The sequence below is a fragment of the Homalodisca vitripennis genome, unplaced genomic scaffold (genome assembly GCF_021130785.1).
Source record: "Homalodisca vitripennis isolate AUS2020 unplaced genomic scaffold, UT_GWSS_2.1 ScUCBcl_163;HRSCAF=1458, whole genome shotgun sequence".
Lineage (NCBI taxonomy): Eukaryota > Metazoa > Arthropoda > Insecta > Hemiptera > Cicadellidae > Homalodisca > Homalodisca vitripennis.
In genome coordinates, this window is record NW_025776293.1 from 127,749 (window position 1) to 195,687 (window position 67,939).

At 36.0% G+C, this 67,939-nt stretch overlaps 3 protein-coding genes across 3 annotated transcripts; 2 read left to right on the forward strand and 1 right to left on the reverse strand.

Annotated features, from left to right (window-relative positions):
• Positions 1-15,162: 15,162 nt before the first annotated feature.
• Positions 15,163-15,999, reverse strand: LOC124370428. The gene has a single exon (XM_046828713.1). It carries the CDS (start codon positions 15,997-15,999, stop codon positions 15,163-15,165), a length of 837 nt encoding a protein of 278 aa, XP_046684669.1.
• A 12,699-nt stretch (positions 16,000-28,698) lies between these two features.
• Positions 28,699-30,648, forward strand: LOC124370429. Its single transcript, XM_046828714.1, has 2 exons — positions 28,699-29,518; positions 30,171-30,648. The coding sequence occupies exons 1-2, from the start codon at positions 29,130-29,132 to the stop codon at positions 30,646-30,648; spliced, it is 867 nt and encodes a 288-aa protein (XP_046684670.1). The 5' UTR covers positions 28,699-29,129.
• Positions 30,649-39,042: 8,394 nt separating this feature from the next.
• Positions 39,043-40,329, forward strand: LOC124370430. Its single transcript, XM_046828715.1, has 3 exons — positions 39,043-39,207; positions 39,399-39,555; positions 40,241-40,329. The coding sequence occupies exons 1-3, from the start codon at positions 39,049-39,051 to the stop codon at positions 40,327-40,329; spliced, it is 405 nt and encodes a 134-aa protein (XP_046684671.1). The 5' UTR covers positions 39,043-39,048.
• The last annotated feature ends 27,610 nt before the right edge of the window (positions 40,330-67,939 follow it).

Sequence of the window (67,939 nt, forward strand, 5' to 3'; positions counted from 1 at the left end):
AGCAGAAGAGACATTCCAGGCTTTGTTCAGTGAGCTAAAAGTAAGCACTGACAAATTAGGTATCAAAGAGGAAACCCCCCGTACATGTCGCAAGCAAACTAATCGCTGCAATACTCCTTATACAAACGTGGAAGAATACTACCGGCGTGTAGTGTATATACCATACCTTGACGATTTCTGCTGTTCACTTCAGGAGCGTTTTAAAAAAACCACAGGGAAGTAATCGACTCACTACAGAATGTTCTTCCTGAGCACTGCATTAAAACGGAATTTTCATCCCTGGAACCTGCCCTGACGTTTTATGAAAAAGATCTATCTTTCAGAGATGAGGTACGAAGTGAATTTCTACTGTGGAAACAAAAGTGGAATCGTGAAGAAAAAGAAAGTTTGCCAAAAACTGCAATTTCTGCTCTTGAAAAATGTGATAAAGACTATTTCCCAAACATGTTTAATATTTTGAAATTGTTAGCGGTTTTACCCGTTTCAGTGGCTTCTGCAGAAAGGAGCTTTTCATCTCTCCGAAGACTTAAAACGTATCTGAGAAACACAACTTCGGAAAACAGGTTGAATGGTCTTGCACTTTTATCTATTCATAGAGACATTACCATAACTGATGAGGAAGTTTTAAAACAATTTTCACTGAAGTCTAGAAATTTGGATTTTGTTTTGTAAAATGACAATAAACAGTGTTTCATGAATACTTTTAGCTATATTTCATTTTCTTCCCTTGTAACAGTTCATAAAGTAGGCCTACAATAACTGGTTATTGTAGCTTGGAAGGCTGTTTGAGATTTTAGTTTTTTAACGATATAAATATTTGAATTGTGTGCATACTGAAAATTAAATGTAATATTGAAATTAAAACAGCTGTTTTATTAAAATATTTGATTTGAGAAACAAAATAATTTCTATTTAAAACATATGTTTTAACAATGTAACATTGTTTATAATAATTTAAATAAACATTACAAGCAGCTATTTTTCCATTGCTCATTAAGTGCGTGTGTTGATCTGTACTTTAATACAAGTTAGTGCTTCGTTGACCTACACAAGACTTTGGCCAGTCACGAGAAATCCTCTGCTCATGTTAAAAACTGTACGTTTTGGCGTGAGCTCTCTGTACGTTTACGATTAAACAAAACTATTGATGAAGAACATGAAAGACTTATCCATGCTGAAACTGAACATTGGCACCAAGTCCTGAAACGATTACTGTGTATAGTACAGTTTTTGGGGACACAGGGGTTGGCCTTTCGAGGGAAAAAGGATGTTCTTTTTGAACGTAACAACGGAAACTTTTTAAAATTGGTAGAACACATAGCAAAGTTTGATGTTTTTATGGCTGAACATGTGAGAAGGATCAAATCAAAAGAAACACACGTTCATTATTTGAGCAAAAATATCCAGAGCGAGTTCATTCTGTTCTTGTCAGCCAAGATCCAAGATAAAATCTTGCAAGACCTACAGCAAGCCACATATTATTCGATAATATTAGACTGCACTCCTGACGTTAGCCATACTGAGCAAATGACGTTTGTGATAAGATTTGTGAAGATTACTGAAAATGAAGATGTGGTAATTAAAGAACATTTTTTAGGTTTCATTCCTATTAAAGATTCATCAGGTGAAGGTCTCACAGAAGCATTATTGAAAGAACTAAAGGAACGAGGAATTCCTTTAAAAAACATGAGGGGTCAGGGCTATGATAATGGTTCGGCAATGAAGGGAAAGCATGTTGGAGTTCAGAAGAGGATCCTTGAACCAAGGGCGTATATAAGGGGGGGGCTCAGGGGGCTCGAGCCCCCCCCCCGAAATTTGAAACACAAAAAAATATTATAACTTATATACGATAATTTATTTTTATTTTCAATAAGCTGTGCTTCTATACTTTCGACTACATTAGTATTATAGTTTATAGTGGAATTTTAAGAATACATTATGATACCTAACAATATTCAATATTTATTTTTTTCAGAGGTTGAAATTACTAATATTTTGTAAGCATGCAAATAAGCGTTGCAACTGTAAAGAGTGCGAGGTAGCCTGACGCTCCTGACTGTCGCGTCGGCCGCTCGTGTAGTGCCAGCGCCAGGCATGCGTATATGACGATGACGTGTCGCCGCGGCCCCGCTGCCTAGCAACCCTCCTCCTCCTACAACCCCCCACCCACTCCCACCACACCTGACCTCATTCCGCACTACCACGCCATTGTCTGCTGTTGTCTAGTGCGTATCACCCGTGGTGACATTTTAAGTGCTGTATGCATATGTGCTGTGATTGTAGTGACTGTTATCAAGTGATATGTTTTGTTGTCGCGTTATTTAAACATGATCTGATTACTTTATAGTTGACAGTTTACGTGTGAAGTACATAGGCTACATTAAACATTTAAAATGAAGAGACAGAGTTCGATTCAAGCTTTTTTCGTGAAGAAAAAACGTGTTTCGTCTGAGATCGACGAGCAGACATCGTTTGAAATAACACCGAGTCCCTCCACTTGTGCTACATCAACTGGCAGCGTTGTTGAGATCAAGGATCACACAGGTGAAATTGAACATAACCTTAACGAGAGTAATCACACTTTGTTAGTTCACAATATCAATGATATTGGTCATTACTGCTCCTCAACTTCCTTTTCACTTCAAAATGAAGAGAAAATTTCAATTATTGAGAACTGTTGGAAGCCTCAACGTAGTTACGAATTTCCTAAAGTTGAAAATAACAGAAGTTTTCAATATAAGTGGTTGGAAGACTTCAAATGGTTAGCTTATTCGGAAGCAAAGGAAGGGGCCCTGTGTAAATATTGTGTTTTTTTCTCACACAACACAGGTGGGAAAGGAAACCATCAGAGTTTAGGAGTATTAGTATCAAAAACCACTTACTACAAAGCTTAAGAAAGCTAGGGAGGTTTTCATGCAACATGAAAATAAACAATATCATAAAACTGCAATGTTAATGGCTGAAGACGTAAAATCCTTAGTACATGGAAAAACAGAAAGTGTGATAAACAGTATCAACATGCAGAGAAAAATGAATGTTCAGGAAAACAAAAATAGAATTATACCGATAATCCAGACAATTAGATTTTGTGGAAGGCAACAAATTGCTCTTAGAGGGCATCGTGATGGTGGAAGAGTGGATCTTGACGAGCCTATACAAAATGATGGTAATTTTTCGCTCTTTATTAAGGTACAGGGCTAATTACGGGGACAATAATCTTAAAACACAGCTAGAAACTGGTGGTGGCAAAACTGTTATCCAAAATGAAATTATAGGTATTTTTGGTTCCCAAATACAGTCAAAAATTGTATCCAACGTGAGAAAATCTGTATTTTATTCAGTATTAGCAGATGAGACAACAGACATTAGCCAAATTGAACAATTTTCCCTCTGTGTCCGATATGTTGACGAGGAATTGTTTAAAATTAGGGAAGATTTTCTGGCTTTTGTACCCGTGTATGATGTAACAGGTCAAGGTTTAGCCAATACATTAATGTCAAGTCTAACCAGTCTTGGACTTGATTGAAACAATTTACGTGGTCAAGGATATGATGGGGCTTCTGTCATGAGTGGCCAGTTCAGAGGGGTACAAGCATACATAAGTGAAAAAGTACCCTCAGCCATATACACACATTGTTCCTCTCACTCTCTTAACTTATGTCTATCTGATGCATCAAAAATCCCTATGATAAGGAATTGTATGGGTGTCATCAGTGAGGTGTGTAGTTTCTTTCACAAGTCAGCTAAGAGAACTGCGATACTTAAGTCAAGTATTTCTGAATGCTGCCCTGAGATGAAAAGAAAAAAACTTATATGTCTGTGTGAGACTCGCTGGGTGCAACGCCACCACGATTCAGTTATAATGTTTAAAGAAGCTTTGGAGCCTATAATTACCGCTCTATCAACTATTGAAGAAGAATCGACTGCAGAAGCTTCTGTAAAAGCACACACACTAATTGCTTCCGTGACCAGTTTTCAGTTTGTTGCATGTCTTTTTATTTTGAACAACTTGCTTTCTTTGACTATCCGCCTTTCAGAGATGCTCCAAAAGAAAGATATAGATCTTGCTCAAGCCAACAAACAGATTTCCAATGTATTGGAACTAGTAAAGGAAAGGCGAAGCAAAGCAGAAGAGACATTCCAGGCTTTGTTCAGTGAGCTAAAAGTAAGCACTGACAAATTAGGTATCAAAGAGGAAACCCCCCGTACATGTCGCAAGCAAACTAATCGCTGCAATACTCCTTATACAAACGTGGAAGAATACTACCGGCGTGTAGTGTATATACCATACCTTGACGATTTCTGCTGTTCACTTCAGGAGCGTTTTAAAAACCACAGGGAAGTAATCGACTCACTACAGAATGTTCTTCCTGAGCACTGCATTAAAACGGAATTTTCATCCCTGGAACCTGCCCTGACGTTTTATGAAAAAGATCTATCTTTCAGAGATGAGGTACGAAGTGAATTTCTACTGTGGAAACAAAAGTGGAATCGTGAAGAAAAAGAAAGTTTGCCAAAAACTGCAATTTCTGCTCTTGAAAAATGTGATAAAGACTATTTCCCAAACATGTTTAATATTTTGAAATTGTTAGCGGTTTTACCCGTTTCAGTGGCTTCTGCAGAAAGGAGCTTTTCATCTCTCCGAAGACTTAAAACGTATCTGAGAAACACAACTTCGGAAAACAGGTTGAATGGTCTTGCACTTTTATCTATTCATAGAGACATTACCATAACTGATGAGGAAGTTTTAAAACAATTTTCACTGAAGTCTAGAAATTTGGATTTTGTTTTGTAAAATGACAATAAACAGTGTTTCATGAATACTTTTAGCTATATTTCATTTTCTTCCCTTGTAACAGTTCATAAAGTAGGCCTACAATAACTGGTTATTGTAGCTTGGAAGGCTGTTTGAGATTTTAGTTTTTTAACGATATAAATATTTGAATTGTGTGCATACTGAAAATTAAATGTAATATTGAAATTAAAACAGCTGTTTTATTAAAATATTTGATTTGAGAAACAAAATAATTTCTATTTAAAACATATGTTTTAACAATGTAACATTGTTTATAATAATTTAAATAAACATTACAAGCAGCTATTTTTCCATTGCTCATTAAGTGCGTGTGTTGATCTGTACTTTAATACAAGTTAGTGCTTCGTTGACCTACACAAGACTTTGGCCAGTCACGAGAAATCCTCTGCTCATGTTAAAAACTGTACGTTTTGGCGTGAGCTCTCTGTACGTTTACGATTAAACAAAACTATTGATGAAGAACATGAAAGACTTATCCATGCTGAAACTGAACATTGGCACCAAGTCCTGAAACGATTACTGTGTATAGTACAGTTTTTGGGGACACAGGGGTTGGCCTTTCGAGGGAAAAAGGATGTTCTTTTTGAACGTAACAACGGAAACTTTTTAAAATTGGTAGAACACATAGCAAAGTTTGATGTTTTTATGGCTGAACATGTGAGAAGGATCAAATCAAAAGAAACACACGTTCATTATTTGAGCAAAAATATCCAGAGCGAGTTCATTCTGTTCTTGTCAGCCAAGATCCAAGATAAAATCTTGCAAGACCTACAGCAAGCCACATATTATTCGATAATATTAGACTGCACTCCTGACGTTAGCCATACTGAGCAAATGACGTTTGTGATAAGATTTGTGAAGATTACTGAAAATGAAGATGTGGTAATTAAAGAACATTTTTTAGGTTTCATTCCTATTAAAGATTCATCAGGTGAAGGTCTCACAGAAGCATTATTGAAAGAACTAAAGGAACGAGGAATTCCTTTAAAAAACATGAGGGGTCAGGGCTATGATAATGGTTCGGCAATGAAGGGAAAGCATGTTGGAGTTCAGAAGAGGATCCTTGAACCAAGGGCGTATATAAGGGGGGGGCTCAGGGGGCTCGAGCCCCCCCCCGAAATTTGAAACACAAAAAAAATATTATAACTTATATACGATAATTTATTTTTATTTTCAATAAGCTGTGCTTCTATACTTTCGACTACATTAGTATTATAGTTTATAGTGGAATTTTAAGAATACATTATGATACCTAACAATATTCAATATTTATTTTTTTCAGAGGTTGAAATTACTAATATTTTGTAAGCATGCAAATAAGCGTTGCAACTGTAAAGAGTGCGAGGTAGCCTGACGCTCCTGACTGTCGCGTCGGCCGCTCGTGTAGTGCCAGCGCCAGGCATGCGTATATGACGATGACGTGTCGCCGCGGCCCCGCTGCCTAGCAACCCTCCTCCTCCTACAACCCCCCACCCACTCCCACCACACCTGACCTCATTCCGCACTACCACGCCATTGTCTGCTGTTGTCTAGTGCGTATCACCCGTGGTGACATTTTAAGTGCTGTATGCATATGTGCTGTGATTGTAGTGACTGTTATCAAGTGATATGTTTTGTTGTCGCGTTATTTAAACATGATCTGATTACTTTATAGTTGACAGTTTACGTGTGAAGTACATAGGCTACATTAAACATTTAAAATGAAGAGACAGAGTTCGATTCAAGCTTTTTTCGTGAAGAAAAAACGTGTTTCGTCTGAGATCGACGAGCAGACATCGTTTGAAATAACACCGAGTCCCTCCACTTGTGCTACATCAACTGGCAGCGTTGTTGAGATCAAGGATCACACAGGTGAAATTGAACATAACCTTAACGAGAGTAATCACACTTTGTTAGTTCACAATATCAATGATATTGGTCATTACTGCTCCTCAACTTCCTTTTCACTTCAAAATGAAGAGAAAATTTCAATTATTGAGAACTGTTGGAAGCCTCAACGTAGTTACGAATTTCCTAAAGTTGAAAATAACAGAAGTTTTCAATATAAGTGGTTGGAAGACTTCAAATGGTTAGCTTATTCGGAAGCAAAGGAAGGGGCCCTGTGTAAATATTGTGTTTTTTTCTCACACAACACAGGTGGGAAAGGAAACCATCAGAGTTTAGGAGTATTAGTATCAAAACCACTTACTACAAAGCTTAAGAAAGCTAGGGAGGTTTTCATGCAACATGAAAATAAACAATATCATAAAACTGCAATGTTAATGGCTGAAGACGTAAAATCCTTAGTACATGGAAAAACAGAAAGTGTGATAAACAGTATCAACATGCAGAGAAAAATGAATGTTCAGGAAAACAAAAATAGAATTATACCGATAATCCAGACAATTAGATTTTGTGGAAGGCAACAAATTGCTCTTAGAGGGCATCGTGATGGTGGAAGAGTGGATCTTGACGAGCCTATACAAAATGATGGTAATTTTCGCTCTTTATTAAGGTACAGGGCTAATTACGGGGACAATAATCTTAAAACACAGCTAGAAACTGGTGGTGGCAAAACTGTTATCCAAAATGAAATTATAGGTATTTTTGGTTCCCAAATACAGTCAAAAATTGTATCCAACGTGAGGGAAAAATCTGTATTTTATTCAGTATTAGCAGATGAGACAACAGACATTAGCCAAATTGAACAATTTTCCCTCTGTGTCCGATATGTTGACGAGGAATTGTTTAAAATTAGGGAAGATTTTCTGGCTTTTGTACCCGTGTATGATGTAACAGGTCAAGGTTTAGCCAATACATTAATGTCAAGTCTAACCAGTCTTGGACTTGATTGAAACAATTTACGTGGTCAAGGATATGATGGGGCTTCTGTCATGAGTGGCCAGTTCAGAGGGGTACAAAGCATACATAAGTGAAAAAAGTACCCTCAGCCATATACACACATTGTTCCTCTCACTCTCTTAACTTATGTCTATCTGATGCATCAAAAATCCCTATGATAAGGAATTGTATGGGTGTCATCAGTGAGGTGTGTAGTTTCTTTCACAAGTCAGCTAAGAGAACTGCGATACTTAAGTCAAGTATTTCTGAATGCTGCCCTGAGATGAAAAGAAAAAAACTTATATGTCTGTGTGAGACTCGCTGGGTGCAACGCCACGATTCAGTTATAATGTTTAAAGAAGCTTTGGAGCCTATAATTACCGCTCTATCAACTATTGAAGAAGAATCGACTGCAGAAGCTTCTGTAAAAGCACACACACTAATTGCTTCCGTGACCAGTTTTTCAGTTTGTTGCATGTCTTTTTATTTTGAACAACTTGCTTTCTTTGACTATCCGCCTTTCAGAGATGCTCCAAAAGAAAGATATAGATCTTGCTCAAGCCAACAAACAGATTTCCAATGTATTGGAACTAGTAAAGGAAAGGCGAAGCAAAGCAGAAGAGACATTCCAGGCTTTGTTCAGTGAGCTAAAAGTAAGCACTGACAAATTAGGTATCAAAGAGGAAACCCCCCGTACATGTCGCAAGCAAACTAATCGCTGCAATACTCCTTATACAAACGTGGAAGAATACTACCGGCGTGTAGTGTATATACCATACCTTGACGATTTCTGCTGTTCACTTCAGGAGCGTTTTAAAAACCACAGGGAAGTAATCGACTCACTACAGAATGTTCTTCCTGAGCACTGCATTTTAAAAACGGAATTTTCATCCCTGGAACCTGCCCTGACGTTTTATGAAAAAGATCTATCTTTCAGAGATGAGGTACGAAGTGAATTTCTACTGTGGAAACAAAAGTGGAATCGTGAAGAAAAAGAAAGTTTGCCAAAAACTGCAATTTCTGCTCTTGAAAAATGTGATAAAGACTATTTCCCAAACATGTTTAATATTTTGAAATTGTTAGCGGTTTTACCCGTTTCAGTGGCTTCTGCAGAAAGGAGCTTTTCATCTCTCCGAAGACTTAAAACGTATCTGAGAAACACAACTTCGGAAAACAGGTTGAATGGTCTTGCACTTTTATCTATTCATAGAGACATTACCATAACTGATGAGGAAGTTTTAAAACAATTTTCACTGAAGTCTAGAAATTTGGATTTTGTTTTGTAAAATGACAATAAACAGTGTTTCATGAATACTTTTAGCTATATTTCATTTTCTTCCCTTGTAACAGTTCATAAAGTAGGCCTACAATAACTGGTTATTGTAGCTTGGAAGGCTGTTTGAGATTTTAGTTTTTTAACGATATAAATATTTGAATTGTGTGCATACTGAAAATTAAATGTAATATTGAAATTAAAACAGCTGTTTTATTAAAATATTTGATTTGAGAAACAAAATAATTTCTATTTAAAACATATGTTTTAACAATGTAACATTGTTTATAATAATTTAAATAAACATTACAAGCAGCTATTTTTCCATTGCTCATTAAGTGCGTGTGTTGATCTGTACTTTAATACAAGTTAGTGCTTCGTTGACCTACACAAGACTTTGGCCAGTCACGAGAAATCCTCTGCTCATGTTAAAAACTGTACGTTTTGGCGTGAGCTCTCTGTACGTTTACGATTAAACAAAACTATTGATGAAGAACATGAAAGACTTATCCATGCTGAAACTGAACATTGGCACCAAGTCCTGAAACGATTACTGTGTATAGTACAGTTTTTGGGGACACAGGGGTTGGCCTTTCGAGGGAAAAAGGATGTTCTTTTTGAACGTAACAACGGAAACTTTTTAAAATTGGTAGAACACATAGCAAAGTTTGATGTTTTTATGGCTGAACATGTGAGAAGGATCAAATCAAAAGAAAACACACGTTCATTATTTGAGCAAAAATATCCAGAGCGAGTTCATTCTGTTCTTGTCAGCCAAGATCCAAGATAAAATCTTGCAAGACCTACAGCAAGCCACATATTATTCGATAATATTAGACTGCACTCCTGACGTTAGCCATACTGAGCAAATGACGTTTGTGATAAGATTTGTGAAGATTACTGAAAATGAAGATGTGGTAATTAAAGAACATTTTTTAGGTTTCATTCCTATTAAAGATTCATCAGGTGAAGGTCTCACAGAAGCATTATTGAAAGAACTAAAGGAACGAGGAATTCCTTTAAAAAACATGAGGGGTCAGGGCTATGATAATGGTTCGGCAATGAAGGGAAAGCATGTTGGAGTTCAGAAGAGGATCCTTGAACCAAGGGCGTATTATAAGGGGGGGGCTCAGGGGGCTCGAGCCCCCCCCCGAAATTTGAAACACAAAAAAAATATTATAACTTATATACGATAATTTATTTTTATTTTCAATAAGCTGTGCTTCTATACTTTCGACTACATTAGTATTATAGTTTATAGTGGAATTTTAAGAATACATTATGATACCTAACAATATTCAATATTTATTTTTTTCAGAGGTTGAAATTACTAATATTTTGTAAGCATGCAAATAAGCGTTGCAACTGTAAAGAGTGCGAGGTAGCCTGACGCTCCTGACTGTCGCGTCGGCCGCTCGTGTAGTGCCAGCGCCAGGCATGCGTATATGACGATGACGTGTCGCCGCGGCCCCGCTGCCTAGCAACCCTCCTCCTCCTACAACCCCCCACCCACTCCCACCACACCTGACCTCATTCCGCACTACCACGCCATTGTCTGCTGTTGTCTAGTGCGTATCACCCGTGGTGACATTTTAAGTGCTGTATGCATATGTGCTGTGATTGTAGTGACTGTTATCAAGTGATATGTTTTGTTGTCGCGTTATTTAAACATGATCTGATTACTTTATAGTTGACAGTTTACGTGTGAAGTACATAGGCTACATTAAACATTTAAAATGAAGAGACAGAGTTCGATTCAAGCTTTTTTCGTGAAGAAAAAACGTGTTTCGTCTGAGATCGACGAGCAGACATCGTTTGAAATAACACCGAGTCCCTCCACTTGTGCTACATCAACTGGCAGCGTTGTTGAGATCAAGGATCACACAGGTGAAATTGAACATAACCTTAACGAGAGTAATCACACTTTGTTAGTTCACAATATCAATGATATTGGTCATTACTGCTCCTCAACTTCCTTTTCACTTCAAAATGAAGAGAAAATTTCAATTATTGAGAACTGTTGGAAGCCTCAACGTAGTTACGAATTTCCTAAAGTTGAAAATAACAGAAGTTTTCAATATAAGTGGTTGGAAGACTTCAAATGGTTAGCTTATTCGGAAGCAAAGGAAGGGGCCCTGTGTAAATATTGTGTTTTTTTTCTCACACAACACAGGTGGGAAAGGAAACCATCAGAGTTTAGGAGTATTAGTATCAAAACCACTTACTACAAAGCTTAAGAAAGCTAGGGAGGTTTTCATGCAACATGAAAATAAACAATATCATAAAACTGCAATGTTAATGGCTGAAGACGTAAAATCCTTAGTACATGGAAAAACAGAAAGTGTGATAAACAGTATCAACATGCAGAGAAAAATGAATGTTCAGGAAAACAAAAATAGAATTATACCGATAATCCAGACAATTAGATTTTGTGGAAGGCAACAAATTGCTCTTAGAGGGCATCGTGATGGTGGAAGAGTGGATCTTGACGAGCCTATACAAAATGATGGTAATTTTCGCTCTTTATTAAGGTACAGGGCTAATTAAGAAGAAGAAGAAGAAGAATAAATTTATTTTCTCAGGATAACATAAATATATACAGTAGTTACAGAGCGTGAAAAAAAAAACAAAACAAAACAAAAACTCTCCCAGGTCTGACCTTAATGAAGAAAAAAAATATCAAATTATACAAACTAAAAAAAACCTTTGTCCAAATTGTTAAGTCTTAACTACTATGTACATTACAGCAACTACAATATGAATGTTAATTAAAGTATACATCAGATAAAAGCTAACAAAATACACAACTAGAGGAAGAAAAACTAATAACATTTTTAATATGTACATATAAAACAATATTTTAAATCCTGAGAAAATTTAGGGCCTCCAAGGCAAGCCTGTTTAGAGGACACCGTGTAATTATATTATTAAAAACTAAAAAAAATAAAAAGTTCAGACAGTTAAATTTAAAAAGAAAAAAGTCCCTATAAGCTATTTTATTGAAATTTTGTAATCATGTGTAAGATAATACATGCTACTGGAATCTATTTCAGGGTAAATTTTGTGGACCATGCTTGGAAAATTAATGAAAATTTAATTCATTTATTCCTGAACCTCAATTAAAACCTCAATGTCGCAGAAAGAAAACAACCATTGTTTTAATGTCTTCAAAAAACAGAATTTTGACTTTTTAAATTTTATTTCATTAGGAATTTTGTTTAAATATTCTTGGGGCTAAAAAAAAGTAAGTTTTAGTAAAAAATGTTTTTTGTGGTTTAGGTGTTCTAAAGTTATTTGCATTGCGAAGTTTAAACCTATACTCATTAATGTCAACATCCGGTAGGTTTCCACTCTTATCATAGAACAACTTTAAAGTTTTGTACACAAACATAAATCTTAGAGGTAAAAATATTAAGGCTGACAAATAGAGGGAATGAGGTTTCAGTTTTAGGTTTGTTTACTATAATTCTAATAAAATGTTTTTGAAGTTTCAAAATAGGCTGTAGCTTTGTCTTGTAAGTGCCTCCCCAACACGAAATACCATAGTCTAACCGACTGTTTACCAATGAAAAATAAAAAAAGACGTAATATCTCTTTGTCACAAAAATTCCTCAGAAAATAAAAAACTCGTAAATAATTTTTTAATTTAGATTTCAATACTAATATGTGGTTATTCCAGTTTAATTCTCTGTCTAACACTACGCCTAGATATTTAACTTCACTTGCTTCTGCAACCGGTTTACAAGATAAATTGCAAATAGAATTATTGCAAAGACAATTAAAACATTTATAAATAATTGCACCGGCGTCAAAAGACACTTGACCTCTTAAACTAAAATTAATATAACTTGTCTTCTCAGGGCTAAGAACCATTCTGTTTTTACAAAACCACCACTTTAGCGCTTTGAGATCAACATTCATAGCAAGCTCTATATCACCCCAGCTGGAGCTGGAATAACACAAAGCAGTGTCGTCAGCAAAACAAGTTATACTACCCTGAAGACTAGCATTACAAAGATCATTGATGTAAATTAAGAAAAGAGTAGGGCCTAAAACTGATCCTTGAGGTACACCACACTTAATTTCACCCATTGCACTGAAAACTCCATTAATTTTTACACACTGTCTTCTAGATTTTAAATAATCTTGAAACCAATTTAAAACAACTCCCCTTATCCCACAGTCAAACATTTTTCCCAATAATATTCCGTGATCAACAGTGTCAAAGGCTTTTTTTATGTCCAAAAACAGCCCACTAACATGTTTGTTTTGGTCAAGTCCCTCAGATATCAATCCAATGAAATTTAAAAGTGTAGTTTCGGTGCTCACGCCCTCTCTGAACCCATACTGATTGCGACTAAAAAACTCCGTCAAAGTGAGGAAATTAATCAATTTTCGCTTCATAATTTTCTCTAAGACCTTAGATATGGTAGAAACCAAAGAGATAGGGCGGAAGTTGCTACAAATTGTTGAGGGGCCTTTCTTGTGAATCGGAATAACAACTGCTGACTTCAATTTTTCCGGAAAAACTCCTGTTTGAAAACTTAAATTTACTATAAATAAAAGAACATAACAAATTTTAGGAAATGTGTGTTTAATTAAAAGTTGAAACTAATTCCGTCTAATCCGGGAGACTTGCCATTCTTTAATGAGTTGACAGCGTCTTGCAGGTCCTGTAAGAGTACAGGTTCCAGAAACATAGAACGCATTTCGTAATTCTTAGGGAATGACCCGGCATAAGGCAAAAATTCACAATTTGTCGGTTCTTCAATACTGTCGGCCTAAGCTATCAACAACCGTTAGGAAATAGTTGTTGAATTTATCAGCTATTATTTTAGGATCTCTAGTAATTTCATTTTGTCCTATTTCCAATGAATAATCCATTTGTTTACTTTTTTGACCAGTTATTTCATTTAAAATATTCCAAGTTTGTTTTGGGTTACCTTTGCTTTTTTCAAACAGATTTTTATAATAAGCATTTTTTAGATCTTTTATGTCTTTGTTCAGTTTATTTCGAAAGCGAATGAAAAAAATATTAAACCTGTCACCTTGTTGGTTTCTGTGCTTTTTAAATCTCTTAAACAGTTTATTTCTAAATATGATACGCTTACAGATTCCATCGTTGATCCAAGGTTTCAACTTAACACATTTATTTCTTAGTTCAATTTCAGCTTTACTTGCACTAATCGCAACTTGCAACAAATCATAAAACTTATCAAAAGCATCAGACGCGTTTTCCGTTCCATACACTTGTGCCCAGTCAGTTTGGTCGAGAACATCGTTAAGATATTATTATAGTTGATGCGGTATTGTTTACTTGTGCTATCAGCTGTTCGAGGACCGGGTGAGGAGGGGTGCCCCCCCTCAACCCACCCCCACACGGCTGTCAGCGAGTGGTCGGTTATGTGAGCATGCTCTACCGCAGCACTGATCATTGTCTTGTCTTTGCAGGCAAGTTTAACATAAACATGATCAATGCATGTCTCAGAACGCTCTGCAATTCTTGTAGGCTCATTGATCATCGACTCAAATCCATGACTAGCCATCAACATTTCGTAATCGTCTACTGCACTACTATTGATTAGTAAATTAATGTTCATGTCACCAATTATACAAGCACTTCTTTTTAATTTTAGTTCATTTTCTAAAAATGTTTGTAGCTCAGATAAAAACGCAGGAATAGAATAATGTTGCAAACCTGTATATAGCCATAAAAAACCATTCATATGAATCAATTTTAACGGAGAACGATAAAACATCTGCTGTTTGAAAATAATTAGTAGTTGAAATAAAATTTACACTTTTAACAAACGAGTCATGAACATAGACAGCGACTCCACCAGCTCTATATTTATTATTACATTTTAAAAATAGCGTATAGCCATTAATTTGGTACAGATTCGCTTCGGAATCTTTAATCCATATCTCGGAAAGGAATATAAAATCGGGTCGTTCTTTTATAAGAAGATAGGTGTACTAGCAGGCTATCAAAGTTATGCCTCATGCTGCGAATATTTTGATGAATAACCATAAAAGTTCTATCGAAACAATTTTATCTCTTCAAAACTAGTATCATTAATTAAGTTCAATTTTTTTTATTATTAATAAAATTTTGGACTGCCTTTAGAGAAAAATTAAACTAAAATATTACAATACATGTCACAAAAAATTCATAATTAATTTCATCAATTACACAGCAAATTAAAGTTATGGAATCAATAATTAAATACATACTTACAATACAAGAATAGTACTAAAGCCTTTCAAGGTCAGCCTGGTTACATACTTGTATGACAGGTGCATTGTCCTCTTTTCTTAGGAAAACTTTTCCTCCCCGGTGCCACACATACTTGTACCCTTTGTCCTTTTTCGCCTGACGAGCGAGCGCATACAACCTCCTCCTTGAAGGTGTCAGTGACTCGTTGAGGTAGATTGTGGAGTCCATAGCCATTCCAAGATGCCGCGTTGGGAGATCCCTCTTCTGATGCTTCCTCTTCTGGAGTTCCTCCTTGTCAAGCCGACGGACAAACTTCACAATGATGCCACGGGGTCCTCTGCGAGCCGCATCATTCTTCTTCCCCAGACGGTGACAAGCGTCGATCATCGTGGCGTTGATGTCCATGTTAACCGCTTTCCCAACTTTAACCACGATGTCAACCACGTCGTCGACAGTCTCTGTAGGCTCCTCAGGGATGCCCTGGATCTCGATGCAGTTCCTCCTGGAGTACATCTCTTGTTCCTCTACGCGGGTCTCCAAAGCAGCAATCTCATTCCTCAACGCTTTATTCTCCGCCTCCAACTTCTCCATCCCTTCCCTATACTTCTTCATTTCATCCACCTGGCTCCTCAAAATAGCAGCAGTTTCGGCGAGCTTGGTGTCAAGGCTCTCATGTGATTTATTGAAGTCAGCAATTATTACTTTCTGGTCAGATTTTATTTCATTGATTGCCTGCATGACATCTTCAAGTGACAGTTTACCTTGCTCAGCCTGTACTTCCAGTCTCATACTGCGACGTCGGATTGCAGCACATGGGTTGCACCTCCAGGCGATGTCCTCATTAGTGAGAGTCTCGATATCCACTTTGCTCATGTTAAACACAGTTTCCATGAAACAAACGCCCACAGTCAGCACACAACAACTTTAGGTGTTTACCGGTGACGGCCTTCACACAAACGCCACAACTCGACATAATTAACAAATAAACAAACAAATTAATAAAAATATAGACAAATTGCGAAATTAAAACTCCACCAAGTGATCCACTAACTACGATAGTTAACGCACACACAACTCCAGTATCGCGAACTTAAAACCCTGCAAAGGGACACAGAGAGAGATAAGAGCTGAGCGATCCGCACTGCCTGAACTCTGAACCATCACTGAATTACGTGATAATTACGGGGACAATAATCTTAAAACACAGCTAGAAACTGGTGGTGGCAAAACTGTTATCCAAAATGAAATTATAGGTATTTTTGGTTCCCAAATACAGTCAAAAATTGTATCCAACGTGAGAAAATCTGTATTTTATTCAGTATTAGCAGATGAGACAACAGACATTAGCCAAATTGAACAATTTTCCCTCTGTGTCCGATATGTTGACGAGGAATTGTTTAAAATTAGGGAAGATTTTCTGGCTTTTGTACCCGTGTATGATGTAACAGGTCAAGGTTTAGCCAATACATTAATGTCAAGTCTAACCAGTCTTGGACTTGATTGAAACAATTTACGTGGTCAAGGATATGATGGGGCTTCTGTCATGAGTGGCCAGTTCAGAGGGGTACAAGCATACATAAGTGAAAAAAGTACCCTCAGCCATATACACACATTGTTCCTCTCACTCTCTTAACTTATGTCTATCTGATGCATCAAAAATCCCTATGATAAGGAATTGTATGGGTGTCATCAGTGAGGTGTGTAGTTTCTTTCACAAGTCAGCTAAGAGAACTGCGATACTTAAGTCAAGTATTTCTGAATGCTGCCCTGAGATGAAAAGAAAAAAACTTATATGTCTGTGTGAGACTCGCTGGGTGCAACGCCACGATTCAGTTATAATGTTTAAAGAAGCTTTGGAGCCTATAATTACCGCTCTATCAACTATTGAAGAAGAATCGACTGCAGAAGCTTCTGTAAAAGCACACACACTAATTGCCTCCGTGACCAGTTTTCAGTTTGTTGCATGTCTTTTTATTTTGAACAACTTGCTTTCTTTGACTATCCGCCTTTCAGAGATGCTCCAAAAGAAAGATATAGATCTTGCTCAAGCCAACAAACAGATTTCCAATGTATTGGAACTAGTAAAGGAAAGGCGAAGCAAAGCAGAAGAGACATTCCAGGCTTTGTTCAGTGAGCTAAAAGTAAGCACTGACAAATTAGGTATCAAAGAGGAAACCCCCCGTACATGTCGCAAGCAAACTAATCGCTGCAATACTCCTTATACAAACGTGGAAGAATACTACCGGCGTGTAGTGTATATACCATACCTTGACGATTTCTGCTGTTCACTTCAGGAGCGTTTTAAAAACCACAGGGAAGTAATCGACTCACTACAGAATGTTCTTCCTGAGCACTGCATTAAAACGGAATTTTCATCCCTGGAACCTGCCCTGACGTTTTATGAAAAAGATCTATCTTTCAGAGATGAGGTACGAAGTGAATTTCTACTGTGGAAACAAAAGTGGAATCGTGAAGAAAAAGAAAGTTTGCCAAAAACTGCAATTTCTGCTCTTGAAAAATGTGATAAAGACTATTTCCCAAACATGTTTAATATTTTGAAATTGTTAGCGGTTTTACCCGTTTCAGTGGCTTCTGCAGAAAGGAGCTTTTCATCTCTCCGAAGACTTAAAACGTATCTGAGAAACACAACTTCGGAAAACAGGTTGAATGGTCTTGCACTTTTATCTATTCATAGAGACATTACCATAACTGATGAGGAAGTTTTAAAACAATTTTCACTGAAGTCTAGAAATTTGGATTTTGTTTTGTAAAATGACAATAAACAGTGTTTCATGAATACTTTTAGCTATATTTCATTTTCTTCCCTTGTAACAGTTCATAAAGTAGGCCTACAATAACTGGTTATTGTAGCTTGGAAGGCTGTTTGAGATTTTAGTTTTTTAACGATATAAATATTTGAATTGTGTGCATACTGAAATTACTATTTCTGATTTCATTAAGGTAAAATTAAAAAAAAACTAAAATAACAATTCAATTGCTAAAATAAATATAGTATATAGTCAACATTTATTAGTTTCAAACTTATAATATTGTGGTGTGTGTTGTGTTTTAGATACGTAGGACAATATATTTCTTTGTATAACAACTATTTTAAACCAAAGATTTTAAAAATAGGACTTTATAGCCTCTATTATTTTCTATTTTAACAACTGAAAAACTACCAAACTAGCAGACACTTAAGTTTTGAATTTTAATTTTATACAAAAATAATATACAAAGGATACAGGTCCTTCTATATAAACATAATACATAACATAATAAACTTAAATTGGCAAATTTTTCATTCAAAATATTCCATACCCCCTAGACCCCCCGGTATTTCAGCCCCCCCAAAAATATTTTTCTATATACGCCACTGCCTTGAACTAAATCCTAGAGCATTTTTATGTTCCATGTAGAAACCACTCCCCTGAACTTGGTAATTAACGATGCAGCTCTGTCTTGCAATAGTGCAGTAGACTGTTTCAGCACCATACAAGAAATATATAACTTTTTTCTAGTTCTACTCAAAGATGGAGTATTTTGCTGAAAAAACGTTTCGAGTCTAACAGTCAAACCACTCTGCAACACTAGGTGGGAAAGTAGAATTGAGGCATTATTACCCTTGAGGTACCATATTGAAGAAGTATATGATGCATTATATGAAGCTTCTCAAGACAAGAACCTTGATGCATTTGGTAGACATACTGCCGTAGGACTAGTAAAAAAAACTGCAAAGCTTCAAGTTTCTGTGTTGTATTGTAACTTGGCATGAGATCCTGTATAAAACAAACATGGTTAGTGAACTGTTGCAAAAGGTCACAAATGATCTTCAAAGTTCAATAGATCTTCTTAAGAGTGTAAAATCATTTTTGGAAACTATGAGATCTGAAGAAGGACTAAACAGCGTCATTACTGATGCAAAGGAACTTGCAGAAAAAATTGATGTTGCAGGTGACTTTGAACAAGAAAAAACAGTTAGACCAAGAAGAGTTAAAAAACAATTTTCTTACGAGAGTGAAGATGAAGCTGCAAGTTCTGGTAAAGATTTGTTTAAAGTAAATTTCTTCTTTGTTGTGCTTGATAGAGCAATATCCTCGTTAACGGAGAGATTTGAACTGATGGAAAACCATAGTGAAGGTTTTAAATTTCTCTATGATATTGCTAGCTTAGGAAAAGCATGGAGTGAATCAGAGTTAAAGAAAGCCTGCTAACACCTTGAAACAGTTTTGAGCGGTGGTGATGGAGATGACAAACCAAAAGAATATGACATTAACGGAGATGAGCTGTTTGATGAGCTTCAAATCTTTGGACCAATGCTGCCCCCTACAAGTCACCCAGCTGGAGCGTTGTCTTTTATAACCAAACGTGGTTATGTGGATACTTTTCCAAATATTTTTGTAGCATTGAGAATCTTGTTAACGCTGCCAGTATCCGTGGCCAGTGGCGAAAGAAGTTTTTCGAAATTAAAACTGATAAAAACTTACCTACGATCAAATTTGAGCCAAGAACACTTAAGTGGTCTAGCAACCTTGGCGATTGAAAATGATGCCCTAAATGAAATGGAAACGGACATTCAACTGCAAGAGTTTTCAAAATTAAAAGCCAGACGAATTCCTTTTTAATTGCAACATTGAGTATCTTAATTGTAATTATTAGGCTATTATTTTTTTAATTTGAATTGTCTGTAATACAACCTGACGTTTAACAATGACTTGTACACACAATATTGATTGTAGACGATTTTGTGTTTTCCATCATACATCACATAACTTAAACTTAATAATGTAATGTATCGTAATTGTAGTCTACAATGTGTCACTGTATTTGTAAATGAACACTGGTAAATAAACATAAACTCTGGTTTGTCAGCTATTTTTTTTTCTCCTAATTTGTTCCCCTTTGTTTACTATTTAGGTACAAGGTATGTGACATTTACCGTTCTACGGTGTAGTGTATGACGGTTTATCGGGGGGGGGGGGCGCCAAAACTACTGTTTGCTTACACTATAAAATTAGCTAGGGCCGGCCCTGTAAATGTTGCATGTATATATTTGCAAGAAGGCCTGAAAGAGGAGAACCCATTTCCAACCCATCTTCTTGTTTGTAAAAGTCCTTTTTGTATTGAAAATAATTTTGATTAACAGTAGATTTTGTCAATGATAAGATATCGTCAATTTCATTAATTTCAAGTTAACTGTATTTTATTAGATTATCTTTAAGAATTTGAATTGTTTCTTGTTTTGGAATGTTCAAGTACTTGTTGTTAACATCAAAGGAAATAAAGAATGAGTTTAATGGTATTTGTATGTCTTTAATTTGATTTGCCAGATTACTTGAATTTAATATACTGTAACTGTTTTCAAAATGCATGTTGGTTTTTATTTTGATATTTAAAAATTTACATACCTTGTAAGTAGGAGCGTTACGAAAGTTGACTACTGGTCTAATTGGAATATCCGGTTTATGAGTCTTTGGTTGACCTTTTAATGTAGGAGCTTTTGGATTTATCATTTTGAGTTGGTATTGTTCTGCTTTTGTTAAACTTTTGCATTTAGTTATTGTGGAATTTATGAGTTTTGTGTATTCTTGGGTTGGGTCCTTTTTTAATTTTTTAAAATATACTAGGTGTTACCCACGGCTTCGCACGCAATGTTTAGAACCGAAGTCCTTATATTACTTAGTAAAAGCACTTATGATGTAAAATGATGGTAGTAGGGATAGATCAAGTAGATATTATTTAAGTTCATGGTGAATATTATCAGAGTTTAATTTAATTAATGTGTCATGTTTTGCACGTGGAAGAGCATTTCTGGTTCAAATAAATTAATTATATTTGCAATGTCACAGCTGAGCCTGCATTATTATTTTGATCAATAAAATATAAATACACAGGTCGCGGAAACATACTTCGGTCAAAAAGCGTCTAAATTATAGTCTTTATCACATATTTCAGGTCTAAGATATTTCCAATACCATAGTAGAGTTTGCCTTGTCCTGACGAAGAAAAAATATATACTTGAAGACCTGAAGTAAATAAGGGTCTAAATGCCATTTTTTTACATTTTTGAGTTATAATCGGAATTATGATCTATGAACAAACCCAGTTGAAGTATATTTCTGATTTAAGTGCCAAAGATGTTCCTACTACTTCCAATTATTGCCAACAGAATGCGTCAGGTGTATGTGCCCTGCAGCCCAATGTAAAATGAATGAAAGTGGAAAGAAACGCCGTAGTAAGGGAGAAGGAAGAGAATGTGATGAAAGGAAAAAACTAAAGAAAACAGTGGACAAGAATACACTACAAAAACAACACTTTAGTTGCTGCTAAAACTCCACCTTCTGAAAATGTATAATGTAAGTGTAAATATAATTGCAAAAACATTTCACACCAACAAAAGCTGCAACTATTTAAAGATTTTTACATAGTAGATTTCTCTAAGCAACAAAATTACCTTTTAGGCCTCATTACTGTTAAACCTGTACAACGGAGACGCCACGGAGACTACAATGATCCCAAACAGAGTAGGCGCCAGACTACTGCTGTTTATACAGTTCCTAATGGGGAAGGTGAAGTTGTTCAAATATGTAGAGCAACTTTTCAACAGATATTTGATTTAGTACCAAAAAGGGTCCAGGGAGTTAAAACAGACTGGTAATCCAATGTATACCGAGAAAAGGGGCAATAAGACTGAACACCGTAAATATAGCTTGGAGGACGAAAACTTGGTGTGTGAACATGTTAATTCAATTCCACGTGAGGTAAGCCATTATGGGCGAAATAAATCTGAAAAAGAGGACTTGTCTCAAGACCTGAACATCAGTAGGCTGTTCAAAGCATTTAAGCAAAAATATCCTAGATTTCATATTTCGGAACGTTACTACTTTGATACTTTCAAAAAGAAGTTCCCTAAACTTTCATTTCATAGGCCTAGGACTGATACATGCGCAACCTGTGATTTGTTTAACGGCAAAAGTTGCATCTTCAGTAGGAGTTGAGAAAACACATTACCAAAACAAACTCAAGCTTACCATTTAAAAGTAGAGAAAGCTAGGTTACATTTGAAAGAAGATTGCAAAAATGCTCAGACAATCAACAGTAGCACTAATGTTTTCTCTCTTGATCTTCAGCAAGTAAGTGTTTTCCTTACCAACACTTACCCACAGCAACATTTATTATCTGCGCCAGTTGTCCGCCTACAATCTAGGCACTCATTTTCACAGTGGGTTTTCGATGATGACTTTGGAAAATCTTGCAGGGGCGGTAATGAAGTAGCATCGTGTTTATTGAGAGTATTGAAAGAAATCACTCCATCACAGACATTGATTGCCTGGAGTGATAATTGCGCTGGGCAAAATAAGAACCAGATGCTGCTTTTCTTGTGGATATACCTTACATCAATCGGAGTATACAGGGAAGTACATCACAAGTTCCTTGTAGCAGGACACACTTTTCTTGACTGCGACCGTGATTTTGCAGTGATTGAAAAGCGAAAACATTTTTAGGGTAAGAGATCCAGTATATGAACACCCACCAGTGAATGAACATTTCCATATAAACTGCTTAATATTAAGAGGTTTTTTAGGTAAAAACTAGGCTACCAGTGAATGAACACCATTCTGCTGTCTTTGTGTTTGTTTCCTCTTCTTCTCTCATATTCTCAGCTGATCAGAAAGGCTGTGGGATATCATTTAAGACAGCATGGTTTCAGATGTTCACATTATTCTCTGGAAATACTAAGGTAAGAGCCTAACACGACTTATTTTAGCTTTGTAACATTTAAAAGACATAAGAAAGGCATACATCCTAATGTTTATTAAGCAATTAAGGTTTAAATTTTCATTTAAAAACTCATAAAACTACTCTAACCTAAAAGGTATAGTTTAATTATTTGCTGTTCAAGTACTGGAGCAAGAAAGGTCTGCAATTATAGTGAATGAACAGGGTTGTTCATTTACTGGTGATAGCAAAATATAACAACATATGTTTTTTTTTGTCTCTGTGTCAGCTGTACAATCCTTGCATATTTGTACTAGTGGTTGAACATCTTTATATCATGTGTTCATTCATTGGGTTTAGAGTTAAATACACCTGTGTGGATTCACCAGTGATTGAACATAACCTTTATTAAATAATAAATTAAAAAATATTTTTTGTTACAAGATTGTATTTTATTTTCTTCTTTTTCAGGATCCATTATTAGTGAGGATATCCCCACTAGAAAACCATACAGTTGGTTTAAGTATTCTGAAGCGGCACTTTTTACTCGCAGTACAAGACATAAGAGAGAAAGAAAATCTCTAAATGAAGCTTTAAAATGTCACGGCATTCCAAAAGGAACACTACACTAAGAATGTAATAGTGGTTCTGATGTACTTTCTTTTGTCAGACCTGGTGCTAAGTTGGATCATGTTGTACATGATATAGATGATGTAGGGGAGAGGGGGGCACATGTGGACAGGGGGCACAAGTGGACAATTTGAATTTCCCCGCCCATGCAACTAACCAGTTTAGTTCAAACTTTGTTCACAGAACAGTGTTGGTCTACTGTTTTCCTCCAGATAAATTTAGTGCTGTTTGGCTACATGGTTTAAGAGGTAAGAATATTTTTTTATGTTTTTTTTATGTAAAAAGTAAAAATTGAGCCCAAATTTTAACTTTAAAAGTTATTTTATTCGGGCTCTTCCTTATAACATAAGGTATTTTTTTTATAAACTTAGTAATATTTAAGCAACATTTTATTGTGTAGAAGATGTCCATAAATCCTAACCTAAAAAAAATATCGATGAGAATGCATTCAAACCACCTACAATCTACTGGTGGGGTACATGTGGACACTTTCAAGGGGCACATGTGGACAAGGGGGTAGTTTTGGACAAGTGTTATATTAGTTACTTATTTAACATCTCATAAATGTATAGCTAATAAACTAGCATGTACACTTGTTGTGAATCATTTTTAGTCATTTTCATGATCTAGAACATTTTGTTTTGCTCCCATAACCAAAATTAAGTAAATTATAGCATTAACCAAGCCTTGACACCACATCAATCAAGGAGGTTGCAATATTTATTGCCCAATACACAGATTTCAAAAGGCTTTTTAAGATTAAACTAGTTTATCTTTATCTAAATACAACAGTTATATACATTGATTTATTTATTTTTTAGGGTGAAGATGGTGAGAACCTACATAAAGAAAAAACCGAGAGAGCTGCAATTTCAGAGGATGCAGTCAGATGTGCTATTGAGGATATACGGAATGGCAACCAAACAATCCGTGGAGCTGCTGCAACATATGGACTTTCTAAATCTATGCTTCACAAAAGACTTCAAAAGCTGCCAAACGCTGAAAATGAGACGAATCCTGTGCAATCTACTTTTCCCCGGTCTAGCAAGTATAACACCAGACAGATTTTTACAGATGTACAAGAAAATATGATAGTAGACTATCTAATTCAATGCAGTAAAATGATGTACGGCCTAACCTATAGACAGGTACGTGAATTTGCCTATTCATATGCTAAAAAACTTGGGCTTGAGATTCCTTGTAAGTGGAAGATGAAAAACTAGCAAATATTGAATGGCTAAAATGTTTTTATGCGCCGTCATCAGTCTACAACTGAGTCTGAGAAAGCCAGAAAACACCAGCTTTGCTAGAAATATAAACTTTAATAAACAAAATGTTGATTCATTCTTCAATAATTTGGAAACAGTTATGGAAAAATATCACTTTACTAGTGACAGAATCATAAACATAGATGAATCTGGCATAACTACTGTATTACAAGCTCCAAAGATTGTTGCTCCGACTGTGTAAAACAGGTAGGCACCAGAATGTTTCCGCAGAGCGAGGAGAGCTTGTAACATTTTGTGGGATTATAAAAGCTTCTGGTAACACAATACCTCCTGCTTATGTGTTTCCCCGTGTTCATTATAAGGACATTTTCCTTAATGGAGCACCAACTGGCAGTGTCGGTTTTGCGACTCGTTCTGGCTGGATGTCTCAAGAAGTTTTCTTTGAGGTGGTCAAACATGTTAAATTACACACACCGCATGTTCAAAAGACAATCAAATCCTCATTTTATTAGACAATCATGAGTCGCACATTAACTTGGATGTGATTATGTTCTGCCGTGAAAATGGAATTGTTATTCTAACTTTTCCACCTCACACTAGCCACCGCTTGCAACCTCTCGACATTGCTGTGTTTGGACCTTTCAAAAGTTATTGCAAAACCTCTTTTTAACAAATGGTTATCTGAAAATCCTGGAATGACTATATCAATAAAACAAGTTGCTTATCTAACGTCAATGGCGTATGATGAAGCTTTTTCTAGGAAAAAATATTGTTTCTTCTTCTGGCTTTGCAAAATCCGGAATTTTTCCATTTCAGCGCTCAGTATTTAGTGATACCGACTTTATCAGCTCTTTGCCAACAGACCAGGCTAAAGAAAATGGAGATAATGAAGGTTCTTGTAGGCCTAATCTAGAAGAACCTAAGGCAAGTACTAGTGAAAACACCAGTACAAATCAGATGGATGCAGAAAATTACCAAATAAATTCTCAATTTGAAAATGAAAAATGCACTCCAACAGTTGTGCGAAAATATCCAAAAAAGGTAAAAGTTGTAACCCCAGAACAAGTTCGCCCATTCCCCAAAGCACCGTTAAGAAATAACACTCAAAAGCCAAGGGGCAGAAAGAAAGGAAAGACATGTATCTTGACAGATACCCCTGAAAAAAAATAGAATAGAGGCAGCAGTAAAATCAAAGAAAATTAAAGAAGAATTAAAAAAAAGAATCTTTTTTGGCCTACAAGAAAAAACTTTTTAATGGAGATGAACAAGGTTTGTCTAAGTCTAAAGGAAAATCTAAACAGAAAAAAAGAAAACGCAGAATACATGTGGATAGCTCTAGTACTTCTGAAAACGAAGAAGATGATATTGAATGCTACAGTGATAAAGTCTTGAGCCCATTAGTTTTAAAGTGAAGATAGTGATATAGAGGAAAGTAAAGGTGAGAAAGTAGAGTCTGATGGATCCAACATAAATGTTTTAGATTTTGTTTTAGTTCGGCTAGCCAGTAAAAAAAGTGAAAAATTTTATGTAGCACAAATCAATGACAAGATTTGTCTTTACTGAATTTAATGTAAGTTTTTTTAAGAAAAAAGAGGGATCAGGGACATCATCAATTAAATTTGTCAAACCTGATCTTCCCAGATGTAAGTGCCATTGACATTGAAGACATAATTGTAAAACTACCCCCTACCGACTGTTTTAGGAGGTACTGAAAGAGCTGTCAGTATGTTTATCTTTAATTTTTCCTTTACAAACTATAAACATGGGTTTGAATTTAATGTTTACTTGATGTGTATGTAGGCTATTAATATTGTTTTTTCTATCATTCTTGTTTTAATTTAGTAATAGTCTAGAATAAGTTTAGCTTGCAGGAAAAAAATAAAACACGAATCTTGACTTTACGAATTGATGTCATACTTTTACTCTTCACATATTTTTTTAAATATGTAAGAAAATAGGTTTGGTTTGTTTTGTAAGCATAGGTAGGTTATGTTTTATAAGCTATAACACAGGTTAAATAGCCTATTTGTTTTTCTTGTCATTTTAAGTAAAGTATACATTGTTAGTTAGTATTGAACTTATTTTTTTACTAGTTTTATTACTTTCTTCACTTAAAGGTTGAAATAACTACTCCTTGTAACTGTACAAAGAGTCATATGTTTGAGTTTAATTAATAAAAATCATATTTAAGATATATGAAAGATGTTTTTTATCTGTCCACAACTACCCCCCAAAAATGTTGGTTATGTCCACAACTGCCCCCTGGAGGGGCACTTGTGGACACTCCGTTAACTATTTTAAAGGTAAGAATTAAACAAGTTCAAAAGATGTTTTAAAGAGTAAAATGTCATATATTTACATACCTCAACACCTATATTAGTATATAAATAAAACCTTTGACAATTTTTTCTCATAACAAAAATTTAAAAAAATAAAATGTAAAATTTGTCCACATGTGCCCCCCTCTCCCCTATCTAGTGATTTATGTAAAAATGATTATTTGATAATTTTTGGTGGGACCAATGATGTAAACTCTGGACACTGTAGTATTGAAGATTTATTAAACTCATTTACCAGATTATTGACATCGACTAGCAACACAAACGTGATTGTGGTTGGCCTTCCTTATAGACGGGATAGGGCTGATCTAAATAGTTTGATTTCTAAGATTAATATGACAATTTTTCAAATCGTTTCACAGTTTGTTCATGCCCATTTCCTGTCACTCAGCTCCAGGGGCGTTTTCAGGGAAGGGGCCATGGGGCCATGGCCCCCCCCCCCGAAATACTAGGAAAGCTTAGTGTAATATTTTCTATAATCTATAAGTTCTAACAAAATTGAATCCCAATACTCGTACATATCAATTAACAATAATTATTTTAGTATAAAAACGAGTCAAACAGAAAGTATTTATTTTTAAATAGTATTAAGTTAACAATCAGTTTCAGTGGTCAAAAGGCACTCGCATCTAGTTGGCGCCTTGAGAACACAAAGAAATCTGGCAACAGTGCAGCCGCGCCCCTCCCAACCGTCATCTTGTTATTGTAGTGACTCACGGCCCACGCTCGTCGCGTATCACGTAGTCTGTACTCATCCGCCGACTTGTACACTTATAGTGTTGTGTTTTCTGTATTCGCTGCCTCCACTGGTTTGTTTAATGTTTAGTTTAATCTGCAGTTCTAAAAAAATGGTAAGTACGAACACAGACAAATGTTATAGGCTATACTGTTTATGTGTAATTGTGCAGACTATAGGCCTAAATAGTGTATTTACAAAGTAGTATTGCATTTACATTAAACGAGGAAAACAAACTCAAAAGTAATTAATATTTATGCATTTATTTTATGCTCATGTATGAGTGCACGATATTCATATACTTCTTCTTTGTAAAAGAAATAGGTGCACATAATCACATATTTATTTCTTTGAAATTGAATTTAATGACTAAAAAACGGAAAGACGCCAGAAACGCGCGCCACTATGTGTTTATTTTCAAGTATTTAATACCCCTTGGAAACAACCTGACTATAAGATAAAAAAGATTCAGAATTTGTTCTTGTATTTGACAAAAACAGCATTCAACAAATAACGCCAAAATGAAAACAAATTTTCATCTACATTCGACTTTTTTCTAAAGCTATATTCTTTTGGCCCTTTACATATTTAAAGTTGCTGACCTATGTAAATTAATATGGATATATTATTCAATTTTGTGGAATGAGCATCTTCAGACCTATATTTTTGACAATTCATTATCGTGGAATTTATTTTTGCACAATGTTTCAATATATGTATTCCGTGGCGTTGCTAAATAAGCAGTAGCTTTTTGGAATACCTATCATGAAGTGGCCCAGTTCGAATCCCGTCGGGAGTCGGGACCAGGGGTGCCCAGAAGGGGGGGCATGGCGCAATTTGCGCCATCAAAATTTTTTGGGGGGGCATGATTTTTTTATGTTAACATTTTAAACCATGACGATAACCAAAGAAATGAGAATTATACTCAACAGTTAAGTTAAAAGTACTGATTAATCATTTAACCATATCATCAAGATTCAAGATCGAAATTGCCATAGCTAAATATTATTCCGCCGTTTAAACTAACTCCAGGATCTCCGTGTAAATCCTTAAGAGAAATATTTTATTTGTTTAGGGCGATTAGGTTGGCAGTGGCTCAACTGGCAACACTGTCTTGTCTGCCGTCTGCTGTCTGTCACAGTCACATCACAGCCGTTAGTGATGTACTGATGTGAATGTGAGTCGTGAGTTTTGAGTTTGAGTACCTATTGCAACAGAACAAAACTGTCTCGTTTGAAGAAGCTCGGATACGGACGTTAATGAAGGTTGAATGTGCGTGTATTTGTTATGCGTATGGTATGTCTTATGTTATGTTGTAGATTTGTGATTTGTTCATAACTAAAACTAAAGATGCCTAAGAGAGCAAAAACATTGTACAAATTTAAATGCCTAGAAGTGATGTGCAACACGATCCATCGCAAAGACAAATGGTTGGATCACTGTAAGAAGAAACATAGTTACAAGTTTAAGAACAATTTAAAAATCAATTATAAAGTGGTTGAAATAAAAGTCGACAACGGCCCATGGCAAAAATACGTTCCAGACCCAAGCCCAAGCCAATCTACATCCCTGGATGACATCCCTCATACTTTGACGAGTAGGCCTACCCAAGACCAAGATGAAGATGTTTTTGAGCCAACATCAGAAAGTTTCCAAGATAAATCTACCAGCGAGATCGAGACTGATGCAATTACTCTACCACTACTAGAAGTCACAGACTCTGAACTAGAAACACAAAGGTAGGCCTAACTTTGTAATAACTAACTAATGTAAACCTAAGAGGCAAAAACGGTTTTTACTTAGTCAAAATTTTAATATGTCTAGGCCTAGGCGCAGGTCGCAGGCTGTTATATTGTTTTATAGAGGCAAACACGATTAACACGAATACTAAGCCTTTATGTATCCAACCTACCTAAAAACATAATATCTTGTAAAATGTATGGTATAGCCTAACTTACCCAAGCTTGTATTCTGAGGAGTCAAACCAAAGTCTGATTTGGTTCTGCCGTATTCACTGTTATAGGTATTTTGGTACTGTTCAGCACTCTGTGGAGTTAGGTTAGGTTATAACATAGGCCTAATAGTTATGTACCCAAATAGTTTGACCCAAATACTGAATACAAATATAACCGTGTACAACATTCTTGACGTTCTTCACTGTCTGAATATTGTTGTAGTTCGCCAAAGTCCCGTTAGAGTTCAGAAGCTTCTTGGTTGTTTACTATCGACGGGTAGAGCATAGAATTGGCGTGCATAGAAGGGTTAATTTTCTTCAGGCATATGTTGGAAGTTATAGGCAATAGGCCTACCATTTTTTGAGAATTTTAAAACCTATTAGCTTAGGGCTTATTAACTTCTCACAGACTAAACAAATTTTGTATATATTTGTAGATCAAACCAAGAACTGGAAGAACAGGAACCTGACAATTTTGGAACAAGTGATGTAGATGAACCAGACTCGGATATTTCATCTAATGAAGATCACAGTGATCCAGCTTCATATGCTAACCTCAAGCTCTCTCCTGAAGACATAAATGTGGCTCTAAATTTGGAAAATCAAGACTTATCATCAATAGAATTTCCTTCAACGGGTGGAAGAAAATTTAATCCTCTGTGGAAAAATTGTATATTGCCCAATAACAGTGTGAAACCTAGGAAGTGGCTAGTGTACAGTAAAAAAAGGACGCTGTATTTTGTTTGCCTTGCACACTATTTGCACTTCCAACTGAACGGTCTGTATGGGGAACAACCGGCTACAGAGGATGGACAGAGCATAGAGGAGAAAGAGATTTTTTACTCCACGAGACTTCCAAAAATCATATATCTGCAGAGGTTGCCAGAATTCAATGGATCTCACAAAAGAGAATAGATTCGAGCCTTGCTCAACAATGTAACAGAGCAGTTGACCAAAACCGAGAAGTCCTGTCAGTTGTCATTGATTGTTGTAGTTACTTGAGTGAGGAAATGATTGCCTTTCGCAAAAACGATGTTTTAGAAGGAAAGCTGTTAGGGTTATTTAGACTTATAGGAAAATATAGCCCAGATGCGAGAGTTTACCTTGAAAAAATTGATAGAGCAAGGGCTGAGAATGTAAGACTGGGATCTAATTTCTTGAGTTACAGGAATATTTTTGATCTTATCAATACAATGAGTGACGTGGTAGTTAATAAAATTGTAACAAGTGTGAATTTAACCAACATTTATTCGATTATACTAGACTCTACCCAGGATGTGAGTAAAAAAGAATGTACCACTATCATAGTTCGCTACATTGAGCACATGGATGATACACAACAAACTACAATATCAAACGTAAAACCAAAAGAGCGCTTGGTCAAGGTTTTTACAAGTGGGGATACATCCGGGGAAATGTTGTTTAGAGAGCTAAAGAAATGCTTAACAGCCCTAAACCTTGATCCCAAAGGTATAGTGGGCCAGAGTATGGACGGTGCAGGGAACATGAGAGGGCAGTTCAAAGGTCTCAAATCACTAGTCACAAAAGAAAACCCTAAAGCTTTTTATGTATGGTGCTGCTCTCACAGGTTCGCCCTTGTTTGTAGAGCAGTCCCTTGATATATGCTGTCAAATGAGGAATTTGTTTTCATTCTTGGAAGATTTGTATGTTTTCATGTCAGGCCACAGGAGACACCACCTTTTGCTCGAAAATCTAGAAAAGGGGGAAAAAAGAAGCAAGAGACGCTTAAAAAGAGTACAGACTACTCGTTGGTCGAGTAAAACTGACGCCCTTCAAACCATTGTGAGTTGTTTTGAAACAATAAGAGATACATTGCAAGATTTGTCGACTGACAAGAATTCTGACAACAACACCAAAGCCAAAGCAATAGGCCTCCTAAAGCAAATGACAGATTTTGAAAATATAAGCACAATATACATAGCATCTTCTTTGTTCAAAATATTGTCTCCCATAACAATTTGTTTTCAGTCACCTACCATTGATTACAGTATAGTCCCAAAAGTTATTAAAGAAACACAGGAAAAACTGGCGTTCATGCGCCAAGATTCGGCGTGGGAAAAGATTGAAAGTGGCATTACTTCCTTTGCTGAAGAACACAACATTTCTTTACCCACCAGACAACGAATCAGAAAAAGGAAAAGATTCATGGACGAGTTGGCAATTGAGGAATGCATAGAAGACCCTATTAAGAAAGTAAAGGTTGATATTTATTTCAACGTTCTAAACTCTCTCTACAACCAGCTAAATGACAGATTTCCAGAAAGTTCTCTGGCTATGGTGTCGCAGATGGGATATTTTTCTCATGATGGAATTTTGAAGATGGTAGATGATAAGAAAAAAGGCCTAAAATGTAATCCATCTTCAATGGAGAATCTTTGTGAATACTACAATCTAGACAAGGAATTAATTGTAGATGAACTAGACATCTTCATTGATGTTTACAAAGCTACTCACTTGGACATAGATATTTCTGATGTCATGTCTGAGAAGAAGAAATCAGAGAGAACCAGTACTGCTAACCCCGAGGATAGTTTAAGTTCTGACCATGATGAAGATGAAGAACAGGAGGACGTTACAGTGACTGACAAGTTCAAGAAAAAGAAAAATGTTGACGACTGGGTGAAAAGAGGATTTATTAGACCATACAGGTGCCTATTGAATCTATCAGGATTCCCTCATCTCAGTATACTTTATAGGATACTGTTGTCTCTGCCAGTCACAAGTTGTTCTGCTGAGAGAACTATGAGTCGGTTGAAGATAGTTAAGAATCGTCTAAGAAGCACCATGGGGGATAGTTGGCTTTCAAGCTTGCTCATTCTTTCTTGCGAGAAAGAAATTCTAAAACAGATCTCAATTGAAGAAATCATCAACAGGTTTGCACTTTCAAGTGTGCAAAGAAAAAAACTTCTTTTGTCAAAAATTTAAGAAAAGTATCAAATGAAGCCAATTTCAACCTTTCAAATTTACACCCTATTTACCACACAGTAATCAAGTAACTATTGTAATGTTTTATTACTTTTTTCTTTTTTGTAAAAGTTGTTATTGTTATTGGTATTAGTAGATAGAATTTACAAAATGTACTTGTTCAGATGATATCTTTATTCCAAAAATCAAACCATTTAATGATACATTTTGTTAGATTTTTGTTATTTACTCTTGTAATGTAAAAGTAAATACAACCTACAACACAACATCAGTAACAACCTGTTCCAATTTATAATAATTTAGAATACCTAAACTTGCCCACATTATATATTAATTTACAGCTATGTTTATTCCATTCACTTGTGAAAACTCTGGTTATTGTTAAACATGATGCCTCCACCATAATAGAAACAAAATTAAATTAATACATTTATTAAACTTTTTAATACATGCCGTTTTATGAAATAAAATTTACAACACTATTTGGATTATAATATGTTGTACTATTTGGATTGTATTGTATGATCAGCTGTAAATTGTATCTCATTGTTTTCATGACAGCAACATACTAGACTAGTGACTATAATTGCTATTGGAACTACAGTATAATTACTTATAAATAAAAGTGTTTAAAATGACATATACATTGAAGATTGAAGTGCTATTATTTCATTGCCTTAACCTTTGATAACCTTAACCTTCAGTTCTTCAATTCTTTTTCAATCCTTTTTTGGTTTTTTGGCTGGAATCTAACTTTTTATAAACGTTCCAAAATTGTATGAATGTTTACCAAAGTTGCTATGCAATATTCTTTTGAAATAAAGAATTATCAATGATATTATTATTCAACTTTTTATAAGTAACCTTAACATTTAAAAGGCAAAGCCTCCCTTACTGGCCTTTTAATATCCTATTAAAATATTTGTCATGTAGCTATTCCTGATGTAATCTAGTACTTTGATAAACATATAAATATTAAAAACTATAATAATTGTTTACTACTTTTTAGTCCTCCCGTACAAAGAACGGGTGCACTGCTAGTGTCAAAAATTAAATCAAAATTCAAAAAGATACTTTATTTCTATTCTAAAAAAGATAATAAACAGTTTTTACAATAATGAAAACAGAAAGAATTCCTCACAAGACCAAAGGTAAATGATGTCCTTTGGAAGATTAAAATGTAAGATGTGAATTTTACTGTCATACACTGACTAATGTTAAAAACTAAAGGGTTGGGTATTGGGGTACTTTGGGGGGGGGGGGGGCATTACACTTGGATTGGGGGGGCTGGGCACCCCTGGTCGGGACCATCTCTCATCTCAAGTATAAGTACAATTTTATTAAGACTTTTCTATGTTTAAAGGTAAAATATAATAACTAATTAGTGAATACGTACCGGTAACTATTTGGAAGCATAATACGGTCTTGTCTAGGTTAGGAAAGGAACTATAAACAAATAACAAAATCACGAGACAGCCGCTTGGCTTTAAAATAAATACTCAACCTTAATTTTTTAAATGATAATTAATAACTTCCTAATTGTTTCAGGCATCTCAAAATAATCGAAAACGACCGAATCCAAAATCAATTATTAGTTCATATTTTCAAAAAGTTGAGAAAATAACAGACGACAATGAACCACGTGTAAAAAAGACTAATACATCTTCATCACAACCTGATCCTGACTCATGCATAAATACTTTATCAATTTCTCTTACCGATGCTGCATCTAACAACACCACTATTGTGAACACTGAAGAGCACAATGAAAACCAAAATACATCCCTAGAATTAGGTAGAGATGGTAGTTGTGCCAATGACATAGGGCTTTTTGTGAATAAAAAGACAGATGAATTTACAAAGTGTCAATTGTTAGAACGACATTGGACACCGCCCAAATCATAAGAATTCCAAGTAACCAAGTAAACTCTCAACGACTACAGCAGGTACAAGAAAATAGAGAGAGGTTACGCCCAACAATAGAATCAATCATATTCTTAGGCAGACAAAATATACCTTTAAGAGGTCATCGAGATGATGGACGACTGGATGAAGAGGCTAGGCTGGTCCGAGTAACGAGGGGAATTTTAGAGAACTGTTAAGATTCAAAATCTCGTCAGGAGATGAGACACTAAAACGGCACTTATCCGCAGCGTCTTCAAGAGCAACCTATATTGGTAATACCACTCAAAACGAATTGATCACATGCTGCGGTGAAGAGATAACGGAAACAATATTAAATAAAGTCCGAAACGCAAAGTATTATTCGGTGATTTTTGACGAGACGACAGATATTTCACATGTCGAACAACTGTCTTTGAACTTAAGATATGTACACAACAATAAAATTCGGGAAGATTTTGTTAAATTTATTGATGCTTATGAAAACATAAAATCCATCAGTCCAGATCAAGATGTGTGCATAGTGAGCAACGTTTAAGTGGAGAGGCTCTAGGAAAGATTGTTGTTAAATTACTTCATGATTTATCCTTAGATCTGAACAACTGTGTAGGAATTGGCACAGACAGTTGTAGTGTAATGTCGTCTGAAGCAGCGGGTGCAGTATCTGAAATACAAAAGGTTGCAAAACATGCATGTAGATGTCCGTGTTTAAATCACGCCTTGAACAACTCTCTTTCAACTTCTGTAAATATTGCTTGTATCCGAAATACAGTAGGGATAATGAAATCAGTAGTGTCGTTTTTCAATGTGTCGGCCAAGAGAAATCAAGTTTTAAAATTAACACTAGGGCGTCAGTTAAGTAGTTTGTGTGAAACTAGATGGGTAGAGCGACATGAAGGAGTAATTCAGTTCAGATCTGGGATTCGTCAGATAGTTGAAGCACTCACATCTATCTCGTCATGGCAAGATCGCACAACTTCGTCAGTTGCAGCGACTTTGCTCAACTCTTTATGCACGGCTGAGTTTTTAATATCAATGATGTCATTGATTGACGTTCTAAAAGTCTCATTGCCGCTCAGTCGACTTCTACAAACACCATCACTTGACACTAACCGGGCATCTACCGCAGTCACCAACACCATGGCAACATTAAAAGAAAGAAGGATTAAATGTGATGATATATTCAAACAAATATTTTTGAAACCAAAGCGCTAGCAGAGGAGCTGGATGTTGAATTGAAGTTACCAAGACGTACGGGCAGTCAAACTAAGAGATCAAATCACCCAGGAGACGTAGAAGAGTACTACAGACGATCTATTTATATACATCTTCTTGATAATGTTTGTGCTGACTTAACATCCAGGTTAAGTTATAGCTCACTGGAATGTTTTGGCCTACGAGGAATAATTCCCACCAATATAGTTGAGGATGCCAGAGAAAAAAATGATCTCATTGTCAATTTTAAAAAAGGTTTCGAACAGTTTGCACCTATTATCGGTGATGGAGATACCCTAAGTAATGAAATTCAGTTTGAAGGTGAAGTGGACCTGTGGAAAAATCACTGGAAGATGAAGAAAGAGAAAGAGCAAAATGTAAAACTCCCTGAAGATATATTGAAAGTGTTAGACTCCTGTGACCCAAATATATTTCCAATTATCCATGATGTTCTCAAAATCTTGGCCACACTTCCAGGTACGTAAATTAATAAATAAAATTAGTCATATAGGTATGGGCTGGCTGGGTGACTTTACATACTTTAGATATGTGGGTTTAAATGGAAAAGCACACAGAATGGGTACTGTATTACCTGAAGAGTATACTATAAGAACTAACCTAAGAATAAAATTGTTTTCCAAGTTTAACTTAAATAAATATAAATGTAACACACAAGCAAGTAATAGTATTTTTTTCATTCATGAACACAAAATAAGTAAATTCATTAAAATTAATATGTAGTCTATATTTTATAATAACTATTTCAGTTCCATGAGTGATTTTATTATTTTATTTCCAGTCAGTGTGGCTTCGGCAGAAAGGACTTTCTCCACTTTAAGAAGAGTAAAGACTTGGCTGAGATCAAGAATGGGAGAAACACGTCTCACGGGCCTTTGCATGCTTCACGTTCACAGGCATCTTCAAGTGGACACAGATAAAATAATAGAACGATTTGCAAAGAAAGGTGCAAGAAGGCTTGAGTTTGTGTTATAAGTTTTGTATTTTGAACCAGTATTTGTTTTAAAAGCCATCTTGTACACAATAAACTTGTTTTCAGTAAACAGTAGCAGTTTCTCTGTAACCATCCAATTTACGTTAGAATATTAAACCTCTTTGACTTTAAATTGCTTAAAATTACAATTTTAAAATGTTAGAATTAAACATTTTTCAAGTTTTTCTTGATTTACAAGGACTTTGACGTAGCGAACATTTCTCTGTGAATTAAAATTGTGGTTACAGCAATACAGCATAAAAGAGGACTTTTCAATGACCAATGAGCTACATAAAAACAAGATAGCCCCCCCCCTGAAAATCAGCCCTGGAACCGCCCCTGCTCAGCTCAGTATTCAAGCCTCAACTTTACACCAAATTTGGCCTCCATCTTAACATTTCAGGGAAGAGGAGGATAGCTAGTCTCCTTTTTAACATGATGCCTGTTGATTGTAGCTCCCAAACCTCTCCTATTCCTGTCTTAATTAACCGAGATCTCTCATATAACTATATGTCCGAATCACTCCCAATTATGTCGGATACAGTGCCGAAAGACACCTATCCTCTTAAGAATGACTGTTTTTTGAGGGCCGTTTGCCGAGAGTGGATAGTGTTTTAATGAATGGTAATTGTTCTTTGGTGGGCAGGCCTCTATTACGAAGTCTCCGAGTTATCCATCAGAATGTGCAGGGTGCCAAAGCAAAAATGCCTCAAATTGAAGTTTTACTTGATCTGTACTCCCCAGATTTACTTTGTAACTCTGAGCATTTTTTTAATAAAGCGGACCTAGACTCTCAGCATGCCTGGCTACTGTATTGCTTCGGGGTACTGTCGTTCTATCTTAAAAAGAGGAGGCGTTTGTATTTTAGTTAAGGAACTACTTAAGTTTTATGAAATTGATATGTCTGAGTTCTCAATTGAGGGTGTTTGTGAGTTGTGCGGTGTTAGAGTTGAGTCTGAAGCAAATAGTATTACTTTTATATGTGTCTATAGACCACCTAATCAGAGCATTTCTGAAATAAATGATTTTTTTCTATCGATTCAGCATTGCTTGGAAACCTGTATCCATCTTGACGGATGGATTGTTTTGTTTGGTGATTTCAATATAGATTTTTCCACCATTAGTCAGTCAGTCATCTAAAATTTGTATCGATCTGATGAGTTCGTTCGGCTTGGTGAGCACAATAGACACTTTCACTCGAGAATTTAATGGTTCCAGTTCACTCATTGACAACATATTTAGCAATATTCCAAAGAATATGTTTTCACCTCAGGTTCTAATTATTGGAATTTCCGATCATCATGCGCAAATTCGAGACATTGCCTCATTTGTTCCTTCAACCCACAATATTATTAAATTTACATTCAAGCGGTGCTTCACTCCGGACGGCATTCGGGTCTTGAGGAGTCTTCTGGAGGGTGAATCATGGCATGAGCTTTTTGGAGCCGCTGATGTTGATGAAATGTTTGATTTATTTCTTGCAATTTTGTCATTTCATATTGATTGTGTTTTTCCTACAAAAAAGATTAAGTTCGGGACATGGGGCACTCAGATGAGGATTCCTTTGGACGAAGATCTAAAAAAACTTCATAATCAACTTTTGTTTCTCTACTCGCTGTCTAAGCATCTTGACTCTTCTCATCCTTTGAGAGTTTCTTTTATTCAAACCAAGAAGGAGTTTAGGAATCGCATCCATTCCGCCAAAGCGAAAAAAGTATTGACCTACATCAGCGGGGCTCAGAATAAACAGCGAGATGCTTGGAATGTGGTTAAGGATCTCATTCCTGATAAGAAAGCTAATGCCTTCACACATATCTGTACCTCAGAACCATATGAGCCTAAGTCCAAAATTTCTTATTTTTTAGGTTATTGCACGTATGTTCTTAAAAATTTCATTTTACATCCAGCCATACCATCGTAACTCCGCTAAAAAATTCTATTTTTATGATTTATCAAAGGTTATATGAGTCTAAGTCCTGAGGTATATCAGAACCAGACAAACTTAACTCCACCTATGATGTTATGGTTCTGAACATTGAGCATTTCAGCAAAAACCTAAGTCCACAAAATGGACTTGCCATTGTCTGGCCCTAGCCACTATACTCATTTAGTCTCAAGTCCTGTTTTCTGAACAGCTGATGACTGTCAATAATACTGTTGATATTGCTGCTGCCTGCTATTAGAGAGATTATTGAGGTTAGGACTGAGCTGTACTAATCAAAGTTTTATTCTACTTTTAACAAAAACGTTTTGGTATTAATATGGAAAGTAGGGGAAAGTTTATACTTTCCAAATTGAAAAACCTTAATACGTTCACTGAAGATAATCTGAAACCTGAAACTAATGATTGTCCTAGCAATCAATCAGTAGAAGTTCCACGAAGAAATTCCACTCCTTCACCGACTTTAACCGAATTAAAAGTAAGTATTTTTTAAATATGTTTACAAGCTAACAATATGTAAAACTTAAAAGTAAAATTCGAATTTTATACTCAGACCTCAAGGAACAATTTTTATTATTATTATTATTATTAGCCTAGGTTTTAGAACATTGTTGTGCCAATAGGAGAAGTAGGCCTAAGTGTATGTTTGATTTTCAATTTTATTTCTAGGTATTGAATCCAGATTGCACATCCATCCTCGTTTTACCTGACAATGACTCAACCCAATGGAATTTTAACATGCATGAAAGTGAAAATATCCAAGTTGAAAGAGAAACTAGTAAAGACGTACATCTTCTTAATTTCATTTCAACTCCAGTAGAACCAGGTGAGATTTAGTAGGTACATAATACTCTAGGCTCAGTTTAAATAAATTTCAGTAAATTTATGGTTGTTATAAAAATCTTTTTTGTGTAAATTACTGTTATGTTTAACCATTTAACCATATTGTAGCAGGTATTTACTCGGGGGCTTTAGCCTACCCTAGCAATAATTTAGGTTCCATTTCAATCGTGTTAAGCTGGGCCTAGACCTAGTACATTGTCATTAGACTGTAAATGCTGTAGTCGGTAGGGACAGAGAGCATTAATTTCATACGATAATAGTTATATTCTTAGGGGTTCTTTGTCTTTCCGACTTGTTATTCTACCTAATTTAACATTCTACATGTTTAAACAGAAATTATACTTCAATATGAAAAAACTTCGTGAGTGACGAGTAAATTACACATAATTACCAAAAACATGATAAAAATTCAATAGAAATCCACTTTAACGATATAATATTTTTTATATCCACATTCTTTGTGTAGGATATCTATATAATGAACTAATCAATGTTTTGGCGGAACATCAATTTAAAAAAATTAAAATAAATTGGACAAAAACCGAGTGAATTTCTCTATTTCTTGAAGGCTGGGAAACACTTGTAGGAAAGAAAGCTCTATGTTATTAAAAAGCAAAACACTTAAATAAAATTAAATATTCAAAATATCTTAACAATTTATTTTTCAGAGTCAAATGAATGGGAGCTAGAGACGATAACACAAGTGACAAACATGGAACAAGAATCTGGAGCATCGACAACACACTGGAAGATTTAGATGATGCGCTATCTTCTGTGAGCGACCTATTTTGAGAATGACATCGATGATCCAACATACACTCCACCTTCAGGTTCATCAGAGAGTGATTCAACTTTAAAGTAACGATTTTAGAACAAGTACAAAGTCAATCTGTAAGTACAAATACTACAGCAAATAATAATAATATAATACCTCTGGTACCATACACCGATTCAGATGACACGGAGAGCGAGTTACCGATAGTTACTCAACCTAAAAATAAAGGAAGAAGAAAAGAATAAGGAATGAAAAAAAGTGGAAAAAAAAAAACATTAGAAAGCAGGGACGAATTTCTGGAAAAGAGCATGTCAACTCTAAAGGAGATATTGTAAAAGAAAGAACTTTAAGACCTCCTTGTAAAACTACTTGTCGCTTGAAATGCTCTCAGCGCATAAGTCATGCACAAAGAGTACACATTCATTCTTGACTATTATAATAGTGAAAGAAACTTAAGTTCTAAACGCCAGTATATAGTTTCTTGTATTACAACCAAGCCAATAGCCAGGTCACGACAAAGAGATGGTTCTAGAAATAGTAGAAAAAAACAGCCATACTTATTTTCTCAAATGGGATAACAATTTTGAAAAAGTTTGCAAACAATTTTTCTTGAACACACTAGTAATATCAGAAACATTTGTTAAGTTTTGCTCTCTTAAAAACCCAAAGTACTGGTATGGTTTGAACCAGACCATCGTGGCAAACATGTACCAGGAAACAAAATACCAGAGACAGCAAAGGATATCATAAGAAACCACATATCAAAATATCCAGCATATGAAGAGTCACTATAGTAGGGAAAAGGACAAACAAAAAATACTTGGGTAATGATTTAAACATTTCCATAATGTATACCATGTATGAAAATGAATGTAAAGAAAAAAAATATCAAACCCGAAAAAGAAATGGTTATTTTCAGAAATTTTCAATAGAGAATACAATTTTGTCATTTCATTTGCCAGACAATGACACATGTGATTTTTTGTGACAGAATTGATTGCCAATTAAAGAATGCAAACGGTGAGCAAAAAGAAAACCTTCAAGCAGAAAAGCAGAAGCATCTAGATGAAGCAGCACGTAGATACCATTTGAAAAAAGAAGATAAGCTTTTGGGACAAGGAAATGAAAAATTTAAAGTTGTTATGGCAGACCTACAGAAAGTGTCTTCCTACTCCAGCTCTCACAAACTGTCAAAGCTTCTACTTGAGAAAGCTCTGGACTCTAAACTACACATTGACGACAGTAGTGGAAAGAAAACGTGGTGCATGATTTTGGAATGAGACCACTGCAGGTAGAGGTGGAAGTGAGATGGCTTCTTGTTTGTTTACCTGGGCAAATGAAGAGCTCAATAAAAGCAGCATTGACACTCTGACTGTTTGGACCGATAACTGCAGCGGGTCAAAATAGAAATATTAATATGATTTTTATGTACATTTGGATTTTGAAAACTTCTACCCAACATTAATGAAATAAACCACAAATTTTTTATTAGCTGGGCATACACATATGGAGGTAGATGGTAAACATGGATTAATAGAAAGAGCAAAAAAGCATCTTAAAACTAACACAAATATTTACTACTAATGATTGGGCGAACTTCATCGCATCTTGTAGCAATAAAAACCCATTCATTGTAAAGAAAATGTCTCTTGAACACTTTCTTGATTTTCTTCGCTTACTAATAAAGATGGACCATTAATAAACAGGAAAAAAAAATACTATTGGAGAACCTTTCCTCATTTCCAACACAGTTTGGTTAACAGGTTCGAAGAGAAGAACTTGGTATACTGTACTATAAAACAAGCTTTGATGATGTTTGATTTTAAAAGTGTGGATTTGAGAAGAAATAAGAGAAAAGAAACAATCATGCCTGAATCAGTTCCGAAACTAAGATCTGAGAAGAGGAAAAATAAGTAATGAAAAATTCAGAGATTTAATGACAATCCTCCAGTGGGTCCCTGAAGAATACAAGGCTTACTTTGAGAACCTTCCACATGGGGCTAGTGAAAATGACTTTCCAGATATCAGTTCAACATTATTAGATTAATTCTTACCTTATATTTATAGTTTTTATAAGCAGTGTAATAGTGTTTTATTGACGAAACAATGTATATTAGTTGCTAATGGAAATACAATGCTTAAGTCCAAATAGCATCATAAAACAAATGTTTTTGATTTTAGAAAAAAACAACTTTCCAGATGCCATTACAACATTGTTAGATAATATATTTTATTAGCATTGTAATAGTGTTTTTATTGACTAAACCATGTATATTGGTTGCTAATGGATACACTTAATTTGGTTGCTTAAGTCCAAGTAGCAATATAACATATGTTTTTGATTAGAGCCAAAATATCGTAAGTCCATTTTTAATGTAACAAAAAAATAATTACATAAAAATACTAAAGCAGTTTAATGCTTCTATAAACATAAGTAAGTTAACTTGTGAAGTAGAAACTAAACACAGTTCATAATTTTATAATAAAGAATAAACACAACTGTTCGTAGTTTTTATGCTCTCCTGTAAAATCTACTAAATGTGACTTAGGCCCATATAGTTTCTGAGGTACAGATATTACGGTTAATGACGAGAATGGCGATCTGATGAACAATCCTAGGATGATTTCAGAGAAATTCAACATCCATTTTGCAGAAATAAGCCAGAGTTTGAGAGATTCTGAGGGTAATTCTTCATTTGTTCCTCCAAAATCATTGTCTTCATCGAGTATGAGTTCCTCTATATTTTTTACTCCAACTGATAAGAATGAAATCATCTCAGTCGTAAAGTCCTTGAAAACAAGCAACTCATCAGGATCTGATGGAGTTTCATCCAGGATTTTGTTGAGCTGTATAGATATATTGGCTGATCCTCTTGCACAGATTGCGAACTCGTCATTTGAATCTGGGAAGTTCCCATCACACTTGAAGCTCTCAATTGTAAAACCTATATTTAAGAAAAAAGGAAGTCCAAATGAACTTAGCAATTACCGCCCCATTTCGATCCTTTCTACATTTTCAAAAGTTCTTGAAAGGCTTGTGCTAACCAGACTTTCCAATTACCTGTCTGTCAATGGAATTTTACATGACCATCAATTTGGCTTTCGTGAGGGATTGTCTACAGTCAATGCAATTTTTAGTCTTCTAACTGAGGTATCAAACTCATTGGATAACAGGAATCACGTGTTTGGCCTATTTTTGGATTTTACGAAGGCTTTCGACGTTGTAGATCACGGGTTGTTGCTCAGAAAACTTGAAAACTTGGGTATTAGAGGGAAAGCTTTTGATTGGATTGCTTCTTATCTCCTGAACCGTAGACAAATTGTTGAAATTCCTTTTATTGATGATACAGGGTGCTTGAGAAAACAATTTTCTGAGGAGCGAGAAGTACGCACTGGAGTTCCCCAAGGCTCCGTACTTGGTCCTTTATTATTTTTACTATTCATAAATGACATCCATCGAAGCGTGAAAGGTTCTAAGTTGTTTTTGTTTGCTGATGATACCTCCTTGGTCATCTCTGGTTGCAATCGAGCCGAGCTTGAAATCCAAACCTTTGTTCAGGCCAGTAATCTGCTGCAGTGGTTGGGTGAAAACTCTCTGTTTGTAAATACATCTAAAACCAATTTTCTTGATTTTGGAATTAGAAAGTCTGCTAAAACGTTGATTGAATCTCAAAACATTATGATTGGAGAGTCAGAAATGTGTCCTTCTTTGAATGTTAATTATCTTGGAATTGTTTTGGATGATCAACTAAACCTTTTTAGTCACATTGATAAAGTTACGAAAAAACTAAACAGCTGCATATTTTTGATGTATAGACTATCCTGTTTTGCTAGTGAGGAAATTCTTTTGCTTGCTTACTATGGCTGTTTTTATCCTTACCTTTGCTATGGAGTCTCTATATGGGGATACGAGAGTAAAAAAACTCAATATGTTTTTCGTCTCCAGAAAAGAGCTATAAGGATTATTTTCAAGTTGAGTCGTTCCCAGTCTTGTAGAGGTTTCTTTCGCAGTAATAATATCCTTACGTTCCCATCCATTTATATCCTTCAGTGTCTTTCTTTTTACAAAAAGTATCCCCACCTTTTTTCAGTCAACGTTAATCCAGCCCATAATTACTCCTTAAGAAAAAGAAACAACCTAATCCTACCCTGCCATAAAACATCTTTTTTTGAAAAACAAAGTCTTTACTCCTGCATCCGTCTTTTTAACTCTTTGCCATCCTGCTTGAAAATTGTTGTGGACGATAGGGAATTTCAATATCGTCTGAAAAAATTCTTATTTCGAGAGAATATTACAGTGTCCGGGAATACGTTGAGGATAATAAATTGTAGATCACTCCTGTTATATTGATTTGGTCTTTTTGTGTTTGATCTGTCAGTAGTGTATACTTTAAGTTATTATTAGGATATTATAATTTTCTTGACGAATGCCTATGCATGTTATGTTTTTGGCAATAAATGAATTGATTGATTGACACAATAAAGTTTAAGATAAAGTTCCACTAATTCGTAAGATGGGCCCGAGTTCCACACTTACAAAAGAACAGGAAGACAAAATAGAAGGCTGGATTTAAAAAAAAGCTAAATTAGGGTTTCCAATGCACCCAGATGTCAAAGATTCAGTCCAACAGATTATTAAAGCTGCCAAAAAGGAAACCCCATTTAGCGATGACCGACCAGGAAGAAAATGGATGGATTTATTCTTGCAGAGGCATCCAGAAGTTGTAAAGAGTCGAGCAGAGCTTATATCAAAAGGAAGAGCAAGCGTAACCGAATAAAGCATTCGAACATGGTTTGATGAAGTTTTGGATTATGTTACAGAAGAGAATTGCTCGGATATTCTGCAAGACCATCAAGAATATTCAACGCTGATGAAACAGGCATTATGTGTTGTCCCAAAACGGGAGTGCTTCTTGGTCCAAAGAATTACAAAAATTTCTATGAAATTGCTTCAGGAAATGAAAAAGAGTCAATAACTGTACTTGCTACTTTTTCAGCAACTGGTGTGAGTGTGCCAACGATGATTGTGTATCCTTACAAGAGGATACCGACTCACATCGTTAACGACCTACCTGAAGACTGGTCCATAGGCCGATCAGATTCTGGTTGGATGGTGTCAGCTGTGTTCTATGAATGCATTGCAAATGTATTCTATCCTTGACTAGTAAACAATAATGTGAAGTTTCCTGTCATATTTTTTCTAGATAGGCACAAGTCGCACATCAGTATGGAGTTAACACGTTAGCTGCCAACCCCGAAAAATACGTTTTAGCGCTAAAGCGCCAAATTTTAAAAGATTAAATTGTTGTAACCTTTTGTTATTTTTCTCTTCTTTGGTTACTAATAAACATGATTTTATGATTTATGTATATTTATTACGTTTATAAAGCGTCGTGCACATTAGCCCGACAGAGCTTTTTACAAGGCGATATATTACATAAATCATTGGCCGTCGGGCCTATACGCCCGACGCCTGATTCAGGGATATTCCGTTTTGTTGATGTGCAGCCTGAATAATTCCCGCGCTTTAGTTCTCTGTCTGCAATTGCATTAGCTTACTTCTAACCCGCCTTTTCCACATAGCTGAGTGCCAATTGACGCGTTTTGTTACTGGAATCCTACATTGTGTTTTTTTATAAGTAATGTTTCGATAGTTGTGTGCGTGTATACTATTGATCGGTAAAAATGAGTGGCAATAATCTTCTTACGGATGAAATCGAACGTATGATTGAGAATCCGTCTTCCCCGGGTGATTTGTTTGCCGAAATAAGTGATGATGACAGTGTGGAGTCAATGGTGGTTAGTGATATACCGGATGACACTGATAGCTACCTAGACTTTATTCCTGGTACTGTTTCAGAATATTACTCTGATGACAATCAAGAATCAAACGTGGAACTTAATTCTTCTGATGCTAATGAAACAGTTACAGATATCACAGGTACTTCTTTTATTTCTACAAACGCCAAGGACAATGATTTGGGCTGGGAAATGTTTGAGGGTAAGCAGAAAACGTTTCAGTTCACTCAGACAACAAAATTTAATTTTTGTTTACCGAACAACAGAAAACCAATTGATTTTTTTCGTCATTACTTGACAGATGAAGTAGTTGAACTTATGGTTGTAGAAACTAATCATAATGCAAATGAAGTAATTTCAAAGTTGCGACTAAAAGTCGTAAGAGTAGGCTAAAATACTGGAAAAATACCAATCATGGGGAAATGAAACAATTTATTGGCCTTCTTTTATATATGGGTTTAGTAGGACTTCCAAGAATCAGTAATTATTAGTCAAAAAACCCTTTGTATAAATTCTCAGTTGCCCGAAAAATAATGAGTATAAACAGGTTTCAGTTACTCTTAACGTTTCTGGCATTTTAACGGTAATGAAAACCTCAAAAGAGATGGGCGAATTGGTAAAATAAAACCTCTGCTTCTAGTACTAAACAATTTATTCTTCACTTTGAAAGTAGCAGAGCAAGATTTAGTTATTGATGAAACTATGCTGCCGTTTCGTGGTAGACTAGGTTTCCGGCAGTATATTCCCGGAAAGGCCCACAAGTATGGGATAAAAATATTCAAGCTGTGTGATAAAACGAGTTATACTTATGCAGTAGAAGTATACATGGGGAAAGGTACTGTAGAAGTGACAAAAGACAGATCTGTTGCGACTAAAGTGGTACTGGAACTCATGACAAACTTTTTAAATAAAGGCCGTATATAAATACGGACAACTACTACACATCAGTAGAATTGGCTAATGCTTTGTTGTCAAATAAAACACATCTTGCTGGTACCGTGAGAAAAAGTTGCAAAGGCCTACCAAAAAACCTTTTAAAACAAAAACTTAGTAAAGGTGAAATGGTTTGTTCCGAAAATAAAGATGGTGTAGTTGTTACCAAGTGGAAAGACAAAAGGGAGGTACACATGCTTTCCACATTCCATAGGCCGGAGTACGTTGTCCTTGACCAAAAAAAAGTTGGTGGGCCAAATGTAAAGAAGCCATTAGTCATCGTTGACTACAATAAGGCGAAAGTTGGGATAGACGTATCCGATCAAATGTCATCATATAACACTGCAGTACGGAAGACAATGCGTTGGTTCCACAAACTAGCTGAATAGTGCAGTCTTTGAAGGATTATTGCTCCGAATTTTTTTACTGTGAACCGAATTGCATACAATTTTGGAATTAGGTTTCATCCTACCCTTAACTTCAAAAGTGAAAATGATTTGAACTCCGCAACCACCACCCTGGGGGTGGTTGCCACCCCTTCTCGGGGATGAATTTTTTTATTTTTTCAAAATAACCTAGGATAACGATAGAAGGCCTAATTTTAAGCAAAAAATCATCTATAAAGTTTTTTTCTAAAATCCAATAATTTTCAAGTTATTGGCAATTGAAAATCACAATTTTTCACGTTTTTCATCGGGTTTTTTGCAAATATCTCCAAAAATATATGTTTATCGAAAAATGTATAAAGAACAAAATTTTAAGCAGGTAAAAAAATAAACAATTTGGATTTTTATAAAAGTATTCTAAGTGCAATATTAAGCTAGATATTAAAGATCAAAGCAGCTTTTTATTTTGTCTGAAATTTGATCGATGTGGTCAATGCCATCTAGCGGCAAGCAGATGCATTTTAGGCATTCTAAAAAAAGGGTTTTGTAGTGCTTGAAATAAACTTTACAATGAGCAGTATTAAGTATATTTGCCACGTAAAAATAAGTGAGCTGTATTGCAAATAAGAGGAGTAATCTAATGTTTTTTCTTTTAAATCAACGGGTTTTATAAGTGCAATTTCCACCATAATTAATAATTAAACGTATTCCGCCTAGAATTCACTTTAATTATGAAGAGTTTGATAGATTGTATCAGTTTGGCTGCATCAGGACAAATATATTTCAAAAAAAGTCACGATTAAAAAAAATTTCAAATTTTTAAAAAACCACCTTTTTTCATAATATCTCAAAAATGACGACAGATGCGTATAAAAGTGTAAGATGGAAAAATGTAGGTATTTTTTTCTGACAAACCATTTGGTTTTTTTGTTTTTTCTGTCAAACAGAAAAATTGATGGAGATATGGTTGTTTAAAGAGCGCGTGGGCAGCGCAATCACAGCCTCTCTTAAGCCCTTTAAAACCCTTCAACCGTTTTAGGAAAAAGGTTTTTTACTACATATTGCAATTAAGTATGTTGTAGCTCTCTTAATTACCTTTACAATGGTTTTTTTATAAATTGTGATAGCATGAAAATTGTAGGAGTTATGGTCCAGAAACTTATCATATTTTTTTTCTACTTAGTAGCTGAAGATTTCGGAGAGTGAATATTTGGAGCAATGTGAAAGTACGCAGTATAATAGAGACCCAAAACTATTGTAATGTGTATATATATATATACATAATATGGCTCATATATTTTGGAAACGTAGGCATGAATACATACCCAACGTTCTTATATGTATATATAACACATTTGAGTGAGTTTTATATAATTTGTTAATATTTTAATTCAATAAACGGAAATTTTTTACTCTAAATTAAATTAATTTTTAAATATGTAATCATATATATTTACTGTTTTAATTTAGGGGTAGTTTTGAGGGTAGAAAAGCTTAAGAATATGATAATCATTTTCGAGAGTGTGGAATAATATTTAAATCCTGTTCATTTTATAAATTTTTTTTAATTTTTTATCAAGGGGTAGTTTTCAAGGGTTGAAAGGGGGTTAACAATTTGATAATTATTATACAGAATATAAAATATTACTTACTCTATACTTACATCTTTTTATGTCATACCAAAGTATTTTTTGTGATTTTAATTTAGGGGTTGTTTGCAAGGGTTGTAAGATTTTCAAGGGGTTGAAAATGATTTTAATATGAGGTAATTGTTTTAGAAAACACTTTACAATTTCACCACTTACTATTAGACATGTTTTCTAGCGATAAAATGGCTCAATGTCAAATTTTTCCATTAAGGGATTGTTTACATCCCTTAAAAATAATAGGGCGGAGTCAGATCATTTTCACTTTTGAAGTTAAGGGTTAAGATGAGCTTAATTCCAAAATTTCATGCAAATCGGTTCACAGTAAAAAAATTCGGAGGTAAGACCGTATTTTTCGCTTCAATGACTGCACTAGAAGAACTTCTTCTTGGAACTGCAGTGGTAAATAGTTGGTTGTCCTACAATAATTTTCTTAACCACACTACATCTCATAATAAAAAAAAAAAAAAAAAAAACTTAGTCTCTATCACTAAGTTCAGAGAGGAATTGGCCACTGTTCCTTGATGAACGTGCAGGAAGAGCCACGCATTCCAAATGTGACCACTACAGGGCACCACTACCTGACGTCATCTGCTTTTGTTTGGTGGAGGAGTACAAAAACGCCGACAAAGAAAGGTGTGCAAGTTGTGCTACAAAAAAATGTATCAGAGGAAAAAAGGACGTAAGGTAGCAAGAAAATTTGACACACAAGTAACTAACGTTTTGCAGTGAATGTCCCGAAAAAAAAAACCATTTTTGTGTGAAACATGCTTCAAAATTATACACAAAATAGTAGAGGAAAGTACCCAAATACGGACCCCTGCCTTAATGTGGACCCCCATGGTTATTGTCTCTGATGAGTGCTGAAACCTAGCAACAAACAGTTTAAATACTAGTGCAAGGTTCCACCACAAAGTAGAAGAGCGCTAGCGTCACCTGCTCCAGTTGCTTTCTTGACAGTCGGCCATTACGTGTTTATGCAATACTAAAAGTTTTTGTGAGTGCTCAGTTTTTTTTTAGTTGGACGCGATAAGTGACAGGTAAGCCTTACAACCCTTATATATTCTTAAATGGTATGTTGAAGGAATCACGTAACCATGTAATTATTTCCATGGGATATTTTTTTAATTAAATATGGCGTTTTAAAAATTCAGAAATGAGGTGCCTAAAACGGACCCCCAACAGTTGCCTAAACTGGACCCCCTGCATAACGTGTGATATTTTATTTAAAAAATAGGCCCTAGTTATTTTTTCCAGATTATATTCCTTATTGTATTGTTTTCAGATTAAAAAGAAGAATGGGGAAAAATAGCCCAGCGAAAATGGAATGAATCTGACATGATAAAAGCAATAGACGCAGTTCGTAAAAAAAATATGGGATGGAAAAAGGCTAGTAAACACTTCAATGTGCCCAAAACTACTCTTATAAGATTATCTAATGTTAAGTACGGCACATCTGAAGAGGCAGTAAAAGTAAAGAGGGGTAGGCCAACTGTTTTGAGTAAAGATATTGAAGAGGAGCTAGTTACTTACTGTCTTGCGATGGAGGCAATCATTTTTTGGTCTTACTCGTGCTGATTCTCCGAAGAATCGCTGTCCAATTGGCAGAAAGAAAATCAAAATCGCACACCCTTTCAAAAATGAAATTGCAGGGAAAAAATGGGTACGTCTTTTCTTACAAAGGCACAAGTCTAAGTTATCAGAAAGAAAGCCAACTGGGACTTCTTATAGCAGGGCTCTTGGGTTTAGCAAGGAAAATGTTGAGATGTTTTTTGGCCTTTTGGATGAAGTTTATGAGAAGGAAAAAATTTACTCCTGATAGAATTTATAATGTTTGACGAGAGCGGAATAACCGTTGTTCAATCAAAAGTAGCAAAGGTTGTAGGTCTAAGGGGGAAAAAACAGGTTGCTTCCTTGACTTCAGGAGAGCGTGGAGCCCTAATCACTGTTGTAGCTTGCAATGAGTGCTAGTGGTTCTTTTGTGCCCCCGTATGGTAGTTTTTCCCTAGAAAAAACATGAGTGAACAAACTTACAAAAGGAGCTCCAGCTGGAAACTATCTTTTCCACACATCCTTCAGGATGGATTCAGACAAATTCTTTCACAGAGTGGTTTCGACATTTCATTAAGTTCTCCAATCCCACCAAAGAAAAACCAGTGCTCTTGTTGCTGGATGGGCACTTTAGCCACACCCAAAACATAGATTTAATTGACCTGGCAAAAGAAAAATCATGTGACCATTCTTTCTCTGCCTCCCCACTGCTCCATAAACTCCAGCCGTTTGGACAAGAAGACCTTCATGGGTCCTCTGAAAATCCATTACAGTGATGAAATAAGACAGTGGCTCAGAATTAACCAACGTCCTGTCACCGCGTTTGATGTGATGGAGTTATTTGGTAAAGCTTACATCAAATGTCAGAGAGCCTGAAGTAGCGATCAATGGTTTTAAAGTAACTGGGATATGGCCATTGAAACAAAACAATATTCTCGGACGCTGAATACATAGAAGAAGCTAACAAACAAAGAGATTTCCTCTTTTTATGAAGCTGTATTGAAGAAAAATAAACCTAAAGGCACAAACCTAAGCCCACCAATAAATCAGAACCACAAAGTACTATCGAATGAACAAGGTGGTTTTCAAGAGATCGATTTAAATAGGCTATCAGCATCAACAAGTTCAGTAGTTGGTTATCTTCCTTTGCCGGATGAAGAACACTCGAGATGAGCCCTGCCACATCTTGTCAGATCAGCCCATTTTTGACATAACCCACACTTCCACAAGTCAAGAAAAGAACGTCAAAATAGAGGACGAAAAGCCTGCAAGTCTACAGTCATTACTTCTACTCCTTATAAAAACTCAATTAGAGGAGGCCAAAAAAGCTAAAGAAGAGAAGGAAGCACGCACAGCAAAAGGCAAAGAACCGTATTACTGGAGGATGTCGGGGGAACCGGAAGAAAGGAAAACAACTGGTTAAGAAACGTCTTTCTTTTGATGAACGGGATGAAAAAGTATCCGGCAGTGAAGCAGATGAGAGTGTCTCATCCGGAAATTCAGAACTCGAGGTACCTCCTGGTGTAATTCCAGCCAAAGAAGACGACGCGGCTTGTATGTTTTTGCGACAGAAAGTTTTCAGAGGACAATAAAGGAGAACTCTGGGTAATGTGTATCATGTGTTCTATGTGGGCCCAGGTAGATTGCGCAGGAGCTGATAAGGACATTTATATCTTCTGTGATTTTTTGCCTTTAATAATCTACAACCTATTCACTGAACCCAATGTACATTTTCCCAACCTTGAATTTTCACATTTTCAATTTTCTACGTTAAAAAAATGTTCAAATAAAAAAACTTTTCTGTCAAAACCGTTTTGCAATTGATTTTCAGTTTTTATTCCCTTTCCTAGTTCAGTAAATTAAGTTTTTTTGTCATTTTAACCCAGGGGTCCAGTTTAGGCAACCTTTTTTGAAATTCACTGAAGTGTAAGGTTTACAAATTTTTGTATTTACTCCTGTAACTTATATATATTTTTGGCATAAATAAATTACAAATAGTACACGACATAGTAAAGTAAATATTACATAGTTTAAAAACAGGTTTTTTCAATAATTATATATTTTATAATATAAAAACAAAATGGGGGTCCGAAATTTGGGCACTTTCCTCTATATCTTCATTCATCTTTTGTATAGGGTAATTTTGTATTTATTTATTTTTCTTTATTTATAAGAATTGAATTATTTGAATAGTAAGGAAAGCAAAAAATATGAAAATAAATAAGATACAACCTTTTATTTACTACCTTCACTTTTTGTGAAGCTTATAAAATAAATCTCTTTTTGAAGGAAACAGGATTTTTCCGGACATTTGCCATCGTTCAGTGAAACAAGAAAAACAGGGCACTGAACGATGGCAAATGTCCGAAAAATCCTGTTTCCTTCACAATCCTTCCATCGTCAAAAATAACCTTTAAACAAAGAAAATCTCTTTTTGCTGTAAAATAATAAATCACATATATTTATTCTTCCTGGTAGCAATAATAATGCTAAAAAACCTTATTATTTTTATATTCTAACAACCTATAAAAATACCCGTCGGGCAATGTGGCCCAACAAAAATGGCCAATGTAGCAATCTCATTCATATCACTAAGGCTGTGGTTTCCTAGACGCGTAATAGATGCGCTGCGGCTTAGATGCGCTGCGGCCTATACCTCGGTCTGAAAACGCAGCCGCCGTCCAGTGGTTTTCCTAGACTGCGTAGAATACACACGGTTGTGTGTAACAAGGCTTCACATAAAAAGAAAATTGCTAGCGGCTGCACTAATACTAATACAGTGATTTAGATCATGACATGGATATTGTGGCATTGCAAGCTTCGAAAAAGCGTAAACAGTGCAGTGAGATGTTCAAAAGAAGAGACAGTGAAGGTGCTTACAATTTATTAGTGACTAACCATTTAATAGATAAGGAAATGAAGTTTAAAGAGTACTTTAGATTCACTAAAGAACAGTTTTCCTATCTTGCTCATTTAATAAAGGACGACTGTTCTATACAAACCAACAAACCGAGAGTGAACAATCCGATGTCTTCTGAGATGAAACTGGCAGTTACTTTAAGATGGGTGAAATTCCAAATATAGCTGTCCAACTTATTACAGTAAAGAAAACCAACACACGTAGGTGTACAAGTGGTTTTACTTTAACGCAGGGATAACAATGAGTAAAAGTATTCCTCAATAAACATATTTATATTTGATATAAAAAGACCTTAGTCCATACATTGACATTGTATATTACAAATATTAGTAACTATGTATACTTGTCCCCAATTCAATCAACTCTTCGTCGTCATTGTTTGAGAATTTTACCTTCTCGGCGACATTTCCCTCCAATATCAAATTTTGATATGGTACAAGACATGTCTGTTCCGCAGCGTATCTCAGAGAGTTGACTGCTCTGAAAGCAGTAAGCCAAATACGCAGCTCTTGATGAGCGCGCACTTGATACGTTGCCTAGGAAACCGCTTATACGAAACCCCATAAGACAAGTGTGCTGCGTCTTAGATACGCATACGCAGCGCATCTATTACGCGTCTAGGAAACCACAGCCTAATAACGAAAATAAACACAACAAACAACGTTTCTGGTAATAGCTGAACTCTTCATAGTTCAATCAGTTTAGTTATAGTCGTCAGGGTGCAGCACAGGCACGAAGGTAATCAAAATGGTGGGTACCGTCATTGTTATGCTGTCGGGCCACTTTACCCGACGTGCAATCTCTTGAGCTGGCCATAAATTAGACGATTTTGTCGCACATCGACTGGCAATCTGATCGCCGGCGATCAGATTGCCGGAATATCGCCTAATGTATTGGGCCCCTTTCTATCAGATTGCCAACATTTTTCACGAACGATCGCCCAGCGACCGCGTGGTTGCCAAAAATTTCCAGTCGATCCATCAGATTGCCGGCAATCTCGAGATCGCCGGGCGATGAGATTGCCCAGTGTGTGGGGCCCATCAACCAATCGGGGCGATGTCTGGCGTCCGCGCATGCGCACCCCACTTGTTATTGTCCGACAGTCCGAACCCTCCCTCAGTCGAGTTACGCAACGTGGTCGAGTGTCGTTGTAACAGTGTATGCTACCTTTTGTGTCCAGGAGTGCGTGTACATTATTTTGTCATGGATGAGGAAGATAGTGATGTTTTTCGTCAACGTAAGCGAGGAACAACCTACTTGTGTGGCAGAAGTGGGGAAGCAACCGCAAATGCTGAACAAGAAATCGATGAAGGGTTAAGTAAAAACGTAATAGATAAACTCTTTTCAAATCCTTCTTTTCTGTCAGATTTTATTGATGTGTACGAAAACTATCCATGTCTATGGCAAGTGTCAAACAAAGACTACGCAAATAATATTTGTAAAAGGAAGGCATATGAAGAATTAGTGAAGTTATGTTTGAGGATTAATCCCCAAGAAAATGTGGATTTTGTTAAGAAAAAAATTAAGAAACCTCAGAACTGTGTTTAAAAAAGAATTAACAAAAGTGCAGCAGTCAAAAAGCTCTGGGTTGGTACGGAGGAAGTATATGTACCAAAACTATGGTATTTTGACAAATTACTATTCACGGCAGATGACATAATGACGAGACAATCATTATCCTCAAATTGAAAATGAAGGTATGGATACTGTAACCACCAATGTAAGCCCAAACGACGATCGTACACACTGAACAAGAGGACACGGTTTCCGACGCAGAAAAGGTATATTTATCTATCAACGCCTATTTTTATACTTCCTAAACGGTACCAGACAGCTGGCACAATACTTTTTCACATGAGTGATTTAACAAATGAGTAGGCCCTATACCTACTGGTTGTTTTTTTAAATATAAAAAACTTTATAAAAAAGTCAATTGTTAGTGATTTTTTCACCAAAAGAATAGGTCATTTTCAAAAAATGTTCAAAATTACTTTGTGTGCATATCCACGATTCTAACAAACATATATTTATGAATTTGCATCGTAATCAATTTTTTTACGATCACAATACTTTTTCTATACTAAAGTATATGAGAGAAAGTAATAATGACAAATAGATTGTATGGGAGAACAGTGAAATAATAAGAAAATAACGCATTCAATTAAATGTTAATACTTTATTTATTTACTTTAATAATATAGACATTAAATTAATAGAAAATATGTGTCATTAATGTTTCAAATGAAAGTCATGAAATTATAGATCTCCAACTAGACAGTTCTTTTAGGCAACCTTTCAAATCATGTCGTCTTGCCAGCTCACTGCACCGCAGCCATTAAAGTAGGCAACATATTTCGCTCGATTTACTTTTGATGAAAAAGACGCAAGCTGCTTCCTTCTAGTTGTTCTTTGCAGTTCAAAAAATGCCTCTGGATCTGCTCTCCATTCACCAGGGGTCATGGTCCTTGTTTGTAAATCCTCGTGATCCACGGCACCGGGAGGCACATAAGCTTTTCGTCCTCTCACACATAAGAAGTTGTGTAGCATACAGCAGGCAAGAACAATTTTATCAACTTTCAAGGGACTCAAGTTTATTGCAGTATGAAATACGCGAAATCTGTTTGCCAAAATCCCAAAGGCATTTTCAGAAACTCTTCTTGCTCTGCAAACGCGATAATTGAACACCTTTCTTCTTTTAGTGGTCAATTGATTATTGATAAATGGTTTCAGTAAGTTTTTGTGCAGTGCAAACGCGTCGTCGCCAATAAATACGAAGTTCAAATTTTTTCGGGTATCTTGATTTAACGGTAAGCCCAGCTCCTCTTCACGTAACTTCTTGCCAAACGTGGAGTTCTCCATAACACCCCCGTCCGAAATTCTTCCATTGGTGCCAACATCCACCATTAAAAACTCGTATTTTGAATTCACAAGAGCAAGTAGAACCACGCTATGGAAACCTTTATAATTGTAATAATACGAACCACTGTCATGAGGAGCGACAAAACGAACATGTTTGCGATCTATTGCACCTCCACAATTGGGAAAGTTCCAAAGTTCTTCAAACTCTTGAGCAATTATCAGCCATTCTTGGTCTGTCCGTGGAAACTGAAATAAAAATAAAAACGTTACTTTTGATGTAGGATGTATGTTTTATTTTTCAGCTGATTCATTTTGTTGGGATTTATCTACTTATATTTCAGCACTGTATTTTTTTTACAGGACACAGAAACGGAAACAGGCACACTAAAAAAATCACTTAGTAGTGTTGAGAACAAACCTATCAGCAAAAAGAACAAGAAAAGAATAAATGATGCTGTAGAGAAAAAACGGTTGGAGCAGCATGAAGAAGCTGTTAGTTTAGCTATCAACGTGTTAAAGAAACCAAGGACTGAAACCCAATTGGACGAATATAACGCATTTGCCGTTACTGTTGCCAGTAAACTTAAAAGAATGACAGAAGACCAACGACTGCTTGCTGAAATGTTAGTGAACAAGGTATTATTTTATGGGGTCAAGGGAAAACTTACTGAAGAAAGTGACATTACTGTTACACGTGAACCTGTCCAATACTCAACAAATTTTGGGTTACGGTACAATAGTAACATTAACAATACACATCAAACCACTCATTACCAAGATGACTCTTGTCCTGCTAATCCATCACGCTCCACTTCTTCTTCAGCATCTTATCAATATTCTCCAGGTTCTTCTAGTAATTCTCTATGGCCACTGTAAGGAAGATTACCTATAAAATTGTTCTTATGTCTCCAAGATTATGTTGTGTGTCTTCTTGTGTGTTCTTAACGACTACCATCTTGTGTCAAGTCAAACTCAGCAATGCTAGCCTGTGTTTAAGAACTATGAACTATATAAACAAAGTAACATTTTCAAAAAAGATGGTTTGTAATAGCTTATTGACTTTGTAATAGCCTATTATTCATATTTGTGTTCATTCATTGTTATGTTATTTTAATGTTCTTTTTTTTATATTAATCTATTTTTAATAATAAGATAAATGTTTAGTGACATAGCAGCCATTTTCCCCACTGAAAGCTACAACAGTACTTAATTATAAGTATGCTCACCTTCATGTACGTTTCTTGAAGTACTTCAACAATAGCATCACAAGTTTCAGGAATGATTTTTCCCAAACTCTGTGGAGAAATTCAAGTCGAAAACTTCAAATCCTCAAAAGTGCGACCCGTAGCTAAAAAGCGCAAAGTAGCCACAAGACGCTCTTCAGAGCTTATTGGTTGCATAAGACGAGTTACTTGTTTCTTAATTAACGGTTCCACTAAACTTAAAAGATGCTGAAAGTTACTGTCAGACATTCTTAAGTAATTTTTAAAGTCTTCTGGGTTTTCACAGCGCAATGTCTTTAACAGCGACATGTCACTAAACTTATTCCTGCTTAAATACCAGTTCTTACGCCAAAACCTTTTTCTTCTTTTCTTTTTCTTTTTCACTTCACAACACACAAGAACAATTAAAGCAACTGCTACCTCGTCGTCATCCATCTTAACCACTCGACAGCTCACAAGTGAAACAGAGATTGCTGCATTAAGATTGCTTGCTTGATTGCCGAGTCAACAATGACCTTCTTTCAGCAATCTGATTGCCGGCAATCTGGCAGCAATCAAGTCGCCGGTCGATGGGCGACCAAATCGTCTAATGTATGGCCAGCTTTAAAAAACGTAGAGCGTCGGTCCGTTTGGCCCGACGTGGCAGCTAAAGTGCTAAGTCAGTTCTGTGCCAATAAAAAAAGACTGCTCTATTGCTTTCCTGCAAATGCGACTCACATTTTACAGCCATGTGATACCGCTATTTTTAAGCCACTAAAAATGCTTGGAGGAAAGAAAGTGCGACTTTACAAGCAACGAACAAGTAAGTCTGTTACAAAAGTAGTTTTTGCTGGGCTGTTTAGAAAAGCATTTGACTCTGGTGTTAAACATGAAACAATAAAGACAGGTTTTCAAAGCTGCGGCCTATTTCGTTTCAATCAAAATGCTGTTGATTACAGTAAGTGCATTTCAAAGCGTCGTGAAGACTTACAACATGAGGAATTTATAAGAAACTCAAAGCCAACATCAGAAGAATATTGTGTGACAAAAAACGTTATAAAGTATGAAATCGGGGGAGAAAAGTTAAAAATATTTAACATGACATTGAAAAGTGAGTCAGTTATAGTAGACAATAAAGACGAGAGTTTATATAACCTTTGGAAGGTATGTGGTGAAAACTCGGCCCCTCAATATGTACCTAATTGTGATCAGACCACAACTAACGTACAAAACTCTCCAGTTCATGATGAGTCTACTATGATCTATTCCAATGAGAATGATTTGGATGTAGGCCTTACTGACTTAGACCTACTGAACATAGAAGAAATGCCAATTGAAATAGATGGTAACATAATTGACTTAGGTGTGAATACTGTTGTTGAGGATGATAACAATATAGATCTAGGCCTATTTACAACATTCGCTAGTAATGAGGTCGATACACTGCCAAATATAACAGCAATAAAAGTGCAAGGAAATGATCAAATTGGGAGTATAGCACAATCCCCCAAACCAGGAAATGATAAACTTGAGTATGTAGAACAGTCCGATGATAGTCCTAATCAACACATAGAGGTGGCCGATGTAATATGCAAGTCCAAGGAAGATGACAAGTCCAAGGAAGATGAATATGTTTCTTGTACTATCGAACTACTCACTGAGAGACCACATGAACAATCAATCAATTCAGATGATCATACATAGAATAAGTTAAATGACATCAGCATTATTGGAAAAGAAACTAGACCTAATTATGGTCAAGCCCCATCTAAAGTTATAAGCCCAGGAAGAAAGACGCCTATTTCAAATGCTATTTGGGGTCAGCACTTACACTGGCCAAAACTGGAAACTGGGAAAAAGTCTAAAAAAATTCAGTCCAAAATGCCTTATGCCATAGCATCTAAAAAATGGCAGGACGAGCACAATAAAAAAGAAGCAGAAAGGGAAAAGAAAATATTAATTAAACAAGAAAAGGCTGAAGAAAGGAAAAGGAAAGCACAGTGCAAAAATGAAGTCAAGAAAGGAACTAAAAAGAAAAAAAAATACTAAAGGAAGTAAATGAAACAGAGTTTTTTAGTTCTGAAGAAGACAGTGAAGATACACAAAACAACAAGGCCAATAACAAAAATTTAAATTTGGTCTTTAATAAAAAATTACTAAAACTGGGCGATTATGTGACTGTTATCTATGAAAATTCAGAATTTCCAGGGATGATTGTGAATATTAAAGGTAATGAATATGAAGTAAATGCGATGGCTAAGAGCGGGCCAAACTTTTGGAAGTGGCCCACTACCAAAGATCAAATCTGGTATAATGAAGATAAAATAGTTGCACTCTTGTCGTTACCAACTTAAGAAAATGCCAGAGGAATTTACAGTTTTCCTGATTTAAGTAAATAGATCTACTGTTTTAAGACCGCTGACACGACCATACTAAGGTTTTTTAAGATTGTATATTAATTTAGAAAATTGTAATCATTACGGGTTTTAAAGACTTAAAGACCCTATTAAACGCTATAGGCTATAGTGTTATGAGTGTTCATTCATAGGGTTGTGGAATTCATTTAGTGGTGGGAAGTGTTCATTCACTAGTCATTTTGGTAAACTTGACATTACTGAAGATTATCTTTTTAGTTGTAGTAAAAACACATTCTAGTTACATACTTGAATAGTTCTACAGGACCTAACTATTATAATGGAATAAAACCATGTAATAAAATATGTCTTGTATAGAAAATAAAAACAATGTAAATCTATCAAGTCTCTAAATGTTCATTCACCGGTTCATTCACCCTACCAAGTGCTACGTACCTGAAGACCTGAAGGGGATGATTGAAAACGTTTCGAAACAAAAACCCTGTTGTTGTTAACATGATGGAAGAAAATGACTTTTTAACTTTAAAACGTGTTGTGACAAATTTTTAAATAAAAAAAAAACTTAACATCTCAAAAAATGTTTGGTTAAAGGTTGTTGCTACATCACCTGGTAAAATCAAGGTGAGACAAACAGTCAACGAACTTGAACAGTGGACCACAGTAAACGTTTTCAAAACAGGTATTACAGTTGAGGACATAAAAAACGTTGATCTTCCTAGACTGGAGTGTGTATCTCAGATTTCGGAATCAAAGAAATCAGATCTAAAGAGTGTTATCCCGTTCCTTACTCAGCCTAACCATAAAAACTTTTATGAACAGTTGAAACTATAAAGTAGGCATAAACTAAACAAGACTACAATTTTAAGTGTGTAAATTTTATTTGAGGAATTCTTGTAAATAAAGTAAGTTAAAACTCTATTATTTTGCTTTTGTAATACCCAACACTGCCTAATACGTATGGTATCCTCCACCCAAAAAATGTATAGGCCTAGTTAAGGTTTTTTAAAAATAAAGTCTTAACTATCATTAATCATTGTAGTAAATAAAAATAATATTAACTACGTGGCCTAATACAAAAAATCAAAGTAATTGAGAAATGTAAGGCACTTAGACAACCAAATTAATTGTTGGCACTTAGATCACTATTTACATTAGATAATACAGACATGGATCCCTTTTGATTTCAAGTTTTCAAAACTTAATATCTGAAAAATGAAACAATATTTAACAAAGATTTCTTTTGTGAAGTTGTAATTAGACCTATTTTACAAAATGTTTTTAGAATAAAGTTTCTAAACTTAAAAAAAAGTGTTTATTGAGATAAAAACTCAAAAATCTCAAAACTATGAAAATGGCACTTAGACCCTCTTTTAATTCAGTTCTTCACTTACGTAGGACCGAGAAGCCTACTTCGGTTAAAAAGTGCCTACTTCAGATCGTTTAAAATCACTTACTATGTCACATTTCAGCTTGCAATATTTCCTCGATCAAATTCTAGATAGTTCGATTATTCAGTTCTCCGAAATCTACTTTTTTCAAAATCGTCTACTATCGGCTTCTGTAATCTATTTTCAGTTTAAAATATTTCCAAGGACATGGTTTTTTGTGTTGTTGTCCTGATGAAGAAAATATACACATACGTAGGACCTATTACGGCCTAGGGAGAAGTCCTACCCATTTCCTATGTACTTTCAGTATAAGGGAGAAATCCTTATTAGGGTTACGCAACATTCAAAAATAAAAGTTTTTTGTTACGTTGAGGCATGTTAGTATTAATTTCTCTGTTTTCCCATAAGCCACTGTTAAAATGCCATAATATCACAATGTCAAGGAAGCCCACCAGTTTAAACGTATGTGAAAACATTCATAACTTTGTTCATTAAGGTTGGTTTTATAACAGTGTTTAAATAATATATAAAATGCATTAGATGATTTAAATTCATCACTGGCGCAATATGGAGTAAAATTTTGATATTAACCTTTTATTTACTATCTGCATTACACAACTGATCAGGCACTGTTTACTTAATATTTGATTGAATTGAAATGTAAACAGATGTTTCAGCCAGTCGACATAAAACTGAAGGTGTGAACAGCTGTTTAGTATCAGTTTAATTTGGATTATGAAACGTAAAAAGTACATTTTTTCTGAATTTCAAAATATTTCAGGTAACATTTCTTATACTTTACTTCATATAAACCTTCACCTTGAATCACTCTATCAATTAAAAAACCGCATCAAAATCCGTTGCGTAGTTTTAAAGATTTAAGCATACAAAGGGACATAGAGACAGAGAAAGCGACTTTGTTTTATACTATGTAGTGATATATATATATATATATATATATATATATATATATATATATATATATAAGCTTGTTTTTTCCAGTTAGGTGTTCCTAAGGTTACTTAATAATACGTAAATATTTGTAATTTTTTATATGTCATAATAATATGCACATGTAATCAACTATACTTTTATTTTGTTCTGATTCCTCCCTCATTTACTTGTTTTATTGTGTTCCAAGGTACAAGAGGACATGTTTCATGGTAAGTTATGGTCGTATAACCCTTTCAGGCCCTGACCAATATATTTTTTAGGTTTTTTCAAAATTTTATTCCTCAGAATCCTGAAAGTTTTACTTTTTGAAGCCTAGCCTACAATATATTGTAGGTTCTACTGAGCATAGCAAGTTGGTTTGTTTGGTGCTGCAGCAAATAGGCGAGTTTGTGAACTACTTCAACTACTGTGGTGTTGGTAAGATGGCTGATGCTCACGACGCTGCAGGTAATTATAACTTTTTCTGAAGTAAATATTCACTAAGATAACCAAACCTAGTATAATTTCAACTCAGAAATAACTGTAGAATACAACTATAAGATTGTCATTAAGAAACCCCTATTTAAAAAGGCTTTAAATTGAACGTAAAAATTACCACACAAAATATTGTTGTCTGGGCCTAAAGCCCTCCTTTGTTACTCTTGAAAATTTAGAGCTGATATAATTACAGTATATTTCACCTAATTAAAATATTATTGATTAACTAAGCAAACAGAACCATAAAATGTAATACCATGAAAATATATAAATATATTTATCAGTAACAATAATGGTTTGATTCTAAATTAGTTCATTGACAGATTCCAATGTGACCGTATTTAAATTGTAACCGGAATGTTCATGTTTCAGACGACTACAATCTGAGCTTCCTCAATGACCAGCAGCTGTTAGAACTTCTGGAGAACTCTGACATAGAAGGTTTAGATATCGACGAAGATGAAGTTCCACAACTACAATTAGTTGTTGTTAACCAATTGACAGAAGAGTCCACAGAGATGTCCATCGCCGCCAAACTCTAATGTCCCACTAGAAGTCCGTTTAGGTGATGAAAAGAAGAGGCAACAATGGAGAACAAGACCAAGGACTATGCCAATAATTGCACCTCTTACGGAACTTCCGGTAAGTATAATCTTAATTAAGTGCATAAAAAATAAAAATTTAATTCTGTACAGTTGTATGCATACTCTTAGAAAATGCATGTATTTTAAAATTATCTAAGTTTTAAGAATTATAATAATGTCTAATTTTTTTTTTAATTCTCACTGAGATAATTAAAAAATATATATTAAATCCATCATTCTGATTAACATGCCCTTGTTCCAGGTGGAGGATCTTTTGGGCCCTAGCGAGTACTTCCCTAGCAGAGGAGCTGTTTGAACTGATGGCTACGGAGTCCAATAAGTATAGTATTATAACAAGGTTAATGATTATGAAATGAAGACCAATTGTCTGTGGAAAGTACAACCAATTGTAGACTCTGTTCGTAATCGTTGCTTGCGAATTTGGCAAGACCAGTTGGTGATTACAGTATTGATGAACAGATGATTCCATTTCTTGGTGCTTGTCCTAGTAAGCAGTATGTCAAAAATAAACCAAGACCAGTAGGCCTTAAAAAGTTTGTCTGTACAACGTCCTCTGGGCTTGTAGTAGGGGAAGGTGATTTAACTAGGACATAGTGTACCTAGGAACACTTGAAACTATCGGCAAGTGCTGCCACCTAGAGGCTTTGAAGCGAACTATTATGTGGAAGAAGTGCTAGAGTGTAGCACAAGTAAACTGTGAATCCATTTGGACTATGTTTGCAAAGAACACGCTAGTTTGAAGTTTTTGACTCTTAAAAGTAAATATTTTTAGTTGGATATCGAAGTGTTTTACCAAAAACTGGTCACACCAAAAGTGTTTATTGTGGCATATTTTATTGACACATTAAATGTTTCATAAATGTTAAGTGATTGATGATAAGTGTCAATATTAGTAAGTTATCTTCATACTCCACTGTAGGATGATGGTTGATCAGGAACTACGCAAAAACTGCCTCCATGTCAGAGCCACGTGGAACTTCACTGCCGTTCATACATCTCTGGACTCAGACTCAACAGTGAAAGGTCTTGGGTCTGTGAACATAGTACACATACTATCAGCTGTCTCCTTGGTACATCATTATTTAAGATAATCTAAGAATATTTGTTGGTCTACTTGCTCGACCAATGGCAGGGCGGCTGAGCACGTGGCGGCTGAGCGCTTGCCGCGCTGTGGTTGGGCCGCGCGCTCGGCCAATGGGGAGCGCGGCGCGCGCAGCGTAGGACAAAGGCTGTCCTTGTACCGGCCGCCGGCGCTGGGCTATGCCCGAGACTGGCCCCTTCTTCTCGGCCAGATACTTTTGGCAGCCCCGGTAATTTGCATTATGCGGCCCTCCGCAATTGCAGCAAAAGCCACGCTCGCCACGTGGTCTATTGCAATCTCTAACTTGGTGAGGGCCTCCACATCTCACACATTTGGCCGGTCTTCCGCTGTTTCCGGATCCGTGGCCAAACTGCTGGCAGTTGTGGCATTGTATTGGGCCGGCGGGTTTTTTTTGTAACAGCCTTACATTAATTACTACGTAAATTAATTTATTTATTTCGTATATTTTCCCGTCTCCTGGTTTTTAGTTTGTAAACTTCACCGACCGCAAATTGTAGGTCGGTGAGTGCATCATATAATTCTATGGATGACGGGGTGTCTGTCCCCTCGTATGCAGCTTTGTTCTAAGTGCACAAATGGCTGCTGGTCATCGGTGGCGTCGTATGCTCTGTAACTTTGAACATTTTGCGCCTGTGGGCAATTATATACATGGTATATACATCCTAAAACTAATTCTCTATACTATGGTGTTATTTTTTTGTAAGTCAGTAATTGCTCTAATAATAATTGGTAGTGGATGGTTGTTTAGTATTTACAACGGTCGGTATGGCGGTCTGTAGTGTGCTGCAATGGTGAATCTTGTAGCAGTATCATCCTTGGGTTTGGCACTTTTATTTGGGTGGGACCCCTTCCCTGGTTGCCCTCACCCTGATTTGGGGGCCACTCTGACTCCTCGGCTGCTGTGTACAGGCAGTGAGCTGCATTCTCCTGACATATTCCTCCACAGTTGGGAGACCTGTGGTCCGCATGATGACTGAGTTCCTAACGAACCATGGTGGTGTGTCCGTCAGGAGTCTGAGCGACTTGTGCTGGAAGGATTCCAGTCTCCTCCTCGTTGTCGTTGACGCTCCAGCGTACCATGCGGGGGCGGCGTATGTCAGGACTGGTCGGATGATGATCATCCTGTACAACAGCAGCATAGTGGTTGTGGAGATGGCAGCAGACGGTCGCAGTCTTCAGCTGCCGGTGTTGTTGTTAATGTCCTGGTTATCTTCATCCCCAGGTATCTCTTTGACGATGTCCACGCAAGACGTTCACCTACCAATTGCAGACTGTTATGGTGAACGTTGCCAAGCTTCTTCTTCTTTGTGAAGCAAATAGCCTCAGACTTATCCGCATTGGCCTTGATCCTCCATTTTTTCATTCAGGGTGCTAGTAGGTCTAGCTGTCTCTGGATGTGTCTGGTAGAATGCAGTGCATTCATCGATGTTGTGAATAGTGCATCGTCTGCGTGGAGAGCGCTTGAGACTCCGGGAGCGACTGAAATGTCCCCATTGGTATACTACAGATAAAGGATTGGCCCCTAGTACACAGCCTTGTGGTACACCAGCGGCGTTGTTTCTGGCGGTAGACATTGTTCCCGCCAAACAGAAACCCTGAATTTTCGTTCCATCAGGTATGATTTTATTACTTGCCGGATGAGTCGGGAGAGAGGGCTGTGGGCCAGCTTTTAGTTGAGGCCGACGTGCCACACTCGGTCGAATGCCTTGCTGACGTCCACCGAAACAGCTGCGGTCACTCGGCCCTGGTTTGCGTTGTTGGTAATATCTGTCATCACCCAGTTTAATTGAAGCGTAGTGGAGTGGCCTCGGCGGAAACCGTACTGGTCCTCCCTCAGTGCCAGATAAAAGTCCTCGTGGAAACGTACCAGCACGCGTCTCTCGAGTACCTTTGAGAGGGCTGGAAGTAGGGAGATTGGCGTGTAGCTACCTGGAAGAGTCAGATCTTTCCCTGATTTCGGTAGCATAATTATTATTTTTGCTATTTTCCACGGTGATGGGAAGTGGTGAAGTCACAGGCAGCTGTTAAGGAGTACGGTGAGCCATGTGACCACCCATGGTGGTAGTCTTCTCAGTGCTGGTCGTCCCAATGTTTCCAAACCCGGGGCTTTCCTGGGCTTTACTCCGGCCAGGGCTCTGGTTACCTCCTGCTCCGTAATGGGTGGCACTTCCTCCTCATCGCTGTCCTCCGTCTCTACACGTGCGTCTTCCTCCAGGTAGGCTTCCACAATAGGTGTGTAATCAGGGTCGCTGATGTCGGGGTGGGAGGAGAACTGAGACTACTGTAGACCTCTGCCTTGATTGCGCGCGAGAGGCATGCGGGCAGCCATTGCTGGGGCGCTTCTCCGTCACCGTCTACGACCCCAACCGAAAACAATCGCGGTTTTCTGTCAACATTGACCGCCCAACCCTCTGAATATACTCTCTTCATATCATTAATATTTCACTATTTCAGTATTTGTAGCCAATTCAACCACCATTTATTTTTTTAATAAAATAGTTTTATTTCTGGGTGTAAAACTTCATGATGAACACTTGATACTTGGTAATTGGCAATAGAAAGAAAACTCACAATTTCAAATTGAACTTTTATTATTATGGTCAACATAAACCAGAATAAGTTGGGTGAAATACATGAAATATATTGATCATACATTATAATAAATTTGTTGATTTAAAATATTATAAATAGTTGGTGGTATAATAAAAATAAATATAATAAACAGGAGTATTTATTGTTAAATATTTTATAAACACTGAAGTGAGAAGTGGTAATTTACTAGTACGGTATTTGCCGATTACATAATACATTGTTTAAGTTAACAAAATTTTACAATTTGATATTTGAGGAAGTTGGAATTTCTATTAGGAATTTCCTAACATAAAAAAGAGAAAAAGGCTAGGAAAAAATTTTGCTATTATATATATATAATATATATATATATAATGTAGCTATTTTACGACTTACAATTTCAATCATTCAATCTTGTACTTGGAAGAGGTTGAGCTGCAGTTCACTGGGTCAGATATTTCTTTCCTCACTGTCATCTGACACATCACTGATCACTGCTGTCTATTCCGCCCAACTCAATCACGCATTTGTCGGTGGCATCTTCCATCAAAGCCGTCCTGTTACAGTAGTGTTGTTCTAGCTTCTAGGTGTGGCTTTGTGAAGAGCCTTCCCAGTCGATCTGGCTAACATGAACTTTGCGCTTCTTGTCGTTGCCTCTTCCGAGGTTTGTTAGTGAAAGGTCTCCTCTTATGTTTGTTTCCTTTCACCACTCTTCTTGATTTTAGCCCAGGCCAGCTCAATTGGGATTAATTCACACTTGTAGGGGGTGGTAAATATGGGAACCGCATGGCCCTCGCTTCTTGCAAACGCCACGTCGATGCGAT

Bases quoted from the DNA above. Each gene is read 5' to 3' on its own strand.
- LOC124370430 (XM_046828715.1), top strand. From the start codon at position 39,049: ATGGAAAGTAGGGGAAAGTTTATACTTTCCAAATTGAAAAACCTTAAT. The intron at 39,208-39,398 runs GTAAGTATTTTT...TTTTATTTCTAG, and splicing joins CGACTTTAACCGAATTAAAA to GTATTGAATCCAGATTGCAC. The intron at 39,556-40,240 runs GTGAGATTTAGT...TTTATTTTTCAG, and splicing joins TTCAACTCCAGTAGAACCAG to AGTCAAATGAATGGGAGCTA.
- LOC124370428 (XM_046828713.1), bottom strand. From the start codon at position 15,999: ATGAGCAAAGTGGATATCGAGACTCTCACTAATGAGGACATCGCCTGG.
- LOC124370429 (XM_046828714.1), top strand. From the start codon at position 29,130: ATGCCTAAGAGAGCAAAAACATTGTACAAATTTAAATGCCTAGAAGTG. The intron at 29,519-30,170 runs GTAGGCCTAACT...ATATATTTGTAG, and splicing joins TCTGAACTAGAAACACAAAG to ATCAAACCAAGAACTGGAAG.